At 38.6% G+C, this 72,089-nt stretch overlaps 1 protein-coding gene across 1 annotated transcript; it reads right to left on the reverse strand.

Moving 5' to 3' along the window:
• Nucleotides 1-5,795: 5,795 nt before the first annotated feature.
• LOC149303314 (synapse differentiation-inducing gene protein 1) lies at nt 5,796-42,554 on the reverse strand. The gene is made up of 3 exons (XM_089481657.1): nt 42,075-42,554; nt 25,877-26,014; nt 5,796-5,954 (listed from the first exon to the last, which is right to left on the reverse strand). The coding sequence occupies exons 1-3, from the start codon at nt 42,552-42,554 to the stop codon at nt 5,796-5,798; spliced, it is 777 nt and encodes a 258-aa protein (XP_089337783.1).
• Between the last annotated feature and the right edge of the window lie 29,535 nt (nt 42,555-72,089).

Here is a 72,089-nt window from a genome sequence, read left to right on the forward strand (position 1 = left end):
TTACCTACCTTATACAAAAAAACATGACTTCCTGGAACAAAATGAGGTGACAGTCTGGAGATTGAACAAGAGTAAAATCATGACTTAACAAGGCACATAAAACAAAAGCACCTCTATAGTCAAATATGTATCATAACAAATAATGTATGACAGAGGACTCAGATCCTGCTGTAGTAGACTTGAAAGGTGTGACCCATGCAGCGTACCATTCAGGGCCAGACTGGCCTGCTGAGATACTGGGAGATTTTGCCCCATGCAGCTGAATTGAACATGGTGGTGGGGGGACAATGAGTGTGGTTGGGCATTGGAATGAATTAGGATTTTGGGGGTATGATGATAGCCCTACACCAACACATACATACATACTGTAGTGTATACACATACATGCATATACACACACATACAACATACACATATAAACACACAGCCCCCCCAGCACTATACACTTATACATACATACACATAGCCACTCTAACATCATGCACTGACACATACTATATACTTTTATATACTAATATACATTATACAAACTATACCAGTGATCTCTCAGTTCGTCCCAGCCCATTACATGATGTCATGGGTCACCGAGATATAAGCAACTATGTGTTTCCATATGTATACTTTAAAATGCAGGGTTTGTCCCTATTCTAAATGAAAAAAAAAATATTGGAGCCACAACCCAACATGTGCAGTGTGCCTAAAATGTCACCATGAAATATAGGGCTGCTATTCAATTATTTCCAGCCCTGGTTCCATTCATATGTGAAACCATATACTGGTGTTTGCACTGTTAGTCTGTGCAAGGTTTGTTCTGGTAGAAGCAAAGGCTTCACTCCCAAAGAGCTTCTCAGCCATCCCAAAACTGTATTGTTTTCTGGGCGAATAAAAGACATTGAGAATGTTTTGCAGGGGTCATCTAAAGCAGTAGTGGGTGAGACACTGGACCCAACCATCTGCTCTAAAGTTGACTAATATTCCTCCATGGGGGAGATTATGTAGGAACTTTGCCTTACTGCTTCTTGTTCAGGAAAATATATTTGGACCCTTCCTGATTTTTTCTTTTTTTGCTTTCAGATCATAAAACTGATTTTAATATAAGGCAACGCGAGTAGACACAAAATGCAGCTTTTAAAATGCAGCATTTAATTTATTGAAGGTAAAGCGTTTATCAAAACAAAATCACTCGTGAAAAAGTAATTGCTAAACCTAATAGCTGGTTGTGCCACCTTTGGCAACAACTGCAATCGAACGTTTGTGATAACTGGTAATGAGTCTTTTACATCGTTGTGGAGGTATTTTGGCCTACTCTTTTTGGCAGAATTGTTTTAATTCATCCACACAATAGGATTTTAGAGCATGAACTGCCTTTTTAAGGCCACAGGACCAGGTAAGGTTGGAAAGCTTTTTTCCTTCTATACATGAAAGCATCACTTAAAAACTGCAGTTTTCTCGGGTTATCTTTGTCTAGTATTAAGATTAGTTTGATGATCTGAAACTTTTAAGTGTGACAAATACTGGCGTAACTACAGGGGTAGTTCCTGTCTCTTTGTACCGGTTCAAAATAGTTTAGAAATGGCCCTTCTGACCTGGACCGCACTGCACATGATGGCACAGACCAGCTGTTGGGGGCCCTGGGGCAATTTTCTGTTTTCTAGTTATGACAAATATGCAAAAATAGAAGAAGGGAGGCAAATACTTTTTTAAAGCTGTTATCAGCCAACAACCAAATGTTAAATGCCAGAATGCATTTACTTCATGTGTCACCCTTTGAGATTTTTGTCTCATTAAATTTACTTTCAAATGTTATGACTCCTATTTAGATAATGAATCGCTCACATTTCTTAACAACTCCTCCCTTCTTTTTAAATAGAAGGACCAATTTCCATCATGAGGAAGGGTGTGATTTAATCAAGAGTAATATTTCTACAAATCAAGACAAACTGAAGCAAGGTAGGAACTTAGGTAAGTGACAGGCCCAGTATAATAGAACCATAGGTATTATCAACATATTCTGGAGCAGGGAGATTGAAAAATTTCAATCAACCTACAGTTTTATTCTTGCCCTCAATCATTAATGTCAGCAACCCTAGGATTTCAACCAGTGACCCTAAACATTGACGGTTGTTCACTTACCTATGTTACCACCATAAGGCACTGGGAATGCTTGAATTTCTGCCTTCCTATGGCCATATCTTCCTTGCCCAGTTCCCGTCACATCTGCCAAACTAGCCATAAGAGGCTTTTATATACATTGGCAGCTCCAAGCTTGCCTTGATGTAGCTTTCAACTTGCCCCGAGTTTATATGTGCCTGTTAGCAGTGTAGCAATTATTTTCTGGCTTCTGACCTTTTGTTTCGTCTGTGGCGCCATCAAAATGTATCCCTATTTTGACCTGGTATGGACAGGATTTGGTTCATTAGAAGTACATACGGTGAAAATAAATAATCTGATTGTGAAACACATGAAGTAGTAATGTATAATAACTAGATTTTTAAGCTGCAACAAAATATATCTAAAAATTATACAAGTATGTTGAAAATTCTAAGATGTTTGCAAAATTGGTGAGCTTGTATTTACATAGTAATATACAATCTGTTTTAATTTGCTTGATGATAAATTTATTCATTAATAAGTGCTTTGTTATTTAATACATATGCAGTTTTTGAAGGTTTCCCACATAGCAATTTATTTAATTATAAGTTAAACTGCAAATTTTACGAAAACCAAAGCAAAATCCAAAATTTTGCTATATTTAACTATAATTTGAATTAAACATTCAAGATACACACATTGACAATGTTGAGCACTGTGTAAACCTTAATGGAAAAATGAGATATAAAAATGAGATACATATTAATGTTTAATGCTAATACCCAAAAGCCTTCCACCTCACAACTTCTAGGTTCCTAATCGATGTACATTTTGGCACAAAAACCTCATCTCTTTTCTGGTTTACTAATTTCTCACTCAGTATATTGATATTTTGGATCAACAACATTTTTGGAAAAAAAGAGTGAAATGAAGTAGAATAGCAAATTACCCAAGATCTTGGTTAACAAAATGTAGTAATATTTCAATTTCACATATAGTTCAGTTCCATTTTATATCCCTTATCTGCTGAAAAGTTTATATATACTAAAATCAAGTAAAAAAAAAGTTCAGTAATGTTTTAGCTGGAAGGACCACTAACAATGAACAAATAAAAATAAACAATAAATAACATGATGTACATTACTTTATCTGATTGTTTTACCAAAAAACATTTGAGCATACCCAAAGCACATATCCAAGGGGTGTCAAAGCAGGGAGACTATTATGCATATCTCAGAACTCTCTAGGATTAACATGGGTCTCTGGGTCAGCTTTTTCTTTCTCCAGATGGAGGGGCATCATTTGGTCACACCTACTCCCTCCTTACATGTGGTTAGCCCACCCATGAAACAGCTCCCTCAGAAGAGGGATAGCTTCTGGTAGTCTACCCTGGGAAGTTGCCATGCGAATGTGAAATGGGGGCCCAGTGGTCTCAATTGAAAACAGTGTGAGATAAAGCAGTTTATGCAAATTATATAACTCAGAAAGCAATGGCCCTACCATAAAAACATGTCCTTTAGTGAGACCTAGTGAGTGAATTTCTCTCTATTCAAGACACCACAGCGGATAAGGATTTAAATTGCTTAGTTGCGCAATATATTCAAACCTCTGGAAGCTTGAGTAGAATGATATACGGCAGCTGTTTATATACCAGGTCTAGCATTTGTTATTTCAATTGTTTTACTTCCCCCCCCAAAATCAACTCTACCTAGTATAGAACATGGCTTTTTTTAAGGCATAATTATATATATATATATATATATATATATATATATATATATATATATATATATATATATAATAAATTGTAATTGTTTTGTTTCAATCAGAAAACAAAGTTTAAGCAAAAACTGTGTTGCCTTTATTTTAGCACAAAAATGATAAATGGTACAAGTTGCTTTCAATTGCTTTCTTAGATGAACAAGAAATATAAATCCCAAATCCACAATTCACTTTACAAACTATAGGGTTAGAGAAACTGAATAGATAGTGCTATAGTTCATGTGCCTTTTGATGAACTTTTTTACTATCACTAGGGTCTGCATTTTATATAACCAGGTGTTATTTGCTTAGTGCAAAGCATAACTAATTCCCTATGTACTCAAATTGTAAAAGTGAAAACTAAAAACATGTACCATAACATCTTTTATTATTCATGTTTGCTTTCTCAAAGATGGTAGTCTTATTTTTACTCTATAGTATTCTACAGAGAACGCCTCTACAGCTGCTGTATGTTAGTGTAAATACAACTTTCCTGAGCGGAGAAAGAAGAGACTGACCCAATTACTCAGGGAAGCATGGCTTTGCTGGGAGACTCTGAGTAAAACCTAGAGAGCTCCTAGGTATGATACAAGAAGAATGAAGGTAAACATCTGGGGTACTCTGAGGTATTAAATAGCATTCTTGCAGTAGTGATTCAGGGAGAAAGCAAACAAAACTTTACGCCTACCTGGGAAATGTAAAAAACAGTTCTCAACTTTCTTATGAATAATGCTGATGTTTTATGGTTGTTATGGAGGATCTTCATCTCCCATGAGAGAACTAAGGCATCTTCCTTTGTAGTTTTGAAATGTAAGAGGAATGCTAGACATGTTTTTTTTTTAAATATTCAACACTATAAAAACATTAATACAACTTAACATATCCATCTTTTTTTATGCTAACTTCTGACCAAAGTAAATATTTTCCTTTCCACCAAAAAAAAAATATCACAATTTCTTATTAAGAAAAGCAATTATGTAAAATGTAAAAACTCTGTGGCAAAATTCTAAAATTCTAAATGTGGACCAGTTACCTTGAAAACCAACGGAATAGTTCTGCTATGAGTTTCACTTTTGTAAATTTGATTTGCTCAATAAAGATTTTTCTTTAAAAATTCTAATTTATCATACACCATTTGCATCCATTTGGATGATTAGAAGTAAATCAGCAGGAAACCATTATGCACCAAAAAGTTCCTCAACAGCATTAATAGCTAAGAGCACCGTAATCATTTAATTTTCTTCTGTTTGAATCAATTACGCAATGCTTGTATCATTTTCTTAATGAATAGTTGGCAGCTTTGTATAACGATTCCAAACCTAGTTTATTAGAACAGTACTGCAGTACTGAAATGTCTCCTCGTATTCAAACGTGCCTTTTCTTTTCCTTAGGACAGGTAAATGAATGCCATAAAGTGCTGACAACAGGCAGCTGATACGATCTTATAGGACAGGCTACTTCATGCTAATTTAGTCAAAGAAACCTTGCTTGATTGCTCAATGCCTGCAGCGATGTTGATTTTATTACCTTGTGGGAATGAATAATATAATCCACTACATGAGTATTGATAAATTCTTTCAGGATTTAGAAGGTAAAATGCTGGCAATCATTGCAGTGAGCGGTAATAAACAGTTGTTTACTGCCAAAATTATGCTAACCGACAAAGATACAAAGATTCCTATTACACTTTTTTTTTTATCCCAAAAAGTCCATTCAATCACTTTGCAACCTTTTTTGAACACTCATTAGGTAAAAAAAAAAAGAAAACAAAAAGAGAGGACGTCAAAAATGTACATCCAGAAATCTTATGAACTTCATGATCTGTACAGTGGTTTTGAAGATATGGTCCTTTACATCTGTGTGTCCAAAAATGCAATTTCCAGGTGTGGAGAATTTGCAGAAATTAAGACTCTGTATTTTTAAAGTCATATGCACTTTGAGGATCAAAGATGATTGTTTTTTGAAAGGTAAGCTATAAGGGCAACTGCCACTCCAACGTATATGCCTGTTCCAATGGTAATGGACAATACAGCTAGGAAGAGCGCTCTTCGAGAACTCGAGCTGGCTTGATGAAAATCACCTTTGGCCACCGCTTTATTGGTCTGAAATTAATAAAAAAAGGACATTGAAAACAAACATTAGTTGTGCCAATAAATACAATTTTTAACTGGTCTTAATCTTAAATATGCATAGAAACCATTAAGGGGTAACTAGAAACCAACAAAAATGGTTAATGTGATGATTAAGGAAAATGACTCCATTATCTGCTATAAAAATGACTCCATTATCTATGAAGTATACTCTCTGTCTCAAGCTTTTTGCACCGGTAGGTCTAAATCCCTGCTGGTGAACCATAGATCAGGCTGTGAAATGATAGCCTGGTCATGCCAAGATGAGCCCTAGCTGTCAGATTGAACGTGACAGTGCTCTACTTGGGCACCATTACATTCAATATGGATATAAATGTCTAAACAGTTCAGGCATTTTCTGCCTTTGATACCATCCACTTGATGTATCAGGCGGTCCAGGGGTCTGTAGAGACCTTGATGATCGGAAAATTAGTATGTTGAACAGAACCATACTAGAACATGAAAATTGCTCTGGTTAGTGATAAAATAGTTTTGTGATAAAATAACCCTGGTCATTAAGGGCTTATATTTTGTGATTGGATGGAGAGGTAAAAGTTTGAAACATTTTCACGCAATATATTATATTTATTGAAATCGGCACATGCATGGCAAACTAGAATTACACCACTGAATAAGAGAATTGTTATATCCCTGTAGATGTATTTTTTTTTATCAAAGGCATTTATACAAAAAATCTGTAAAAAAAACAAGATGGGTATTATAACATGAGCATATGTATTACCTTTAACTCAAGAACAAATTGTCGTATGTTATTTAACGGCATTCAAAGTAGTCAGAGAAATAAATTAGCTGGGGTATGGGCATAAAAATACACCCATACATAAAACAACTGAGCTGCAATTAGGATTTTGAAAATGCAGCATCTTTAGAAATATTCCATGAGGTGGCTGCAAGTAATAAACCCCTTACAGTGGACTACAAATCTTTGCAGTAAATATAGTATATTGCTAATATTTTCTCTATAACTTTTTTTCTGGAATGATCACAATTTTATCTTCTGTGTCATATTTACTCTGATTCTACCAGTTTTTTAAAGATTGTTATTCTTTCATTCACTGCACACTGCACGTTTATGTGTGACTGCGCAGCCATGCCCTTAGCAAAATATATATATAAATGTTGCTAGGCAACACACCACTGGTTCTTCTAGTAGGAAAATAAGTAAATGTTCTGAAAAAGAGTTAAACATGACTGTGAGTCACCGTAAAATCCTCCTAAATTGCAAAAGAGTGACCTGCAGTATTTTCTTTGAATAGAAAAAAGAACTAGGGGTAAGTTAGAGGCCATACTGAACTAAACTACAAGTAAACCTTTCACCATCAGAACCGGCGCTGATTCAAGGCTCTGGGCAAAAAATATAATAGTGCCCCCTCCCAATATAATAGTGGCCCCCACTGTGTTTCCAAATAGGTCACGTAAAATTTGGAATAATAAAATGTAATAATCAGAAAATATTTTAATGATTATTAAAAATATTTTAATGCTTGCATACCTTCAAATGCAAATGCACCTAAATATACCAAAGATGCACTTGTGCATTAATAAGGGAGATCACAAAATACTTTTATTCAAGTGTATAATATAGCTCTGTATTCAGTAAAATATAGACCTGTTGTCGCGCACAGTCTAGTAGAATAGACCTGGTATAGGGTAGGGTAGTGTGTCCCCATGGGAGGAGGTCATGGCCCTCCATCAACGGTTGTGGGACTTTGTGAAGCCCGGGGACAAATTATAGGGGTGCACACTGGTAACAATTAGATTGGGAGGCAGTAACCATGGAAGTCGTATAACAAGCAGAGATCAGGAAGCCAGAGTTCAGAATAGTCGTGTCATAAGCTGACGTCAAGGAGCCGGAATTCAGGGTAACCAGGATCAAGCTGGGAGAGAAATAGCAGTGGAATACTCTAGGACAGGTTACGGTATGAGGAACATATGTAAGACTATCAGAAGGCACCGTGTTGTGGTCTTCTAATAGTTTATGTAAGAATAGGGAGGGTGCGCGCATTCAAAAAGCGTGACGTCACTCCATTCAATGCCACAGTAGTGAGATGAGGGTTGAAGGAGGGGCTGCTGCACGGTGTGAGAGAGAGCCAGGAGGTCTCCCTCGTCACATTTGCAAGGCACATCCAGCCCTCAAGCGCACCCAATCTGCTGCTGGATCGGGTGAGTGTGTGGTACTGTTGGCCAGGGGGCGCACTGGGTATTTACCTGGTGTGCCAGAAGGCCCGTCCAGGCCTGGTTTCAACAAAAATGTGTAGTAGGACCAGATCTCTCTTCTGTTCTCATCCATTTCACATATCACTCTACCCTGGAACTAAACACTGCCCTTAATTTCTAGCACAGATGTGCTGATCCAGGCAGTTCAACTTTCACTCTACTAACTACACATGTGGGAAATCAGGGGCATTTTTTCCAAAGACCTTTGGACCAAATGGTAAACTTAAGCATTAGTGCTTGGCTTGATAACTCAATTCAAATTTGTTAATTCAAATTATTTAAACTGAATAGTGTTGACATGTATGGATTTCAGAAAAACTCTTATTTTTATAGCCCTATATATTAAATGTTTTCTGCCAACTGTGTTCAGGAGAAAGGACACTTGGCAGACTGTAGACTCAAGATAATGTTATGTCTTTGCATTCTCTTGCTTCTATTTTGCACACGCAGTTTCCATTTTTCACAGCAGATTATGTCTGGCCGCCTACAGCACAATTGATTTTAATATTAAGAATTGCGTATTAAAGTTTTAGATGCATTTTGTGATCAGAATATACACAGAAACAACAACAAATTATGTTTAGGAAAGGTAACCCAGTCCAGTGTCATATAATACCAAATGAAACAAAATAAAAATAATGAAAGCAAGCTTTACTGGGTTATAAAAAAAATGAAAGGAATAGCAACAGTAACAACAGTAACAGATACTAGAGCGTATTCACCAACAGGAAATTTTGGTAAGTTTGCAGGAGAGTTGTGGTTTCAACTCATGATGGTCACTGTGCAGTACGAGTGCACTTGATCACAATATGTGAACAGTCACATGGCTTTGTTCTCCCGTTTAAGTCAATGCAATCTTTTTCATTAAAAATGAATGTGCTCACACAGACCCATGTACTCTCTACCTGGCAGCCAGAGAAGAAGACATATATTTATATATCATCTTTGGCTATATGTTTGTATACTAAGAAATTATAAAATATGCTTAAGTTCTGCCTAAATTCTTGTTTTCATACAGAAATTCCATCTTGGACAAGATGTCCAAGATCTGTCTGCATTTGTGTCAATAATGATCCCCCTGTGCGATGTTGGTTTGAGTTCAACCAACTGCTGGAGTCCCAACACGTAAGTTGTTTCTTGGATCAGCTGCATCAGAAAAGCTGTTTACATACAATCACAGTAGATGGAAACAGTATAGTAAGCTTTAAAACAGTATCTTCATAAATTAGACGTTTTTAGATATTGTTGTATCTGTAGGAGGTTAAGGTTACTGAGTGCTAGTGTATACACCGAGAACCTGGACACCAGAAGAGTTTCCAAGGAAGGTGGTACATGGGTCTTGAATTGATACAGTCCTGCCAGACCCAGAACAGTTGGATTACATGCTCTCACCATCTGGGCTGCCACAGAGATCTGGTAATCCATTGCTGTATACAGAGGTTGCATAGCAAATTTGGATAGTTCCTATGTATGGTTATAGGACAGAGATAGTTTGTGGATTTCATTGAACGGCAATTGTTATAGCTGAGTGTAGAATTCCTATGAGAACTCCCAACCCATAATTAATTCCATATTCCAGGCCTGGACTGGCCATTATTATTGACTCTAGGCTGTAAAAATGCCATGGCCAATTTTAACCTCCAATCCATCCCTGTCGTGGAGTATACATGTGATTACTTACATGTCAAGTAGAAGATGAAAAGAATGATATGCATAATTAATAAAAACATTGTTACTATCTCTTTAAGTTGAAACCAACTTTGAAATAATGTTTTCTGCAGGTTAAACCTTTCAAAATAGTGCTCATTATAGACATTATGGCATCATATAAATCTATAAGTAATGTACAGTATAGTAAAGACCTAAAGCTTTATTAATATTAAGATACATTAATAAATGTATATCTTTAAATCATAGTTTTGTATATAAACACTGATATAGTAGAAATCTAATGCAGTAGAAATTTCCAATGTTGACTATGCAGAATGTAAAATGGTATACAGAATAATAATTTTCAGTTTCTTTGTATAGGGTACCCTGACATTAGAGGTTACTATCACTCGATGCCAACATGGAGAAGAGCTGGCTGAAAAGATCTGTGAACTAGATATTTATGAAATTTTAATGGTCACCTTTCATTAAAGATTTTCAAGGTGTCTCCTATACATTGCACTAGCCGTTTTGTTAAGAAACATACAGCGTAATATTTTAGATCTTTTTGATGGAATGATAGTAAAAATATCATAAATAGTCAATTTATGAAATTATACATAGGAATAAGGCTGATATACATCCACATAGGAATATATACTTTCTGTAGTAGTCAGTATACATATATATAATGGTATACTTACCTATAATTGACCTAGTCAGCCCACGCCTGCTGCTGACAATTTCATGTTAATGTCGTTAAAACTAATTGATGAGATTATACTCAGAGCTACAGTATTTCAGCTTATCAGATTCACTGTGCATTGTGAAAAGCTAACTGCAGATAACAGCACCTGAATGCAGTACTGAATTTGGCACGTATAATGAATGCTTAACCCTTTAAGCACTGAAGCTGCTTTACAGATTTGTACACTAAAATACCACATTTCGCACGCTTGTTTCAACTGTAATCTAACATCTCATTTCGTTTTACTATCTTTTTGAATCATACTTGTACATTTATATGACAAGAACTAAGGGAAAAGACTAATTTTTAAAGTTTCATGTATATTAATTATACATAGTTAGTTTTTTTCATATGCCTAGGATCTTAACTTATTTTGGAAATTACAAAGCTTATATTAACAGATTCCAGGAGTCCAATTTTCATAGCATCTTTTGTTTAGTCACCAGTGGTCTGTTTATACAGTGTACCACTTTAATATAATTGTACCCATGAGGAACTCCTTGAAGAGGCCAAAGAGGCCAATCAAAAAGACATTTATTTGTTTCATTTTTGAAAAAAAAGTATAAGAATAGTCAAAAAAGAGTAGCATTACTTTAGGCTGACAAAACAATTTCATTTTTTTATTTTTTTAAGGGGATAATAGTTGTACATAATATTTAATATATATGTTAATAAATATGATGGCCTTGTAATCAATATGTTGAGTTCTGAAGGAAATACTTTTTTTTCTTATGTTGTTCTGAAACAAAGTGCAATACAAGAAAATGTATATTAATGTATATGTATAACAAATAAACCCTACTGTCTCAGTATGAAATATTGTACACTTAAAGTAGGTAAAGTAGGCTTCATTATTACCTAAGTAAGTAATGGAACCTTTTATAAACCCGCAGGACACTTTAGTCTATTTAAAATAAATAAATAAATTTAAATATACATTTTTATACATCCTCTTAACATGCTTTATTATACTGTTTATGGTGCTCATTTTTTAATAGAGATATGTGTCTTTTCATCTTTCCCTGTCTAAAAATATTAATTTGTGTCTGTTAGGCTTTTTACATAAATAAAACATGATTGCTTGTCCTTCTCGTTGTAGGTTTTTTTCAAATGAATATTTTAAAGCTGTTCCATGTTCAATCTTCATTTTATTATAATTTCTTTCATATGTTACCATGTGACATGCTTACTGTCCTCTATTTCATATAAAAACATTTCAGGATCTTAATTAGATTTTATCATGCAGTAATAAAAATCGGATATGTATTATGTACCCACATGCTCTATTACTTTGCAGCTATGGAATTCCCATCTTCTTCTGTGTATATTGAGGAAATGGCTCATTATGCACCCCCATACTAACTGTGTTGTCAAGTAGTCATTGGTGCTATTAACTAATTTCACATAAGTCTTATCACGGATACTTGTCCCGACTTCCTGAGATCGTGTTTACATCCACCAAATACATCATTGCCTTTGCACAGGATAAAATGTAGGTTACAAAATTTAACATCTTTGGTGTTGACATAATAGCAACATGAAGCTGTTGGGGACATGACATCATAACAACAGCAATCCATGTCATATGGAAGTTGTTTTGTCACAACATCGTCCATACACGGAATGCACCACTTGTGTGCAGGTGTAGCGCCAATAAAGGTCTGGTTGTTATGACCAATTCAGGACAGTTGGCATGTAAGGCTACTGCTATTCCCTGTTCCATTTATTTCCTGATAATACTTTAAAAGGTTCACTCTCGTCTGGTGTCTAAACTGTCTTATTAGTAATCTTGTCCTGATGTTGAAGTAAATATAATGTATACTGTTGGCTCTGCAGGGCATTTAATATGGTATCAACATTTTTCATATTCGTTGGACGCAACAGACTTGATGTTTCATACCCTGGTAACCCACAGCCTGCAGTAATCAGAAGAACAGAGTTTTATATTCCTTTAACCTGCTAAAGACTGAAAGGATTTATATTTATGTGCACTTAGGAAGTGGCAGCTGATCCGAGAATGACAGGCTTAAGCCGGGGCTTTGCATCTGACAGCTGACTTACCTTTTTAGGTCATACAAGTTACTGTTGATAAATGTTTGACAATGTTCTTGAAGACATTTTCTTAGCACTTGAAAAATCTAAAATTCTGCGGTTATAGACATGAATTGTAAATCAATAACTAAATAGGTAAAAATCCTAACAAAAGTAGATTTCTCATATTACACATCTCATTGAGGAATAATATACATTTTTGTTTTGGTAACCGGAACCTGATTTAAGAGGTTAACTATGTCATATTAGAAAATAATAGTTTTTTTCCTCTACATAAACAATAAACCTTCCATGATTGATAAAATTGTTCCAAACTTAAAAAACATTTCATTAGTATTATAATACAAGGTTCATTTAAAATTACCTATGTTCCAGTGTTTTCAGATTTGGTATATACCGTATTTGCTCGAATATAAGACAAGGTTTTTTTTCAGAAAAATACCCCTCGTCTTATATTCAAGGATGTCTTATAATCCAACGTCAACTAGAGGTCTGACTATAAGACTAAGATCAAGATCCCCTGCAGCGCTGCAGGGGACCTGGATCCTCCTCTCTGGCAGCCGGTGGAAGTCTGCGATGCGTGCAGACAACCTTTGCTGCTGCCCAGCACTTTCGCAGGGGCTTCTATGATAGAGCGCAGCCGTGACATGACCTTCCGGCGCTCTGTCATAGCAGCCCTTGCGGAAGTGCCGGGCAGAAGCAGAGGTTGTCTACACGCATTGCACAGACATCCACTGGCTGCTCCCACTAGATACCAGGGAGTCTGGAGCACGGGGGAAAATCTGGGGATGCATTGGTAAGTCTGGGGGGGGGGGTGTTATATAGAGGGGTAAAAGGCATATCGGGGGGGCAGAGTGGCAAGTCTGGGGGCAGATGTGTATAACTAGGGGCAGGTTAGCAAGTAAAAGGAAATAAAAACAAGAAATGCATTTTTCTCAATCATAGTTTTTTAAATATGAAAACAAAATTTACATGTTTACTAGTAAAACTTTTTCCCTATAGGGTAGTCTTACATTCAGGCGTTTTACAAATTTTTTGGGGGCGTCTTATAATAAGGGTCATCTTATAATCGAGCAAATATGGTGTTACACACACTACTGTTCAATAGTTTGGGGTCACTTAGCTGTTTTCAGAACTCAATGTGCCCAGGAAGGGTTATTTTATTAAATATGTGAATGCCATAGCTGCAATGTCATAAAATGGTTATTCTTTTATAAAGGTAATTATTTGTGAAGAATTTACAACTTAACGTGAAAATTCAGTTAGACCAAAAAATCTCAAACTGACAGTAAAGGCGGGAGTGATTTTAACTAGAGAGTTAAAATCGACCATATCTGCACAATAAAGGTAAGAAGAGGTGCAGCTATTTCTCTTGCATCTGTCTGGTGTGTCCAAGCATTCATATTAATTAATATGGACATGGGAGGCCAACACGTCCTATCCAACCCACATTAGCTCTACATACAATATCCGCAGAAGAAAGAAAGAGCCCAATTTTGATGGAAATACAGTAAATGTAAATGACCTGGTTGCATCTTATTCTCTTGACTTCCAGCATCATATAAGAAATTATGTTTAGAAAATAAAAAGTTGTTTCAAGTGACCATTTTCTTTAGATGTACACCTCTATTTTTAAATAACATTAACCCTTTTTAAAAGATTGTACCCATAATTCTGTTCACTCAAATCCCTCTTCTACTGTACATCTGCACATCTTACATCAGAGAAAGAGTCAGAATAGCAACAGAAGAAAACATGGGTAAGGTGAGCATATTAAATATGAATATATAAAGATCCACATGACGCAGGACCAAGCAAGCGTACAATGCCATCACAGGATGTTTCACAATCTTCTCCTATATGGTAAAGCCCACTAACTTACTGGAGCTTTGTGCCAACACAAGCTAAATCTGATGATCTTTGTTATGCTGGCTGAATGCTAGATAACGCAGCTAGTGGCAGGCAGCTCCTAACACATGGGGCTGAAGAATACTGTATATCCGCACAAGACTCCCTATTCACGGCTGCCCACCTAAGCTCTAGCGGCTTTATCCTCATGAGCTCTCCTTACCACATGCCAGGGGAGGGCTAGCATTGAATGACAGTACTCCAATGCAGTTTTTATGTGATTTTATTGAGTATTGAGGAAAAGGGCAAATATGTTTTCCTTTCTTCCCTTTACATAAAGCAGCATGCCTCACCTTAATCAGTCTTGTCACAGGGCAAATGTAGCCTGCACCTGTTTTGCAAGCAGATAAGTAAAACGTCTTATGACAGTTAACAATACAAGATTTAGTTATATGGAGCATCGTCCAAAAATTAAGTTTTAGCTAGTGTCTCCATTAGTGCGCAAATTTACACAAGCAGCAACATAAAAAGAGATACACAAATCTCAGTGACAAACATCATTTATTTGTGTTTTACATACACGGAATGTTTGCAATTTTCATTTTATATTAATAAATTACAACAGGGTAAGAATGTAATAGTTTCCCAAACACATCATATATTTATGGAAACAAAGCAAGACAGATATTCTTTGCATAAGGTTTCACAATTATTTTGGCTACTAAAACAGGATGCCAAATATAGCATTGAGCATTGTCAATCTGCAGGTCAATCAACATAATGCAATGTAACATAAAACTATAATAAAACATATATTTTCATTACAAGCCATTCCATTTTGTTTCTTATGCTACATTCTATTAAGGCTTAAAGCTAAAACACCCCCATATCATGCGCATATTAGGATAATGACCAAATCCCCACCATGCGTCTACATTGATCATGAGCAGAGCTAACTCTAAGTGATCAATAAGTTATTTTGTTTTTCCTGTTTCAGTAGAAGCAATTTCTCCGCTGACGCATCTTCTTTCTGAAAGAAACAAAAAGAAAATACATACGGCAGTTACATATTAATAGCTTGATTTTTTTGGACTCTATTCAACCTTTTCACAAAACATAATTTACGTGTCTAAAGGAATATTTTTCTTTGTGTATCTATTGTTATCGGTACAGCAGTATTTTCATTTTAGTAGTGATGAGGAAAAAAAAATCATACATACATTGGTTATCATTTGTGAAAAGACATAATCAAAAGGCAGGTCTTTGTTTGTTACTGATTATAAACACAAACTACTCCCAAGTGATGGCATGCCATATCTTGGGTAGTAGAAGAAGGTGGGGGGAGAGTTGGACACTTTAGTTCACAATTATTTTATTAATATACTCAGTTAAACAATATGTTTGATTCCAGTGCATTTTATATCACCACAAGGCTAACTGCTCAATGGTCTCAGAATTAATTAAGAATTAATATAAAATACACGGGGAAGACCAGGTGTCCCATGAGGTGGTGTGGAAGTTGACACAGATTCCTCTTTAAATCACTATAACTTAAGAACTTAAGACACTATGATTCTATTACGTCCCCTTGTTAATGTGTATTATGCATTTTCATTTATTGTACTTGGAGCCTGTCTACATATTCTTAAGGACTCTATAAAACAAGAGCCACCTCTGGACAAGCCTGAGATATACACTAGCAGATGAAATATACTAGCAGATGAAAGTATATTTTTGGTTGTCTCCCTGCAACCTCTAACTTCTAAGTTTGGAATGGCACATGGCCAAAGGAAGTAAGGAACAGCTAAAGGGCCGTATTTGGATCTGAACTGTTGAAAGTTGTAATGTTACAGACTATCTATTTACTGCAGTTTGAAAAGGACAACAAAGTTCTGTGATCTTGCAGGAGACCTATTATCCTGAACTTTATATACAAATCAATGTCTCCTTAAAAAAATCAGATATCTCCAACACAAAGCACATCCTAAATATTCAGTCTTTCTTAGAAAGGCTTGTGTAGTAAGAGTGAGCAGGATTGATGAGAAAGGCATCCCAAATGGTCCGGAAGCCCAGAATGATGAGCTTCACTTTGCAGAAATGCTAAAAAAAACATGCAGAGTACTCTTCATGTTTATTAATATTTTGTTTTAACTATGTTTATTCCTTTTGATCATTGTATAGGCCACATCAATACTTTACACAGTTTTTTCTTATTATTTATCCTGGAAACTGATCTTGGTTAGCTTTATCCATATTCTAGCTAAACTAGATATACTCATGACACTCAATCTTTGTCATTTTTATGTGCCCCTTTATGTACTTGATTTCTTCTACTTACAGTATAATACTGCTCTAATTTACATATTATGAACTTGATTCGGCTTGAGGAAGATTACGGTGACACCATAATTAACCTTGTCAAATTATTTACTACTTAATCCATAAGGCTCTGCTGCAATCATTAATGCAGTAAAAATGCTTATAAATTTCTAAATCCTCTGTGTGGTAAAAATGCCTCTAACAATATATACCTTATCTGGTGCCTACAATCCCATACCAGCAGGATTAGAAACACTTCACGGAGGCAGCTCGGTGAAATAATCCGTGAAATATTGAAGATTGTTGAAACGACCGTGCTATCCAATCCTAGCTCCATCACTATCCTTCATTCTTTCATGTTCTGTGTTCCTTCCACTTCGTTCTTTTTTGTTCCAAAAGCCAACTTCTTGAACTGTGATTCTGTACGTTGTTTGTCAGAAAGGAATCCAGAAACGTATGGAAAGGAGAATGTAGACGTGAAGCATTTTTATTAATTGCTAAGAAAGCCCTGATACTTAAGCATCCAAACGCGTTCCAGAGTATCAGCAGTAAACTGTATCTTTTACACCTTTTACATATTTTTGAGGAAATATAACTGATGGATACTGTTATTTATTTTAAATGGTGTACATAAACATAAAAAAGTTTTGGTGTTCCTTATGTCTTTCAAAAAATGATTTTGTTATCATTGACTTGACACACCTGTTTCACAGGATAGGCCCTTAGTGAAGCCTCCAACAACAGGCAATAACCAGAAGTAGTCCCTAAATCAATTGTTATTTGTATTTTGGCCATTAACAAACAACAGTTTCTTTATTAAACATCAGCTTATCAATTTAGATATTACATGTAAGTGATACGTTTTCAGTTAAATAACTCATTATGTACAGTATACTGTATGTGCACCCATTTTCATAATTTATCTCCCAATATTAAATTTCATAATTAATAATATTTATTGATCCTGCAAAACCAAAATGTAAGATGAAGAAAAAAATATAATCTCATAACAGGTCATCAGGCAAGTAATGTTACATTTAGTTATAATAACAGATGTGTAATGTGAAACTTGGTTAATCTATACAGCACTTGGAATATGAGAGTATTATACATAATATGTTTTTTTACAATTATTAGAGAATTGTCTTACCGATAGTTTAAGATGGTGTATAAGATAAACTAACCTACTGCTTTTAAAATTGTGTTTATAAAATGGAAAAGTACAGTAGAATTTTAGTATACTTGACTTCATTACTACATGCAATGCTTTCGTATATGATGTGGGGAAGGGTTAACGGAGGGGAAATTGCCTCATATATGGACACTAATGTTTCCAGCTTTCCTGCACAACAAACTCCACCTCATGCCTGAAATCATACATAACCAAAAAGAAACACAACAAACTAAACATCTAAACTTAAAAAAAGATATTTCAAGTGTTCTGGCAAAACTGTTAGTGGACATATTTATCCAAATTGAGTAGTTCCAAGAGACTGAAAATTGTAAAACATTGTAACTGAAAAACATTGTAAAATTGTAAAAACACTTAACAAAAAAAGTAGAAGGGCCAGCTACAGACTAAATCTTATGTAAGTAGTTTGGAAAAGTATGGAAACATAAGAAAACATTGCTTTTTGAGTTTGGTTGATATTTTCACAAAGGATAAGTTGGCAAAATATTACCCAAAGACTGTAAATGTTATAATGGAATGTTCATTAAAATGTTTAATAGGCCGATTTAAACACAGATGAGAACAACAAATGTTCTCACGCAGCACAGATTCCTGTAAGTCCCGTTGAAAAACAAATTCAGCTGTAGTTGTGTTTTTTGGGGGCTTAACTTGTGGAAGGAACGACATGGGAACTGCCGCTCTCACTACCTACCGGTTTTATAAATATAGACCTCAGTTTTACCATAAATAAACTTTGAAAATAAATACGATACAAGAAATTGTGGATGATTATATGGTACCATAAATTTTCTATTTCAGAAATGTGTTATACATGCAGCTGTATCAAACCCCAAATCAACATGTTTACTCTTGTAAACTCATTATGTATGCATATATTGTTGTGAATGAAAATCATATGAATGTTGTGTTAAAATCGGTTTTAAAGTCATCTACAGGTTTTGCAGTACCAAGATAATTGGCTTTCACAAGATACTATTCATGCAGCTCGGAATGCATGGTTCCTTCCAACAGATTTATAATGCTCATAAAAATTTTATCAACGCAAGAGGTGAGAGAATTATTGGGCTTCTCGGCATTCAATTGTGGCAGCATGATTTGATGGCCACTTCTGGTCTTCGCTGGCTTGCCACTGGGATGGAGTATTTTACTGCTGTGAGTTATATATTTACACACTGTTGGTGCTCGTCATCAAAGCTTTTACTGAAATGGAAATCAGTAAAATTCATTTTGGTTTATTCATGTTTAGACAAATGTTAGAGCAAAAAGCATAGGTCTCGGAGCTGTCAAGCATAAATAGATTCTTGAAAATCAACAAACCAGGATAGGTAAAGGTATGTGAAAAACCAACAGAATTTCAAGTTCTTATTTGCAAGTAAGATTCCTTGACTTTTTCTTAACTAACAATAGATTACTCTTTATTGCAGAGATTAAATACATTTTTTATTTTTCAAAATATGCACAGTATTTCTATTTATGTCTGATATTTTGTACACAGATAAATAAAAATTACACAATTTCTGCACAACTTACTTGAATGCCATACTTACCAGATGTAATGAGAAAATGATAAATAAATTGTTCTGACATCACAAAATACTTTATCTAAGATCTTAGTCTAATCTTTTGTGATTAAACATGGATGATCTTTATACTATATCACAAAATTTAATCAATAATAATTTAAATGAAAAAAGAAATTTTTTTGGTGCACCATAGCATGCAATTATCCATAATTTAATACTGAAGTGACTACACTTCACAACAAAGTCTCCTAGTATCTGCCGGATTGTAGATCTGCCCTGAAGCTGTTACATAATCAGATTCTCCATTACGATTGAATATATATACAAATATGACCTATTTGTTTATTTATTTGTTTACTGATGTTAAGTACAGAAAACTGTTTTAGATTATAAAATAAATGATAGCTGAATATGAAAGCCATTTTCTTTTTAGAATTGAAGAGTAATAAAACCATTCATCATTTTAAAAATGTTTTCAATGTTAAAGTAGCATTGTAAATTAATTAAGGTCGTCTACTTTCTGCAACGACTAAATATTTTTATACCTAATGTACATGCACCAAATGTATTAAAAATGTACAGAATAATTTTGTAGGAACAGCACCAATGTATTATTAATTCAAAGCCTTCAATGTATTATGAAGATGCTTGCTAAGAAAAACATAACACAGGCTCAAAATGTCTTTTCACAATTGTTTTATATTTGTACAGAAGTGTGCTGAGGCGGGTATGGCAGATGCAACATTCCTTCCTCCTTCAAAGTATAAAATTTAAACTCAAAGAAGGAAATGAATCATGTAATTTAGCCGATGAAAGATGAAAAGACAGAAAAGAGAAAAAAGGGGATAGAGGATAGAGAGAGCGCTGGTTATAAGGCCAATGCCCCTCCCACAACTCCAGGCCAACTTTCAATTGACCTTAGAATTTATTCTTGCCCACAGTTAGTCCAAGTCCCATCAATAGCTATCCCTGCCTTTCACAAATCCTCTCCAGGAAGAGGTAGAGCTCCAGGAATCATACTCTCATAAGTTCTTACGTATGATCATAATGTTCAACAGTCAAAATAATATGTCTTTAAGCAGCATTAAAGGTATGTATACATTGTAAATGCCTCACTCAGTTGCAAAAAAAGATTTCCCTTAGTACATTTCAAATGTTAGGTTAGTATGTTTCTGGATAAGATGCATCGTATCTGGTTTCGTGTAAAATGAACTGCATTCTTTTGATTGTTTGTAACATATATGTAATGGAAGCCAGCCAGCACTTTTCATAAAAACAGAACTATTAAACCTGCGTACATTTAAGAAAAAAATAGGTAGTTTCTTCAACTAGTTTGCATTCTCCTAAGCGCTAAAGGACACTTATCAACGGAATAAAGACAAACTGTGGCTCAGAATAGCTAATTAAATAAACTAGAGCAAGGATTTAAAGCACATTTAAATGTCTCTAATTCAATGCCACACGTGTATGCACACACATACATCAATTCATCTTTGTCAGTGTTATTTTGTTTTTGCTCTCAGTTGTGTTTTTTGGGGCATTCATGATTGTATTTCTATAATCCATTGCATCCAGAGCTAGAAAATGTCAAGATCAAGTGCAAACCAGCTCAGTGACTTACTGATATTTCATTTGTCATAATAAAGTGAACCAAATGGCTCTGCACGCAATGTGGTTAAATTTATTTTAACAACACGGCACAGTCTGTTCAGATACAAAGCTGTTGAAGGCTTTGGTTTAAGTGTTCCATCATCTTATTATTTATAGTAATAAAGGAAATATAATAGTAAACATATTCTTATTACGCTTATTACACTTATATATTCACTGACAGCTATTCACAACTTTACACATTTGGCAATAAATATCAATTCAATGTATAAGAAAGATAACACTTGCAAAAGTTTGTCTCGATGTGTTAAGAACCTATTATGAACAGGCAAGTACTAGTCATCATACCCATCTATGGCATTATCTTGTTCAGAAAACTGTGTTATTTGCATGCAATCCTTCAAAATGTCATTAATAGAGGCCCACAGATTATTTACTGTGTAAAGGCGCTGATCCACTGCAATTAGTGCAATTAATGTTATGTCTAGTACAACTTATCAGAGGTGACATTTTATTCTTTCCTCTGAAGATCTAATCACATAAACACAACACAGAAACTTTTAAGAAGTCATTTCAGTTTCTATGGCAACAATCTCAGTACCTGTGTTCCCTGCAAAAACTATGAATGAGGCAAAACATGATTACTACTGGGAATGGACAGAGCTGTACAGGCATACCCCACATCAACACGCACAGTGGGGTGCAAAGTGATCTTTTTTCACTTATTAATGCACGTACTGCGCTGCAATCATCAGGTAATTTCCACCACAAAAAATGAAATGCTCAAAAGAAGCTCAAATTACACAGAAGATGATGGAAAAACTGACGTCATGCTGTTATGTGTCCGTTCTTGCTACAAAGCAAAGATTCATTCTTATTTTTCATCTGTTCCCAAATATTTATTTTACAAGAATGCACTTGTGGTCCTGAATGAGCAGTTAAAACTAGACTCTTCGTGTTTGTCTTCGGGAGGGAAAAAATCTTCATATTCCACGAATATTCACCTGTTTTTTCTGTTCAGTTCAGGCGAATATTCGTGTACATTCTTCATGTTCATTTTTTTCTGCGTTTTTGTAGAAGGGGTTAATACGGGGTTAACACAGTACGCACTATGCAGCAGCTTTGGCGCCAGGATTTTAAATGTCCGTACGAGCAACTCTATTGGTGGCTGGCAGGGGGCTCCTCTGCCATCAACCAATGAAGTGCACCTGTACTTCATTGGTTGATGACAGACAAGCCCCCTGCTGGCAAACAATAGAGTCGCTCATACAGACTTTTAAAATCCTGGTGCTGCAACTTGGCCGGGAGTGAGTCTATTGGTCGCCTCCTCTGGCATTAACCAGTTGGTCGCTTGCACGGCCCTTTAACTCCTGACGGAGAACTTGGCCTGTCTCCTCGCTCCAAGAGTTAAAGGTCTTTAACTCCTGACGGCGAACCTACGGATTCCTGCTCCCGTTATCTACACAGCAACGCAGGGGTTAATGGGAGCAGAAATCCGTAGGTTCGCCTTCAGGTGTTAAAGGGCCATAAGAATTACTTTATTAGTCGCCGGCAGGGGCCTCCTCTAGCATCAACCAATTGGTTGATGTCAGAGGAGGCCCCTGCAGGCGACCAATAGAGTCGTTCGCACAGCCCTTTTTTGCCGCCGTCATGTTCGCATGTTCGGTATTCGGGCTGAACAACGAAAACACACCCACCTTGCCTGAATACGAATGCACAAGTCTAGTTAAAACAAGCAAAAACAATCTGCACATTCAAAATAGTTTAAATATATTTATGAGGCCAATACAACACAGTCCATAACAGATAAAAATAGAGTAATGCATATCAATCTTAATCAGTACAAAACAAAACTGAAAAGTATAGGCGATAAATACATGGCATCCTTTCTAAACTCCACTGCGTTTTGTGAGAAAGTCCTCAAAAGTAGACGTTCACATGACATCATGACAACAATCATATGTTGCCACATTCAAACACAAGTACGCGAATACTAATGCATGTATGTATTAAGCAAAGTGTCGACACCTGTTTTTCAGTCAATGTACAGCGCATGGATCAACCAAATAAACCAAGTAATAAACAATTATAATAAACATTAGTAATAAACATTTTTACAATAGTTATAAAAATACACAAAGTTGTATTAAGTTCAAATGTTAAAGGATACACAAATGGAAAGCTCAAGCGTAGCTAATGCTAAGTAATACAACTGAAAGACGCAAAGCAACAAAGAAGACAAGGTGCAGTGTAAGGGTAGTACATTTTATTCCATACAAATAGACAATATGAGTCTCAAAGGGATACTTGAGAAACATAGCAGTGCTTACACACTATATTAACAATTACAGTATTACAAACTGTAGTTTAATAACACAACGTGTGGTAGCATGCACTATATACCTATGAAAGCGGACTGGCACCTTCTGGCAGCTAAACCCAGGTGGCCCCATCAGCTCTTTTGACCCCCCTCCTTGGTAACTAACATATGCACTGGCATACATTTTTACACACACATGTACACACTCATGCTAACATACACACTTTCACATACAAAAGTTTGCAAACACACACACTCATGCTAACATACACACTTATACATACAAACTGACTTATGACTCATGCTAACACACACTTACACATATACATTCATACTAACGATGATGCTTACACTCATGCTAACACACTTACACATTCATGCTTACACATACATACACACTCATGCTTACACATACATACACACTCATGCTAACACACAAACATATACACACTTAGCCACCTACCTTGATAGGAGCCTTCTTTCCTGTTGGAAGCACGCACCACTAGGTGAGATAACATTGTGACACAAACCTGCTGTATTCCTGTTTCAGTGTGTGGGCCGGTCCAAGTCTATTTTGTGTCTACAGGTGTATTTCTTTTTTCATTTTTTTGCACACAATTTAGTGAATATGAATATGATGTTTAAATGTCAAATGTTCTTATTATTTTACTATAATTTTAGTAAATTTCCATTTAAACACATGATTGTGATGTTGAATAAATATGTACATTTTCATTATTCTCCCAGTAATACATACCACAATATAAGTAACAGTGAATCTGAAATATGATTATTCAGCAAAAAATTTAAACATTTGAATTATGTGACATTTAGAGATAAGAGAGAGTGGCAGTACTTTCACACCTGAATAATTAGATATAAATAAAGTCAACGGCACAAATAAAGTGCTTTCCTAAGCATGAAGAAAAGAGGGCATTCTTTATGTCATATCGGAAGAACAGATTTATACTACCGTTCAAACATTTGGGGTTACTTGCCCGTTTCCTTGTTTTTGAAATAAAAGCAATTTGTATCCATTAAAATTACATTAAAAGGATCTGAAATACAGTGTAGACAATGTTAATGTTGTAAATGACTATTGTAGCTGGAAACAGCCGATTTTTAATGGAATATCTTTATATGTGTACAGAAGTCCTCTATCAGCACTGGCACATTGTGTTCGCTAATACTAATTTAAGTTTAAAAGTCGATCATTAGAAAATCCTTTTGAAATTATGTTAGCACAGCTAGAAATGTCCTTGTTTTCCTTGAAAACAGATAGGTGACCCCAAACATTTGAAAGGTAGTGTATGTCCTCAAATATATATATATATATATCCAAAAAATCCATTATCTGAAATGTTCCGAAAGCCAAATTTTTTTTCAGATAAAGGAAATTCATATAAGGGATACTCACGAAGGGTGACAGGAAAGAGGTGTCTGACCTCTCCTGTGGCCAGTAGATCCTTTCTCCACCTCCTTTTCGGCTACTCCATGTTATCCGCTCCATTGTTCGGGCTTTTCACCGTGATTCCAAAGCGATTCTGGTCCATTGTTCAGGCTTCCCCAGAGCACTTTTCTGGTCAGGCTCTGGGGAAGCCAGAACAACAGACAGGAAGCGCTCTGAGTCAGCAGAGAGAAGCCTGAACAAGGGAGCGGACACAGGTGAGACGAGAGATCCAAAAGTATCTAAGGATTTTGGTGTCTAGGGCATGGTCATACCCAGTACAGATATCACATCTGATTCCGCAAGCAGAGGGAAGCACAAGGAGGGGCAGGGGCATTGTCACCCAGTGGCTTAAGCATGTCACTCACCTATTGTATACTTAAACACTGAATACTTTACTAAATTGGTATAAATGATACTATAGGAAATGAAAATGCTAAAAACATGATTTTAATAATAAACGCCATATCATTGTTATTTGATATTTACTTGGTAGCAGCATAGATTGCACATCTTTTAATCAATTTTCCAGAAACCTTTGCACTCCTAAATCCAGCAACATCTTTTAAATACTTTTACAAAAGTATTATATAACTTAAATAACACACACATTAATGCATAAATAACAACATTTATAAATACATTTTATATATAGAAATACTAAAATTGGTTCAACTGACTCTGTTAAGCAAATGTTATTTTTAGGCAAGTGGCCACCAGGTTATTCTTAAAAAAAATTCTCATAAATGACCCATATAAATTTAATTTCAGTACATGCATTATTCATGAGCTCGTCAGAACTTTACTCCCATTGCAAAAAATCTAGTTCTGACAATCTAATGAGAAACAGCGAGAGGAAGATTTTATAAATGTCAAAAAATGTTGAGGTTCATTATTTAGAACCTTGACTGAAATGTGTTAACGGTTGTCACCAGATTTAAGCTTACCTCATGTGACAAATAGAAAGCTGCAATCCCCAAAGGCCAGAAACAGCACAGCATGGAAAATACACTTAGGCCAAGGTGGTCCCTTGGTGGCATCATTAGGAAGTTGTCTTCACTCTCTGTGTCACTTGAATAGTCACTCTGTATAAAAGACAAACAACAAGTTGTGAAATATAAAGGGCTGCCTTGACAAAGGAAGGCATATGAGACTATCTCCCATCATTACTGGATTACAAATATCAGCATTTACTGTTTGTAAAGGTCACAGCAGACAAAATGCACTTGTGCGATGAATTCTAAGAATGATAATGATCGCTTAATAAGAGCCCCTGTGTGCACGCGCAAGAAATGCTCCCATTGATTTTAATCCAATTGATTTGATTCCCTTCCAGTGATTGAAATCTGGTGCAAAATTTTGACTGTGAATGGGGCAGTGCACCTTAGGAGAACAAGAAAATTTTTTAAGGATATATTGAATGCATATTAAAGTACTTACTTTTACTAAGTACTTTCATAGCCATTATTTATATGGGACATTACACAAAGATAACAAGTTTTATTGTGGAGCCCTTTATTTGAGCATTTCAAATGCTATACGTTGTTCTGGGAGTATAATACCCTTTTAGTACTGATCTCTGTAACTTGGGACTCTGTACTATATATATATATACCGTATTGGCTTGAATATAGGCCACACTTTTTTCCCCCACTTTAAGTTTTTAAAGTGGGGGTGCAGCCTATATTCGGGGTCTAGCGCCCGACGCCCGGGACATGCAGTCCCGGGCGCCGGGCAGGCAGCGGGGTTTGGATACAGATCCCCCGCAGCGGTGCAGGGGACCTGCATCCTAATCCCCGATACACTCAGACAGCCTCCCCTGCCAGCACTTCCCACGGGGGGGGGGTGCCGGCACTGTAGGTTGTTAAGTGCATCGTGCGGACCGTCTGCCCCCCCCCCCCGACTTACCGGAGTAGACTCCTGGGTGTCTTGCGGGGCCGGCCGGGGACATCTACGCAATACGCGTATACAACTTCCGGTGCCGGCACATCCAGTGCCGGCACCGGAAGTTGTATACGCGTATTGCGTAGATGTCCCCCGCCGGCCCCGCAAGACACCCGGGAGTCTGCTCCGGTAAGTGAGGAGGACAGTGGTAGCATATTTCGGGCAGGGAGGAGGACAGTGGTAGCATATCTCGGGGAGGGAGGACAGTGGCAGCATATCTCGGGGAGGGAGGACAGTGGCAGCATATCTCGGGCAGGGAGGAGGACAGTGGTAACATATCTCGGGCAGGGAGGAGGACAGTGGCAGCATATCTCGGGGAGGGGGACAGTGGCAGCATATCTCGGGGAGGGGGACAGTGGCAGCATATCTCGGGCAGGGAGGAGGACAGTGGTAGCATATCTCGGGGAGGGAGGACAGTGACAGCATATCTCGGGGGGGCAGAGTGGCAGCATGTTTTTTTGGTGCTTTTTTAAAGAAAAAAACTTTTTCTTTAAAAAAGCACCAAACTTTTAGGGTGCGGCTTATATCCGGGGGCGGCCTATATCCGAGCCAATACGGTATATGAGCATCAAAGTCAAACAAAATTCTTATATAAGTTTTCTATAAGGGCTCCAAATCATTATATACCAAGTGAAAAGCAATATTCCAACACAACTGCATTATCATCAGTTTATGATGCACAAACCTTTATGCAATTATCATCTGTGTGCTTGAATATTGCATACATGTTAAGAAATATGACGATGGACAAACGCAGGGGCTACGTAAATGCTAATCTTAACTTAAATTATTCAGTACAATGGAGTGGTAAATGTGTATTAGAATAAGAAGGAAATAATGCCTTCAGTGTCAGCACTTAACAAAGCTGTGCCACAGAGTGCTTGCTTAGCATTATCCTAGAGAGCTTGGGCACCGAGTTCAAGCTGCCATCAGTTCTACAGATGTTCTTCTACTACTGCAGTGGAAGACGTCATACTTAATATTTCAAATTCCTCGTGAGAATAGTATATTTTTAGAACTCTGCATATCCCAGTATGCAATTCTAAGCAGTTAATACACAGACAAAATTAAAAGAATTTGTTAAATCTATTTATATATGATAAAAAAAATTAACGAGTGGAGAAAAAGAAGCAACATAGAAAATCCAGCCTTATCATGCAAAATAATAAAACAGATCAGCCATATTACTTCCAAATATGTTTCTAGAAAATATCTGAAATTAAATCAGGAAACAATTATTCAAAATACTCTGCCCAGTTTCCTTCCCCGATGTTCTTTTTTTTATAGGAGCTCAATGCGTTTGCTGGGTATGTGTTCTACATCCCTAACAATTATTTGACTTTTATTCTTTTTAGACAATTTCATTTTACCTACTCAGTAGGTCAAAAGGTCACCAAAAAAATTATATACACAGATTTGATTAAGGGCCGCGGTACACAAGGGTGAACTCAATGTTCTTCCATAGCTTTTGTGTTCACCTTGTGTTCACCTTGATAAAGATATGCTAAAGGGGAGATCTTTGATCCGGCTCAGCACAGCCCTCACAGACTTAAATAAATGGTGTTGCGCACTTTTAACACATGGCACATTGTGCATTCAGGATGCAGACTGTGGAGTGGGTACTGTACTGGCTCAGGCATGGGGCAGCACCCAATCCAAATATACCATTGACTATGTCACTGATTCTGTCACTGAGCTCTTCAGTATGGCCCATTATACTGCTAATATTTGTCTATGGAGATAACATGCTTATGTGCTTAATTTTATACACCTGTTACCAATAGGTGTAGTTAAAACACTCAATAATTACTTAGGGATGTCGACCCATTACTTGTTGCCATTTAGGGCATCATATACTAAGATATGTAGCATTATTGATTATTATAAAGTGGAATTTTTGTATATATAAACAAGGTTTTCTAAGTACGTAGAATCTTGAACATTATTTTTATATCTAAGCTCTGCACAGCACCAATTCCATGAAAAGTGTATACATTTGTAATGTATATACTGTACATTTGGTGTCCCTGTTGTCCCCACTGTGCATAATTTAATGAGTCCAATAATATGAATCATCTTGGCATAACAATGGTTACATCAACTGTGTCTTAGCTGAAGGTGGATTTCTTTTCATAAAATATGATTAGAAGAAGAGCTGAATTTCTGAATGTGAAAGGGTACAGAGCCCAGGAAACCTAGACTATAGTAGGCTAGACTATCAATTACTGGGATTAGGTTCCAATGAGAAAGCATAGGCAGAGAGGCGACATGATCGTGCCTGAGGAAAGTCCAAGAGTTCACTTATGGGTCCCAAGGGCCTGCTTCAGATTGGTGGCCCTGGATGTTGAGGTGGGTTTGTGTCTATATTATATAAGAAACCCCCTATCTGGTACTCTATTGCTTCTTTTATTAAAAAGTAAGTATAATGGCATCCCTTACCAAGGTAGTAGCAGGGGACAGTTATGGTAGTGCGGAACAAGCTGGGGTTGGTTTAAGTGGCTGCATCAACACTGCAGTTGCAACAGTGGAGCTGGTTAACTCTGCTGAGGCACAGTCTCGGAAAGTGGGAACGGATGGTTTGGGAAGCATAAGGAGCAGGTGAGGTTATTGGAGACTGCAGAATGACTGGTGTACATATGCTTTGGGAGACCCCTGGGGGCACATCTTAAGCAGGAAGATAAGGAGAAGCATCATGCTGCTACAAGTATGAATGCTCCTCTATCCCCGGGGCTTTAAGAAGGAAAAAGGGGTTAAGGCTCAGAAAGCTATAGGGATGGGGAAGCAGCGTCCCTTATTGACACAAGTTTGCAGAATAGGTTCAGAATTCCCTTTAAGGAGTATCCTTAGTTTATACTTACCTCTTGGGATAACCGGAATATTGGGATGAGTTCGGGTTTGAGATTTACTATTCTGTCATAGTATATGTTTAATGAAAAGTGCTGTGGCCTTTTACAATTCAACAAGGTGCGTAGGTCATGGGTTTTAGTGACCACAGAAGACTCTCAGATAAAATAGCATCTAGTATTTACAGTATTCAGATCCAAGTAAAGTGGCAAATGGTCATGACAGGAAGCAGAGTATGGGGTTTAGTGTTACATAACAAGATACGTGTTCTTGTTTCAATACCAATAAACAGCCATACACAAAGCAAAAGTAGACAGTGTAATGGCTACACAATATTGCAAAACATGGGCATTACTGATAAAGCATCAGTTAAATTTTGCCCTTGAATGACTTCGTAAAGTCTAAAGAGAAGTTGCTCAAGCAAATCTTATGACCCTAGCTACATGCAGTAACTTAATTTATATTGCATGTCAACAAACATGGCCTACTGAAGGACTCTACAGCCATAAACCTCATAGTGGATAAGAATATCCTCTAGTCAGTGGGTATCACATATATCTTGAAATTCATTAGAACTGCTTTTTTACTCCTCCTCTCAGGTTCATTGTATGTAAACTTCAAAAACACGAGTAGTAGTTTTTCCCCCCATAATGACTACATGTTGCATGTCTTGTGATTCTACAGCCTACAACTGAGTGATATATCTTACACTTAGACTGCTAATGGCTTTTTGCGCTTGTAATGATCATTATGAGCAAAGCAATAGTGCAGGAGCTAGCGCAAATACAAGAGGACACTATGGTCCAGAGTATAACCCTTGCTATATACTCAAAAATATATTGGCTAAAGAATAAATAGAAATGATTATACTGTTCTCTGCCAATGTATTTAAATCCTTTGTGAACTTGAAGCATCTGCTTTTTATTCGTTCTCAGCAAAGTTTCTAAAACACACTGGTTTGGCAAGAACAAAAGGCAATCTGTTGTTTTTATTACGGTATAGAGGAACAAAACATTTTTTAAATCAGGAGATTATGCGTTGATTAACTATACCCATGAACAGTGCAATATGGATTCAGCAAACATCAACATAAAGATCACAAAGCATATCAAAGTTAAACCTGTGAAAGCTAGGGGTGTGCAGTAAATTGATGGCAAGATGCTTTCAGTATCTTGACCCCAATATATCTTCTGATTTTAAGTGAAGTTGTTAGTGTATTATATACTGGTCAGAGGTTGCTTCATAAGTGTAATTGTGCAGATGAAAGCAGGAGTCTCTATCTTAAAAATGTTGCAGCCAACTGCCTGCTATATGTATGGACCAACAATTTCACCTGAGTGAGAGTTGTGAAGTGGCTCTTACTTCTGGTCTAGTGTGTAAGCATGAACGATTTGAGTCTGATGACACAGATCTTGCTTATCCCCACACAATTGTTAAACCTATGGACCGCAAATTAACCACCAAGCAAGTTACCCTCTTCCCCAACCCAATGTGTGCTGAGCCAGAGAGATAATGGACTGATGACCTGGGAGCATAGTGCCAACCTACACCCTCTCATTCATGATCAGTTGAAGGGGAATAAATAACCCTATGGGAGGCACAGAGTGTCCCTATCTTTCATCTATCCCCATTTTCGTAGGATGGATAGGGTTAAGTCTGCCAAAAAAAAAAACACTTCCCATGAAGCTATACATAAATTTGTAATGTATTTGGTGTTTTCAAGAGAGTCATCGTTTTTGTTCTTCAAAAAAAAACAAAGATTCTGTAGTTTATAGATTGAGGACTAAAATCTCTAGTTTCTTCATGATGTGAGCCTTTTCAGATGACAATAAGTGTCTTCTCTCGTATGGTGTATTCTTCCAAATAAGCACCCATGTCACGTTTTGTTCTGTTGCTTCCCTGAACCTCACATAAGTATTTTGCTTACAGTGTAAACTGCTGTTTTGAAATGATTGATGGTTTGGTGAATTGTTTTTGTCAGAGGTTACTCTCTTCACATTGGTATATGAACTTATTGGACCCTTTGAGGTTTACAAAATGCTAAACTGTAGGTTTTCCCCAACCTTCTGTCATCTTTTTTTTGGTCCCAAGTAGTGCTGTCTTACAATGTTACTGAAATCATAAAACTGATACATTCTAAAGCAAACAAAACAAAAACACCAGTAAAATCTAAATTTTAAGTGGAAGTCAATCAGAAATCATCCACTCCTGTTCTGGGCTGGATTTCCTTGTAAAACAATGTCTCTTCTCTGAAATTAATTAAACACCTTCCATGTTACTGTCAGTTTGTGATTATAATTTCTCCTCAGTGTTGCCTCCATGGAAGACTTCTCATGTTGGGCACAGAGGATTAAGGCATTGTTTTTGCAACAGCACTGCATGCCAAAGGAGCAAGTGAGGGTTAAATGTCTTAGAAGAGCACAGATCTCTGTTTCGTTGTGGCCAGCACCCATAGTTCTAGGACCGGACCTCAATATACATCTACATTTTACAAGCAAAGGAGAACCTCTCTACGCCAACTGATAGTAACTAAAGACAACAGCACTAAATCACCGGTGTCTCAAGATAGATAATAAGTTAGATAAAAGAAGGGGTTTGATAAGAATGCTATCACCACATGATCCACATCTAAATTTTAACAATATTTTTTTTACCTGCCAGCAACTCTCAAGAAGTAACTAGAATCAAATGAAATATTTCAGTTTTTTATGGGGATATGTATAGACACGTGTCGGCCACTGGTAGCTTTTCAGGTGTTGTAAAACCAAATGTCCCATGATGCTCAGAGAGCCATTGACATACCTAAATGATTTTGGAAAGCTGACTAAAGCATCATAGGATAAAAACCCTACTCCATGACACATAAAGGATCGGAGGCTCATGATAATATGACCGTCCCTTGAAATCATATTTAAAAACATGGCCAGCGAATATCAGAGAGGACTTTTCAGATGTACCATGCTAGTTTTGTATTAGTTTTGCATTGTGGTCTTTGGACAAGGCTTTCAGCAGCTATTTCTGTTAATGCATGGAGACAACAACTGAGTGAGATTACCATTGCATCCTTTAATAATTTATGCTTTTTGTGATGATGACCTTTCAGTGTTTTTGCTTTATCCAGACTTGATGTTTTTTGCTTCTTATCTTTGTTTAGTAGGATATAACTTTCCAGTATATGTGTGGAATAGTCTGTGTCATGCAATCACCGTCATTTGATTATTTTATTATCTCTGAAGAGGGATAGTAGTCTTTCTGAAGCTACAATTATGTCACTGTGACACAATCTGCTGAATCCCTCCATGCATCTGTAAGTGGCAGGAAACAATAATTAAGGTGTATATGATGGTGGTAGTGTCCCTTTAAAGAAAGAACCCTGCAGCCAAAGGTCACATGGCTATGGATTTATGCATCCACACGATTAGATTATTTAAAAAATGCTATATCTATGCAATATCATAAGGGTAAATTAAGAGAAAACAGTAGTTAGAAGTGACATGTTTTGATCCTTCTGAAAACAATAGTAATAAAAGATCTGTAAGTGTGATGACAGAACAAATGTCAGGGTACTGCTTCTACATTACAATCCTTATAAGATTAAATAAATGCATGATAAAAAGCAGTCCTCTCTCAAATCTCATGCAGAGGCAGGGCATGACTGCTAAACCCTGCTTGGTCAGGGCACTGTAGGCAATCATTGGCCCAGTGGGGCATACATTGCTGCATACATTTACCTTACCTGTAGCTAAAATCCTTCACTTAATCACTTACCCACCCTGGTATGGACAGTAGTTATTGGCACAGTCCCTTACAAAAAAAATACTGCACTTTTTCTGAAGTAATACTGCAGTTTTTTGGACATGAAAAAACTGCAATACTGCACTTTTACTGCAGTATTACTGCACATTTACTGCAGTTTTACTGCATTTGTACTTCACTGTACTGCAGTTGTACTGCAGTTATTTTTGTATGGAAGTACAAATGCAATAAAGCTACAGTACTTTGAAGTACAACTGTAGGTTTGCAATATAAAAAAAAAATGCAGTAAATGTGCAGTACTACTGCAGTAAAAGTGCAGTAATACTGCAGTAAAAGTGCAGTAATGCTGCAGTAAAAGTGCAGTATTGCAGTTTTTTCATGTCCAAAAAACTGCAGTATTACTTCAGAAAAAACTGCAGTAATTTTTCGTAAGGGATTGGCTGTGGTGATATCTGTTAAGCTTTTGCTGAGAAAGAGTTAATGGTTTTACTTTGGTACAGGCAACCCAAGAGCGATTAAAATTGTACCCAGACCTGTAATCTTTAGGATTAAGGGATTTCACGAATTTAGAGCTACTTGGTTCTTTGCCTCTAGTTGATGAAGGCAAATAAACAGTTAATTTGTGTTTAACAGGAAGGCTCTGTCCTTGCCCAACACAGTTTATCTGTCCTGGTAATAATTATTATATGGTATCTGGCACAATAAGCAATTATAAGACACTCCGGTGACCATAAATAAACACTGGATGTGCAAACACTCATGTAGTTGGAATAACTTTGTTGTGTAACAATTTCTCTTTTGTCTATGGCAGGGGTATCCCGACACAGGCCTTGAGGGCTGAAAACAGATCAGGATTTTGGTAATTTTGCACACAAGTGATTTTAATCAGTTACTGTGTTGTGGTCCTTGAGTTTGATACTCATGTTCTGTGGAGTTAATGAATACATAATATTCTGCTGACACTGTTGATACTTATAAGCTATTTGTTATAAACAACAATATAATGTTGTATTAAATCTTATATTCCATTCAAATTATATAGGAAACGGGGTGGGTGATGCATTGATATTCATTTTATATATTTCTAGAATGTAGAAACTTGTTTTATGTTTTAAGCTATTACTTGCTAGACATCATAAAGATAGCTGACACTGGCACTGGAGTTTGGTTCACAGACTTTCAAAGCAATGAAATTACCGCTGAGTTGGTCCTTTTGCCCTATCTATGTTTTAGGAACATAAAACGCAGAGTAAAGAGACTGATTGAAGTGAATTTTGCAAAAATGTGATTGCTTTAATTTGGCCAAGCAGAATATATCACAGAGTTAAGCTTTCAAGAGTGTTTCCATCCATGGGTCAAGCACCAGTCTAAAGAGAGTTTATCTGAAAGGATAAGCGCTATAAATCGCACGTAGCTTTATTTGCAATTATAACGTCTGTTGTAGGAACAGTCTAGTGTCCCGGGCAGGATCCTCAAAAAGATGCATATTAAATTATTTTTTAATATGCATTAACTATAGTTAAAAAATAAAATAAATGACTCACCCTTAGGGGAAGCTGCAGTGTAACAACATTTCACCGCAATGATTGACTGCTTTAAGTACATCTCCTGCAGGTGGGGGACTACTCAGCACTCCAATGCGTGCTTGGCATTAACATTTCTACACATTTGCTAGCTGTTTGGCTAGCACTATATACATATGTAACATTTCTACTTGTATTTTTTTTAAACTACATTTCATTGATTATCAAACTATCCCACATATTTAGGAGCAAGTCAAACTTCTAACAGATCATATTTTCCCACCTCAGGCATTAAGGAGCCAATTTATTATTTTCTGTTTTTTTCTGATCTGGATAACTTTTATCCTCAACCCTGTAACGGACAAAATAGTATTGGTTTAAAAAGGGTTTTACGCAAAACTTTTAATAGAACAATTATCTACCTACTGAAAGAAACCCAAATAAATACTTACATTGTTGTAAAAAAAAAAAGTATAAATTCAGTATACCCCAGGGACATGAAAAAATGCTTGGTGTAAGATAGAAATAATACTTACTTTTATCATAATAATTATCTGAATGCAATAATTATTTGTATTCATTATACCGTACATACCTGTTACTTACCCGCCCCTGGCTCCCACGTTGCCGACACGGAGGAGAGGGAGACCCCCCTCCAATGCACGGACACCGGAGCCGCCACGCAGGAGAGGGAGACCCCCCTCCAATGCACGGACACCGGAGCCGCCACGGACGAGAGGGAGACCCCCCTCCAACGCACGGGCACCGGAGCCGCCACGGAGGAGAGGGAGACCCCCCTCCAACGCACGGACACCGGAGCCGCCATGGAGGAGAGGGAGACCCCCCTCCAACGCACGGCTTCCGCCGTCATCTGCAGGATTGCCGCGCAGGAGAGGCAGACCTCCTGGAACACGGCGTCCGGTTTTGGTACTCGCGCGGTGAACTCCCAAACTGCAGGCATTTATGAGGGGAGATTGCGCCACACTCATCATGGTGGCGATTCCCGGACATTGGAGGTGACGTCATGAGGTTTGGCGGGAGATTTGAACTTCCTCTGCGGTTCCTATTTAAACCTCCTCAGTTCTGTCTGACTTTGCCTTCTGTTGGTTGTCTATGCCTTGTGCTAGTCCCCAGATAGCGTTTTCTGATTCCGTATTCCTGTGTATGATCCCGGCTTGTCTGACTTCGTTCATTTCCTGATTCCTGACCTCGGCTACGTTTACGTTTATCCTGTTTTCCTGAATCCTGACCTCGGCTCCGTTATATGACCATCCTGCTCTCCGGAAACCTGACCTCGGCTTGTTTGACCTGTTCTGTCCTGGAGTCCTACCTGACCACGGTGTCTCCTAAACTACTTGTACGTGACAATACCAAGGTATATTCAAAAGCTTTTAAAATTTCATTTTGGTGAACCACCACTTTAAAAACGCTAAGGGACTGAAATATTACCGAATCTCAGGAATTACATATATTTTACACACATTAGCCCCACGAGATATTTTGAATGGGTGAATGATGAATTAATGTACAATTGTTTGTGAGCGGAAATGAAACGCGCAGGGCATTTAGGGGGAAGAGGTGGCAGAGACAGGCTGTTTAGGAGCAGAGGTGGCACAGGCAGGCTGTTTAGGGGTAGAGATGGTGGGGGCAAAGGTGGCACTGTGGGACATGTTACTTGTAAAGGTGAAAGAGACAAATGGAGAGGCTACAATCCCATGTAATTTCAAATAATTGATACATGGCTGGGTGCTGCAGCACCAAAAGACCTGGTCCAGGTCCCAAATTGTAACACAAAAACAAATAGTTGTACCAGCCGACACCAACAAATCACATGGGGATATCCGTAAATGTACAAAAGTGGATTTATTAAGCGTCCATGAACAGTAAAATCAAGGAGGGCAACAGAACAAAAAACATGAACAAAAGGCTAAACACTTGCAGTGGCGTCTCCAGCTTTCATGTTTAGGGGGGGCACGTGGACCAAAGCAGGGGGGCCAATTCTAAAACTACATATACACTATATATATATATATATATATATATGTATGTGTGTGTGTGTGTATATATATACAGTATATATATATATATATATAATTATATTATTTATAAAGCACAGATTCCGCAGCACTGTACAAAGATGAAAATGTTACAGACAACGACAAGTAAAATACAGCAATTGACATACAGCAGGCATGTCCAAACTTTTTTCAAAGAGTGCCAGATTTGATGAAGTGAGCATGTGCAAGGGTCGACCATTTTGCCTGACATTCTTTGAACCATTAAAATTAAATGCAAATTAACTATTTTATGCAAAGTTTATTGAAAACAGCATACTTTTCATTTTGTGATTTGGATGACAAATCTAAAAAGGTGTTAAATCACTCTGCCTTTAATATAAAAAAAAACGGATCTAGATTTGGGCAACTTATCTGTGGGGGCTTATCAGTCCGGAACGCGGGCCGCAATTGACCCTGGGGCCGGACTTTGGACATGCTTGACATACAGATGCAAGTGGAATAGAGGGTCCTGTTCCCGCAGGAACTTACAATTTAGGTGGATAAGAGTCAGAAACAGGAGGTGAGGACTGCGTGGTAGTGAATGATGTTAATGTAGGTCGAGATAAGCATTGTAAGTGGGCGAGATGGAAGTTTTGATGTTTATGTCAGTGGTAGGCTTCCCTGAAGAGAAAAGTTAATTCATTCTCTTGCTCATTCTGACTCTTTATTTCAATATTCTTATTACCCTCCTTTCTCACTATCTACCCTGCTCCCCCCTTTTCTCACCATCTCGCTGCTCTGTCGCGGTGCGCGCTGCTTCACTACTGAGCGCCAGAATATGACAGAGGTCTTGCGGAGGAGAGTGAGGGGTCGCCGAGCGGTTGTTGAAAACTTATTCCTGAGCGACCACTTGGCGCCCCTCTCTCTCCTCCGCGTCAATCAGTGCTGCCTCGCGGCTGCAAAAAAGACCCCAGCGTTTCAATTGGGGGGGCACACAGTGGGGCACAGCATGAAGTAGGGGGGGCCATGGACCCCTATGGTCCCCCCTGCTGACAAATACATAGATATTCCCCTCTGGTCCTCTGATATGCCACTCTGGCCCCCTCCCATGATATGCTTTATGCTGCCTAGTAATGCCACTCTGCCCCCTAGAAATACCACTCTGCTCCCTAGATATGCCACCCCCAGACTTACCAATGCACCCCCAGACTCCCTGGTGTCTAGCGGGGCCAGCCTTGTCTGCAGCATTCCCCAAATGTCCCCTACAGCATTTAGGCAGGGGCTGGGAAAAGAGGTAAATGAAAATGGAGGATACGGCAAAATCTCCCGAAGCATTTGCAAAATAGACAACATAAAAACTTAGAATATTAAAGTGCATATGATGGCTAGTGTCCCTTGAGAAGAATAATATACTTCTGTATTCTTGCCATTCATTTACACTGAAGGTTGAAATTCAAGAATCAAAAATGATCTTGACAAACTAAGTGTAATTCAAAAGGGAGGAGACTTTTGGGGAAATGCAATTCTTAACTTCAATGTCATATTGGTAATTTAAACTTTTGTAACTTGTAATTTTGTAATGATCTGTCAGTTTGACGGGCTTATTGTATAGGAACTAAGTTTACTTAAAAATGAAATTAGAACCACAGAACAGATGTTTATAAAAAAACATCTAGGAACATATGTTACATAATCAAATCATTAGGCTGACAGTTTGAGTGACAGTCAGTCACGCTGACAGTTTTATTTCTTTCTTTCTTTCATTTCAAACAATTTAGAAATAGGATTGTGTTGTAATATCAACAGTCATGAGTTGTTCTTCTTATTCTTAAGGTGGACATGTCTACTAAAATTCAAATATATATAGATGTAATGAAGCACCTTATTTTACACAATCTGTTTTATTCTATTTATAAATCCTTCTTTCAGTTGCCTCCCTGGATTATCCACTAAAGTGGAAATATGCATTTCTGTGACCACCTTCTAGTACAGGGTAAGCCTAAATATTGTTACAGTTTGTAAGATCAGTTCCAAGAACCTTTTGCACATGAACTATGGAGGTAAGATTGGCTCCTAATGCAGAGTAAAGTTGGGGATGTGAAATATTCAACCCCCATCTGAGTCTACCAGGTCTAGAGCTGCAATGATGGCACAGCCCTGGCACTTTAAGGCCACCAGCTGCCTGACGAGTTAAGGGCAGCCGACAGTTCGATATCCACAGCGGCACTCTATGTTTTTATGCTCATGTAGTGTATTTGGTGCTGTCGGCCAGCTGCCCACCAGGAATTTGCCCGGTGTGCCAGATGGGCTTGGTCTTGGTGCCTATATCTTTCCAATCACTAAACAGACCTATGATAATGTTAGTATTTCTTCTTCTACTGTATGTAATAAACCACCATAAAACTGACTAATGCCACAACTCTAACAAAGTACACAACTCTAAAAAACTGAATAGTTTAGTTATTTAGTAATTTTGTTGTATTCTGTGTAACCATACAATACTGAGCTTGGACAAGGTATACAATGGGTTGCTAAAAGAGCATCTAGGAAATTGGTCCTATGGGAAATAAGACACATAAAAATGTAATAAAATATGTAACTAAGAAATAAAATGTGAATTCATTCTGCAAACTAGATTCAGTGATCTTGACTTTACAAGTAAAATTGATTTACTTGATATTGTATTCTATAATTCACAGATAATGCATTTGCGGTCATTAAATTTAAATAAACTACAGTTTTAAGGGATGTGTTCTTTGAATGTGTATGGAGATAATCTTCTTTATTTCCAATATTTTCCATATTCTTTGGCAATAATTCCTCAGAGCCTAAAATATAAGCTCAACATAGGTTGGTTATTTAGATGTATCAATAACACATTCTACAGATTCATGCAGTATATAATAGCTGCCAACAATCTTAACTCTCCTGGGATATTTGCAACGTCCTGGCTATTAGCTGCCATGACACTATCAAGACTGTTGGAAACCCTAAAGTATAATGCCTAAACTGGGAGCTGCGCTTAAGATAAAGAGGTGGAGATGGGACATTTCAAGGGTGATGCCCTATGATTTAATGATGCATGATCTAATGTCACTTCTAACCTTTTGTGAGTGGGCCTGTGAGTGATATTACATACACTTGGGTGCCCTGGGGAAGGGACACTTGAAAGTTCTTTAAATGGGTAATTATTTAGACGTGGTAATTTATTACTTAGACGTGGCAAAGACTTTTCATTTCTCAGTACAATGTAATAACTTGCCCAATGGATTTCCCTCATGACAGGAACACTTTTGGGAGGTGTTTATTAGCACCAAAGGATAAAAGACACATTTCAAGAAATTACAATAGAATGAGTATTATTCTCTCTCTAACATCTGCCAGCAAAAAAAAAAAAAGTTCTAATCCACAGATTCCCTGAAGGTTTACTTACAATCATTCATTTTTGGATACAGTTCACAGCAAAGTATTACTCACTTAGCAATGCTGTGAAAGTAACCATTTTTAATCACACTGAATTTAGATGAAAGTGCTATTAAAAATATATATCAATACTTTTGTTTTTATAATGCAATTTTATGTAACCAAAAATAATACTCCAATACAATTAATGTAGCAATCAACATATTAAATCTGAAATAGAAAAATGCAATTTTATGATAAATTCCTTATCTTATAACAATGGAACCCCTTAAACCACCCATGAGAGGACTTATCTGTCTGGAAAAAAACAAACAAATGAAATTATGTATTTTTATATTATTTATATTATTTATTATATACAGATACAAGTCAGAATGTGACCACATAAAAAATATGAGATCATAATAAATGTATTATTAAAAATGCCTGTGTATGCCATGCCCCCTGTATGAATATATATAAGTATATATATTTAGAAATTCTTGTTTTTTCCTCCAGCTAAATGTAATCTAAAAAATACCTTTTGAAATTGCTGAAAAATACATGTATGGACTGTAAAGCCATCTTAGCCTGGTACCTAATGCTGATTCTCCCCTACAAGACTCTTCATAGTGGTTTCCCAACCCATATTTCCTCACATATCTCCAAATACACAACTATATGGCCCCTCCATTAATTTGATCATCTTCACCTCTCTCCTGCTCTAATTTCTCTCTCCTCATCTCCAGTTCTTCTTCAAAAAAAAAATCTCCCAAGAACTACTTTTTCCGGGAGGCCTTTCAAGTAACGGGTTAAATCACCTCCTCTTACCTGTCATTGCCTCACCTTTCCTAGCATTGTGTTGCAGGGTGCCAATAAGTACATAATATAATAAGTATAGTAATATTTATTCAATGTTTACGATGGAATACAGTTGTGTGGCTTCTCCACCTCAAATATTTGCATTTTACCTCTTATGTAAACCACGCCCACCCCCTGATTGTAAACCATTTGAGCAGGGTCCTTCTCACCTTTTGTTTCCTCTATTCTATCTACTTGTTATGCCAGCTAAATCACTAAGACATATGTGTATATATAACATATGCTTACATGATTTTTAGGTCCATAAGATCAAGTGAGCTGTGTGCATTCACAAAGCCCTCTGCACCATAAAAGAATGCAAAGTATTCTGGGTATTCTGGGTTGGTACATATGCACATATTTCAGATTTAATGAAAGAAACATTCTTACAGTAGCAATGACAGACTCAAACATGCTTTAGACAAACATTCCTGATTTATGGGCAATGTCCTGCTGTCCAACAAGGTTGACACTATAGCTCATAGGGGCTTTGAGAAACGTTGTTTCTTGCACCCTACTCCTGGATGCACTTGCATGTTAAGACAGGAGAGAGCCTTAGGGAAGTGTCCCTTATTAGCTCAGTGTTATATGTTACAGAAAGCCCCACTGCTCTCCAGCTCTTGGACCTCAAGTCCACAGTCCTTAAGTTATATTATGTTAAGTGTTTAAGAAAACTCAACACAGAAGGGAAAGTTATCAAAAAGGAATACAATACAAACATTATAATACAGAACATTTTTCCAAAAGTATGAGTTTGCTTTGAAATACTATTCACTAGTCATACTATATCAGTTTGGTAAGATTATTTCAATGCTAACCTCTAATTCCTGGAAATCTTCCTCTTCTTCCACATCATATGAAAGAGTGTGTATTTTGATATCTTCAGATGACAGATCAATGAACTTGCTGTCGGGGTAGTCAAGACTGTCTTTAGTCGGTGACCTGTCTTCAATGAAAGTGGTTTCACAGCACTCAGCACTGACATTTTCACCCCAGGAATGCAAAACATTCTCAGAATATAGAATTATATTGGGACGGTAGTGAGATTCCACAGTCTGTTGAAGCATATTAGGATCCAAGAGTTGCTGAACAGGGTCACTTTTAATGTTGTCTAAGCCAGTCTGGGGCGAAATACTTCCAACAATGTGACTCTGATACTGAGGAGCTGGGTAAACAGACACCATCCCATCTTTATTTTCCGCCATTAAATTTCTAGTATTGATTAAGCCATTTCTTTTCCCAGTCTCTGTGATTTTATTATGCATAAGCACACTGTTCTGTTCAATTAAACCATCCATATTTTGTATTTGTGTGTTTTCCTGGCTTCTTTGGCTTGACTTGTAAATTGGAAACTCAGGTCACATTTGCCTAATGGCTTTTATTTTCCTGAAAGCAGTAAAAACAAATGGTGTTAGAAAAAAACAGAAATGCAAGCCAGCAACAACTAAAATGAATACGCAAATGAGTCAACATAATTTAGTCATTATTAGAGATAACACATATTTCATCTTCAACCCTCCCAAGTGATTGAAGGGTGTGTAGTAGATTGCTGAGCACTGTTATTTTACAGCTACATTAATTAACCAGCTACATTCAAGTTATTACAAAATAAAAGAATGTCACATATGTACAGTATGGTGTGTTATTTGACACTAAGATAATTAAAATATGTTCTTTAAACAATGAGATGTGTAATAAATGGGTGCATAAATTACTCTCTAAACATATAAAAGGAACTGGGCTTATATTTGGTGGGACTGGGCACTTGGACAAAATCAACTGTAAGAAGCCTGTGCATGTTGCAGGAACCCCACTACGAGCACCTTTAATTAAAAAAAGACTTTAGTCTATAGCAGCCAAGCACACTAATAGAGGCAGCTTGGCTCCAAATTAAGCTCTACGGTGCATGACTCCTCTTTAATGTCAAGTGTGCCTTTGCACCACAGCTTCAGTGTACTACCAATATATTCATGCTAATAATAGCATGTCAGGATTAGGTTTCCTCCACCTGCAGATAGATGTGCAAAATATTACCTGTCAAAGGATAGTAGTGTCACCCCTGTGTTAATAGTTGGTAATAATGTGGTGACACTGTGGTAGGGGCAAAGAGCAATTAAAGGTTGTTCTCTTGGAATTAAGTTGGACAGAAAGGAGCGTAAAGAGCCAGCATGGCGGGATAGAGAGTGTTACTGGTGTTCGGGTTCAAACAGAACGTTTTCTATGTTAGAAATAAGAGAAATAGATAGAATTTGCTCTGTTTCACTCCTCATTCACGTCACAGACAGATTTCTACTATTGTTCCCACACATCATTCTAATCTACTGTAAACTATACATATTGATTATTAGAATTGTGAAGTGAATTCCATGTATATACTAACACAACTGTGCACCCTAATTTACTTCCAGAAACTCCACCAAAATAATGATCTCTGCATCCTATTGTGTGCTGTACTAAAAGCCTGGTACTACTGCCACTAAAGAACCTCCACATTGGAAAATGCCGTCATCAAGCATCAAATAAAAAAAGTAAAACATTATTATTATTATTATTATTTTTTTGTAACAACAAGGTAAAACATATTTTTTAATCTTTTCAAAAAGATTATTTTAGATTAATCGGACAATATTAATTGACCCTGAAACGTTTGTAGAAATGAAAACCTTGTGTGGAACATGTTTTGCTATTTTGGGTAGATATCTAATTCAACTTTACAGCTGGACACTGCAGGCACATAATCCTGTTTTATCCCTTAAGACTCTCAGTGACTGATATACCTCAAGAGACACAGGGAAAGTACTAAGCCTTTAACAAACCTCTTCAATGATACGCATATTTTCTCTATATAACAGGTGTGCATACCTCTCAAGTGCCGGTATTTGGGGCCCACATGAATATGTCACTCTATCCTTAACTATCTTGGACACGTGGGAAAAAAATTAAAATATGGATATATAGTAAAATGTATATAGTAAAATTAAAACATCAAAGTACAATTCCCTAGGAATCTAAAAACAATTAAAGCATGAATGCACTACATACGCCAAAAATATTTAATTATCTGTTTAATTACCCTCAATACTTTATCAGGAATAACAAGAAAATCTAAAAATCTACTTCAAATGCAATAAAGAATCCCACCAATCCCAATGCTGCAGACGCTCAATTATTTTAAGAGGTCTTCTTAAAAAAGTTCAAAATTTAGAAACACTTGGGAAAACAATCATACTTTGGTACATAAAAACAGGAACTCAGTATAGAGTAATAATGTCAAAACTCTACTGGGTCAGCAAACAAGTGTAATGCATGCTGGTTTTTATAACTTTTGATGAAAACCCCATGAGGAAGCATAAAGCAATACAACGAAGAATAAACCTAGCGTTGTATTATGATGGAATGAATAAATAAAAAAACCAATAGCTGTATCACTGTATTTTATGAGGCTTATGTGTATATTTCAGAAAAAAAAAAAATCCATAACTTTAACCCAAAACGGAGAAATGTTTTCCAAAAGTTAAATGTTAACCAAAAATGTCCTCTAGGTTAAAAACTAGACTTGGGCGCCGGCCAGCTCTTCGTGTTCGTCTTTGTGGGGGAAAAAATCTTCGTATTCCATGAATAATTGCCCGTTCCTGTGTTCGGTTCGGGCGAATATATTCGTGCACACCTGTACTTCATTGCTTGATGGCAGACGAGCCCCATGCTGGCGACCAATAGAGTTGCTCGTACAGACTTTTAAAATCCTGGTGCCACAACTTGGTCGGGAGAGACCACTGCCCCTCCAAGAGTTAAAGGTCCGTACGAACGACCAATAGAGTCGCTTAAACTCTTGGAACCGTCAAGTTGCGCCGTCAGGAGTTAAAGGGCCGTGCGAGTGAGTCTATTGGTCGCCTGCTGGGGCCTCCTCTGGCATCAACTAATTGGTTGATTGGCCTGTCTCCCCTCTACCAGGGTTAAAGGTCTTTAACTCGGCGAACATACGGATTTGCGCTCCCGTTATCTACGCATTATCACAGGGGTTAATGGAAGCGGAAATCCGTAGGTTCACCGTCAGGAGTTAAAGGGTCATAAGAAAGGCTCTATTTGTCCCTTGCAGGTCCCCTACAGGCGACCAATAGAGTTGGTTGCATGGCCCTTTAACTCCTGATGTGGAACTTGGCCTGGGGAGACCATTGGTCTCCCCGCTCCAAGAGTTAAAGGTCTGTACAAGCGACTCTATTGGTCGCCGGCAGGGAGCTCCTCTGCCATTGGTTGATGGCAGACGAGCCCCCTGCCAGCGGCCGATAGAGTTGCTTGTACACACTTTTAAAATCCTGGTGCCGCAATTTGGCTCCAAGAGTTAAAAATCTGTACGAACGACCAATAGAGTTGCTTGTACGGACCTTTAACTCTTGGAGTGGGCCCAGGCCAAGTTGCGCCGTCAGGAGTTAAAGGGCCGTGTGAGTGAGCCTATTGGTTGCCTGCAGGGGCCTCCTCTGGCATCAACCAATTGTTTGATGCCAGAGGAGGCCCCTGCAGGCGACCAATAGGCTCACTCACACGGCCCTTTAACTCCTGACGGCGAACCTACGGATTTCCGCTTCCGTTAACCACTGCGATGCTGCGTAGATAAGGTAGGCTAGATGAGGAAGGGACCAGGGAGATTAGAAAACGAAGACGAAGAGGAGATTCTTCGTGTTGTGTGTCTTTGTCTTCGTATACGTTTTGCTGCCGCCATGTTCGAATGTTCCGTATTCAGACTGAACAACAAAAACGCACCCTTCGTGTTTGTTTTCATGTTCACCCGAATATGAAGTCTATTAAAAAACCCATAGTAGAATAAATGGGAAAGTTACAGGGTAGATCTCCAAGATTGCAAACTGATATCTGCAAATGCGTTACTGTAAGTACTGGTTTCTGCTATATGTATATACTGTATGGCACAATGATCTTGCACAAAACAACTGAGTTTATAAAATAGTCCTCTGCAATCACATTGTCTGCGGCCCTCTGAGTTCTAGTTTCTACTATATAAGAATGACCATCAGAAGGCTTATTAGTACTGGGGATATCCAAAATTGTTAACTATCCTGTCCAATGGGCTTCTGCCTACCTTTAATAAGGGCCCCCACAGGTACCCCCACCTCCAGAGATGGTAGGTATTTATCACCAAGCAATTATCACCATGTTATTAATTTTTATAGAGAATTTGTCAGGCTGTAGAGGAAAACAATGTAAAGCTTTACCTAGGGCCAAGCAGCACAAGTGGCATCTTTCCTATAAGATCATTTGTAAGAATAATGATACATGCTGTTTTTGGACACAGATGGCTACTGTGTTATTATTATTTATTGTTTTATATAGTGCCATCAGGGACAAGACAGCAGGCAGAGGTCAGCATTAACAGGTAAGTTAACCGACATTTTCTTCTAAACTTTTAAGAAAACAATCCTGCAAATGTTACTTTTAATATCAGACATGTTTGGTAAATCGTTTTCTAAAAACTAAAATGAATAAATGTAATGTCGGTTTAATGTAGTTCTCACACACATACGCATATGTACGCGTCATATAGTACGCAGAGAATGCCTGCTGTGTCATTTATGGGTATCTGCAGTAAACATGTAATATTCAAAGCAGGGTTAGATACAAGACCATGCAAAAAGCTGGACCTTCAGATTAAACATAAAGTTTATCATTATTATTTATTGTTTTATATAGGGCCATCATATTCCGCAGTGCTGTACCGTTTATTTACATAGGTAAAAAGCACAAATCAAACTGGAAGTCACTTACAAATTGGGCCTTAATCATAGGCTCAACCTCCTCTCCAGGAAATGGTTCGTCCAATTGATTACACAATTATATCAAATAAACACTTTGTTTGTATTATGGATATTTGTTTGGTGGTGGGGGGATATATCCCTTTATCTACAACAAGTGGAGTAAAATTTATAGGCATATTATCCATGTGATTTGATACCTGCAGTAAACAGTACTGGGGAAAGGGATGAGGTTTGGCGCAAAAAAAACTTGCTGAAGTAGGCAATCTATTCTATAACTTACACATAATTATTAAAACCTATCTATAGTTAATGTTTTTGGTGTTCAATTAGTGTAATAGTTTTAGAGATATTTAGTTTAGGAATAAGGAACTATTGAATTTGACAAAAGCTGGAGCCCTTGGCAGATTGTGGCAGAACTGGCATATCAATTGATTTCCTGCCCTGCAGCTCAATTTTTTGTACCTCACTCCAACCAGTCAATCACCTCCAAAGAGGGTAGTATGTAAATAGGGAGTAATAATAATCCTATCGATTATCGATAGTGTTTGGAATTTTAAAATGTAGGATTTGGGAAAGTGGCAGATACACTATATTATCTGTTGAGTCTAATACCCAATACAGAAACTGTAGGATTTGGTCCATCACTGATATATTTAGAGGGTTAATTTACTAATCCCTTTTGCATGAATGAAATAAATGAAGTTAATGTGTACATTTCACACAAAGCTCTCCATATGTCCTGAATTAGGTTTTCTTTCCTAGTTTTGGTGTAAATGTTGTTTCTGGGAACTAAACACCTGATTGCATTTATTTATTTACAATGCTTCTGTAAATAGTATTGCTCTTTTCTACTCAAAAACCTACTTCCATAAGAAAATTACTTTAATTTTCACAGAAATAATGAGATTATGTGCATTCTGTGGGAAGAAAGGATTACTGTTTGGATTCAAAGCTGGGCACATTTAGGATTTGAAAAAAAACTAATTTGCAGATTAGCTTTTTTCCAGATAGCAGAGGTTTAATTTCCAACACGGATTACTTTTGATATCTGTAATTCCCATTCAGCATTGCTGCTCCTGCAGTAATATTATAGGCTTTTATTATATTATTCAAGCTACGTTATTCAGCCAAGTTAGAAAATGAAAAGTGCTTGATTCTACTGTATAGTTCTGAACTCACTTTTTTATAAACATCAAAACAAATATAATTATTGAAAATGCAGCTATTCGACTAGCTTTATGTATACACTGTTTAGTGCATGATTATTCTTTTTCAAATCCATTATAAATGTAGAATGTTACATATTAACAAACAATATATATAAGAAAAAAAAAAGAATAGGTGTTGAAAAACCAAAACCCACAGATTCAGTGGTATTGATGCCCTAGCCCTCGCCCAGGGCAGAGCCCCAGCTGACCCCTGGACCTACCTAGTGGAAGGCGATGTGCCCCTGCTTCCTCTTTGCTGCCTGCCAGGATATGATGCCATAACCTGGCAAGGAACAAACCACCATTATATAAATAGGCTAGTTATTTGGGTGGCTAAAACCTCAGCTATGTCTGCATTGGGGTTCAAATGCTTAAAAAATATAACAGAGCATACCACCAGCCAGAATAAAGTTTAATCTTATTCAAGATAATTAAATTGTAGAAAATAAGTAAAATGTGCAATGTTCGAGACTAGATGCAATTTCATAGTAACAAATAGACATAACATTTCAGACTGCCTGACCATCCAAACTTTGGATTTAGATAATAGAAAAAAGAAAAGGCCTGATGTCATGCCCAATCTGCATGTACCCCACCTCCATCCATGGAGGCCATACGCGAGCCCTGTTGAGCTCCTGGTAACTCCATCCGCGATTCCAGTGAAAAACAAGATGGTGGGCGGGACACTGATCTTCCCCGATGCCTGGGAGAGGCAGCAACAAATGAGCATGCCCACACAAGGTAGTGCAGTGCTCCACATTGTAGCTACACTCTGGTCCTGCACTTACACAGAAATAGCATTGCTATGCAGACTCCATAGCAACTCTACAACAAACTAGGCAGATCAGGTAGATCTTATCAAGGTGAGGAATACCTGCCCAATAAATAACCACTGTTCCTTTCATTCCTTGCTTAGTTGTTAGTAAGCTGACCTCCAATGTGTCCTCTTGAGCTTGACTTTTATATTCTGCTGTGATTATTCACCTTGTGTTTGACCCCTAGACCATTACGTTGACCAAGAACCTATGCCGCCTGTCTTAACCTCTGCTTCTGTTCTGACTACGCTTTTTGCCTCAACCTTTTGTACTGCACTTTTGGATTGATTGCCCTTGTGCACCCATTCAATGTCACTTTAACAATTGTCTCCATCTCCAACTATACCTGTGTGCTTCTATGTCTCTTGCTCCTGGACTCCATTACCTACAGTAAGAGATCTCGTGAGAGAGCATGAGAGTGAAAGACTATGTGAAGAAAGAGTATGAGTGACGGATCTGCGTTCTGAATAAAAGCCGACCTCGATTATAAGATAAGGTTGTCTTGATTTTTTCTTATAATCGAGCAAATACAGTAATTTCACTGGCTTTTTATGTCTTGTTATAGTGCTGCACTTTACTATATCACATGATGAACATACATACACATACTTGGAGAAGTGTTACCCTACCTTCTAAGTAGGTGCAGGTTGTGTATATTATTTTATACTCCATCAATCAAATACCCTATTGTTTTTTATTTAAGAAAACCATTTGAAGGTGATTTAGTTAATTTTATAGTCAACTATTTACTTAAACTTGTTATTGTTTTTACCCTACAGGATATACATAAAAATAAATATAAAATAAAAAACAAATCAATATAAATAATAAAGCATTTATTTTATAATTATTACAAGTTGTTAAAACTTACAATCTAAAAACTATTACATATTAGTTGCATTCTAACACCCTGAATTATCTAAAATAGATTCTAAACTAGATGTTAGTTACTGAAATACTGACAAAAGGAAAAGATAATATGTATAAAAATATTCACTTTTCTCATTACTTCATCACAACCTTAATATAGATGAAAAAATGGTTTAATATAATTACATTTTCAAATTGTTATTAAGCCAATGTGTCAAGAAGCAACCTTTACTCTTAGACAATTAAAAGGTGTTGCAGCTTTATTTTAATATTATCAATACAGTAAAATGTTCTTTGAATCTGTGACCCATAAAGGATTGTCATGTTTTTATAATGCAGAAGGGCTTGTGTTCAGATAGCATGTCCTATATAAATCCAAAATAAGAGAGGACTGAGACATTTTTCTTTGTGGATCACTGATTTTCATCTAAGAAATAATGAAACATACTTTTTGAAACTGGTTATTATTTAAGGTGGACCTGTAACTATAGTAAATGCTATCTTTATTTTTCAGAATATTTATGGGAAAATCGTTTTTCAGCCTTTTGGCTAAGGTCAAGTGAGTACCTATGGTGGTGGAAAGCTTCATACTCTGAATACTCTTCTTAATATACTTTAGAAGAAAAAGTGAGGGCTATAAGCTATATAACTAATGGGAGTCTGTAGTTTGAACAGTACTTAGTGAATACTGAACTATTTAAGGTAAGCAATACTATAACATATATATCATGAGAAAGTTAACAGGTGAACTGTTACCTATATATGATATAACCACGATGTACAATATGCAGATTAACTACTGCGAAGAAGAACTAATATGCATAAAGTGAGACACAGTGATGCCATTAGTGAAAAACAAGACCAGTAAATTTAGATAATTGCCTGTCATATCTGCGTATCACATACTTATAGTTGCTGTATATTCTGTTTTTCCCCAGAATTCCTAATGACAAATCCATCGTATTTTACTATATTTAATGGGTCCTATATACACTATACATTTAAGTGATGTATAAATTAAAAAAGAGTTACAGTAATCGGTAACTGTCGGTGCTATATTTGTGACAGCTTGAAGACTTAAAGACAAGCAGTGGCGTCGCCAGGGGGGGGCCAGAGGGGGCCATGGCCCCCCTACATTATGCTGTGCCCCCCCAGTGTGCCCCCCCAATTGAAACGCTATACCATTGACCCGGCCCACCGCCGGGAAACCGGGACATTTACCGGTGTGCCGGCACACTAAGCTCCAATTGCAGCCGATGCGGCTGACAGTTTCAAGGCAGCTGTAAAACCGCCTCCGCTGGCCAGTTAATGGATTGCCAGCATGGCGATCACTGACTCAGGCTCTTCGTCCCGCCCCTTTGAAGGGGGCGGGCTCTTACGGAACAGTTGCTTGTCACTGCCTGACAGGGAGAAGAGCACGAGGGAGAAGAGCAGCGGTGTTACAGTGGAAGAATGAAGGCCAGCAAAAAAAGTATTTTATTTGAAATAAATAGTGGAGGTGACAGAAGGAGGGACATTAACAAGGGGGGCTGCCTTGGCAAAATTAAATAATACACAAAGATGGTGGCTGGGGACACAATTACACATCAGGGTGGTTAGAAGGATGTCACATATATCAATACACAAACGGGGGGGTTAATACACATGGGTATGGGGGCCATTATATAAACCAGTACAAGGGGTTGGTGCATCAATACACAAGGGAGGGGGGCTGGCTGGGGGCATCAAATAAATCAATACACAAGGGAGGGGGGCTGGCTGGGGGCATCAAATAAATCAATACATAAGGGAGGGGGGCTGGCTGGGGGCATCAAATAAATCAATACATAAGGAAGGGAGGGGGGCTGGCTGGGGGCATCAAATAAATCAATACACAAGGGAGGGGGCTGGCTGGGGGGATCAAATAAATCAATACACAAGGGTGTATTGCAAAAAGGCACAAAGGGGGGTGGCTGGGGGGGCACAAATACACAAGGGTCAATACACACAAACAACAAAGCAATGTGGAAGGCATTTTTTATACTATTAGTAGGTTATCCCATCCTGATGTGGGGGTCCATGTGGCAGCAGAGCCTGCCCTGGGGTATGTGTTTGGGTGTCAGTGTGGCAGACCCTGTCCTGATATGTGTTTGGTCATCTGTTTCCTGGCACTTTGTAATTTTTATTTATCCAGATTTTGTGGTCACTTCAGAGGACAAAACTTTCTAGGCCTAGAAATCAGTGAGAGGAAAAGTAAAGGTATTGTGTTATTTAATCTTATTTCAATCTGGATATATTATTAAAAAGGAAACGTAGATGTTGGTTCAGAGTTTGTGAAACTCAATTCTTGATTTCATTATACAGGACGCTATTCCCCTTTGGTTTCACAGGCCTTCACAGACCAAGTGGTATTCAGCTTAGTTATATGCAGCTGTATGCATTTTGTTATCTGTGATGAGGTGTTCATTGGGTGATGCAGTGCTAAGATGGTTGTGTTGCATTAATGGCTAAAAGTTTTGTTGAAGTTTCATATTTCGTTTTCAAGAATATTGTTAAGAATAATGCTATCACTGTTTTGTGGCGCTGAATAAAACTGGACTTTTTCATCTAAAAATTTTTGCAGTAGCAAATGTTTGATTCCATTATGTATAATCTCCTTAATTTATTTGGGCCTTTTAACTTTTTTGATTTCTGGGATTTTAATAATGTGATAAAAAAGAATGATTTATAGTTGTTTGCATGTCAAATAGTGTGTCAAATTCTGTTGATCTATATCTGCTATGCTATGTTTCCATACATTATTTATGTATACCTGTAAATACAGGGTTTTTTTGTCTTATTCAGTTGCATGTGCTCTTTCCATGTGTTGTTTATTTGATCTATACCTGAACTACAGGGTCTAAGTAAAAGAGCAGTATGGTTTAGTGAATGAGGGGACAAAGGGACTCTGGGGATGATTACAGGGGAGAGGACTTCTCAATGTGATGGTGCAGTCAGAAGGAGGGAACACTGCACTGACTCTCACAGTCTTCCCCTGATCTGCAGTCAGTGTGGCATATATATTGGCTGCAGGGGCTAATATTAATATATATCGGAAGCCAGGACTAATAATATATACCGGCAGCAGGGTCTAATATTAATATATATCAGCAGCAGGAGCTAATATTAACATATATTGGCAGCAGGAACTAATATTAATATTTATTGGCAGCAGGGTTGATCACTGTTGATCTGAGTTTCTTTTCTAATCAGTTTGATTATTTGCTTCTTTTAGAGGCTGTATGAGTACTTTAATAACCTAAAAATTAAAGTACTCAAAGGAAATTTCAGAGACTCTCAGGAAAGAAAAACATTTGAGATGAAAATGATTACACATTTTAACACCATAAAAGAGGGACTTAATGTGGATTCTGGTTTCCTTACACACTACCAGAACTTCATATGAACTTCATCTAGTCATCCAATGTCTAATTGCTGTTATCTTTGATGTTTTACTGTGGTTATTGGTTCCCTAAGTTTATTTGTTCTGTCCCTGGGTTATCTCTCTACCTCTCTGCATTTCTCACCTCCAGACCTATTATTTACGACACCCCACTCAACTCCCCCTCTTATACCATCACTTGTTTTAAGTTTTAACCTATATCATGTTGATTAGTATTGCTTCAGACCTGATGAAGGGAGGATAACTCTCAAAAGCTTGTCTTTTTAATATTATGTTAGTCCAATAAAAAAGGTATCACCGCATACTCTGCAATACTCTATTTTTTGATATCGTGTCTACTGGACTAATACGGCTTCACCCTTTTACATTATATATATATATATATATATATATATATATATATATATATATATATCTATAGTGTATATGTACCGTTTTATAATTGGCCCCCCTACTTTGGTCCCTGGCCCCCCATGTGCCCCCCCTAAATATGAAAGCTGGAGACGCCACTGAAGACAAGATACCCTTAGTTGAAATATTCATCATACAGCATTACTTGATCTTTCACAAAGTAAACAGTTTGACATTAACCCCTTTTACTTGTAGTACACTTTGGGACAAAGGCTGTTTTTTTTTGCATTGTGTTGCTGTTTAGCTGTAGTTTTCTTCTTTCTCCTTTAGTGCAACCACACATATTAAATATTTTTTTTTCAGGACAAACAGGGCTTTATTTAGATACAATTATTTTTATCATGTCATATAATTTACTGTAAAAAATATAAAATATCATGATTTTTTTAAAAAAAGGGTCTTTTTCTGACTTTTATTTGAATTTTTTTAGTCATCTGGCTAAGAAAAAAACTTGCTAAATAGATTCTAATACTTGTTTTTACCAGTAAGGCAATAAGTACAATTAACATATTGCTATTTAAATTTTTTTTCAAATCTGGTCATCCTGGGCTCATGTCCTATTTTTTAAGTCAGCCAAATACATTTATCTTGTCAAACCATATATTTTAGACAACCCATGGTATTTCAAATTTGTCAAAGTCTGTAGTATTTGTTTGTGTTTTTTTCCATGCATATTGTGCTTTAGGTGTGAATTTACAACTCCTTGTATATGTCACTTCAAAACAACACCCCAGTATGTGTTCAGCAACATCTCCCAAGTACAGTGACACCGCCCATGCATAGGTTTGTCTGGATGTTTATGGAATAAAAGGCCCCATTTGGTACATGCACAGTTAAGTATTTCAACTTGGAATTTTGACATCTGGTCATTCTGCATCCAAATTCCTATTTGGGTCATCTTTGAAGTAAGATAAATAAGTTTACCCCATTAAACCATATATTTTTTGGAAACTAGACACCCCAGGGTATCTTAAGGCAAGACAGGAGGATTCCTATTTTGCATATCTTCCTTTACTCTCACAGCAGTAATGAAATATTAAACGTAAAGTGTAGAAACAACCAATAAAAAACAAGAAACCAATGGTATATAAACCCTCTACAGGTCAGATCCTTTCTATTCATATATCTCCTCTGATATAATTACATCCATCACGGAGGTGGCGAAGGATATCTTCGAATTCTGTCTGGCACTGTCAGGGTCCACAGAAAACCCCCCAGCGCAGTCACTCACCTGAGTACCCGCTGACTGCGGGTACCAGCTCCCACGCTGCCGCTCTCACCGCTCCTGCCACGATGCCGGTCTCAAAGAGCGCGCGCACGCCCCCCCACCTCTCCTTATTCACTCCTGAATGGAGAGGGCGGGGAACACACACCACCGTCAGCACGTACAGGGGGAAGGGCGACCTCTGGTGGTAGATTTAGAAATGAGCACTGAGAATCATTCAGTGCTCAGTTATTGTGCTGTTAAGAGCTACATTGTTGTTCTCTCCTGATTCCTGTTATTAACCCTTTGGCTATTGATACCGACTACGTTGCTGTCTCCTATCCTGACCCTCTGGCTATTGTTACTGGCTACGCTGCTAAACCTTTGGTTTGATTTGGACTTTGCTGGGTTTTCCTGCATATCGGGTTCCTCACCTTGATCCTGACATAATAACTGAGCCTGTCATGGAACCCGCAGGATTAGCTGACACTATCACTGTCCTTACACAGCAGTTGACCAGTTTTCAACAGACGCTCCAGGATCTGCGGGCTGACCAACAGCATCTACGACAACAGGTTCATCACCTGCAGTTACAACAAAGTGCACCTACCGAGCAAGTTCCACCTACTCCTTCTACGTCAGCACCCCCAGTAGCTGAGGGCGCTACAGCCCTCGAACCCCAAATCCCATTACCGGAATGGTTTTCAGGAGATCATAAGGCCTATCGTGTTTTCATCACGTCCTGTGAGATCCTGTTTCACCTTAAACCCCGGACCTACCCTACCGACTACATCAAAGTACATACTGATATAGCCTTACTCTCTGGTGAACCTCAACTCTGGGCACACCATCTTTTACACAGTAATAGCCCACTGTTGGACTCTTGGCATTCCTTCCGTGAAGCTCTGGATTCCCTCTATGAGGCCCCCTTCAGAATGTCCTCTGCTGCTACTACTATACGTGCCTTGAAACAAGGCCGGCGGCCAGTAGAGGAATACATCACAGAGTTTCGGCATCTGGCCTTAGAGTCTAACTGGAACGAACCAGCACTCCACGACCAATTTCGCTGGGGTTTATTGGAGGCCATAAAGGATGAATTAGCCTGCACTTCTGTTCCGTCCTCTTTGGAAGAGTTTGTGCGCCTGGCCACACAAATTGATAGAAGGCTCCGGTAGAGGCGATCCGAGCGACAAGCCACGTCTTCTAGCTGGACACCTGTACGTACCCTTCCCAGGGCACCCTCTCCTCCTTCTACAGAGGAACCCATGCAGATCGGCATAATTCGAGGACCACTCTCGGGTGCGGAAAAAGAACGTCGCAGAGCCCTGAACCTCTGTATGTACTGTGGCAGACCCGGCCATACCTACAAAGACTGTAGAACCCGTAACCGCTATACTCAGGGTAAGAAACCAACCACCCTGTTTCATGTTAATTCTGGAAGAAATCGTTGTCTATCACCTCACCTATCCATTTCCGTATTGTTGCAGTGGATTAAAGGGGAGATCCGTCTCCCAGCCATGATAGATTCCGGCCCCAGCGGAAACTTCATTGACGCCAAGACACTTCAGATTTTGAACATCCCTACACGTTGCAAGAAAAACCCGGTCTCTATCCAACTGGTGGACGGAAGCCCTCTTAAGACCGGCCCTATTGTCAGGGAGACCATCCCTTTGACCCTCCAAATAGGGATCGGCCAAATCGAGACCATCCAATTCGACGTTGTTCCCTCTCCGGTATCTCCTATTATCCTGGGCCTCCCATGGCTTAGGAAGCATAATCCTTGAATCAACTGGGAGACTGGCGTGCTTCAATTTACTTCCACTCAGTGCACCATCCGTTGCATAAAGACTGAATCCATCTGCCACACACAAGTTATGCTTTTACAAGAAATTCCCCTTCCCTATTATCAATTCAAAGATGTCTTCGAGAAGAAAAGTGCCGATAAACTTCCCCCCTCCAGACCGTATGATTGTCCTATCGACTTTTTGCCAGGTGCAGCTATCCCCTTCGGCCGCATCTATCCCCTCTCAGAGCCAGAACTCGTCTCATTAAAAGAATATATAAAGGATAACCTGGCAAAAGGTTTTATACGTCCTTCCACTTCACCTGCGGGAGCCGGCATCTTCTTTGTACACAAGAAAGATGGGGGTTTGCGTCCCTGTGTCGACTACCGGGAACTCAATAATATCACGGTGAAGAATCGCTACCCGTTACCCTTAATCTCGGACTTACTAGAGCATGTGCGTTCTGCCAAAATCTTCACCAAGCTGGACCTCCGTGGGGCATACAATCTGGTTAGAATACGGAAGGATGACGAGTGGAAAACGGTTTTTCGGTGTTGCTACGGACATTTTGAATATCTAGTGATGCCGTTTGGCCTATGCAATGCTCCAGCCACCTTCCAACACTTTGTAAATGATATATTCCACGACATCCTAGATCATTTTGTAATAGTGTACTTAGATGACATATTGGTGTACTCTTCGTCACTAGAGGAGCATCGGAAGCATGTGTGTCAAGTATTGTCTCGTTTAAGGAAACATGGACTATATATTAAATTAGAAAAGTGTGTGTTAGAAGTGCAAAGAATTTAATTCCTCAGGTATATACTATCCCCAACCAGTATTGAGAGGGATCCAAAGAAAGTCTCGGCAATTCTCCACTGGTCAGCTCCTACAGACCATAAGTGTGTCCAACGGTTTGTTGGTTTTGCTAATTTTTATCGTAAATTTATTCGTAACTTTTCCCACATAATACAACCTATTACCGCGCTCTCATCAAAGAAACAAAGATTTAACTGGACCGAAGCGGCTCAGAAAGCCTTCGATCACCTAAAACAGAAATTTTCTTCCGCCCCCATACTCCAATTACCGGATTCTCAAAGACCCTATACACTGGAGGTTGATGCATCCGACACCGCCGTCAGTGCCATCCTTTCCCAGCGACAGGACGTTGACAGCCAATTGCACCCAGTAGCTTTCTTCTCAAGGACTCTCACACCAGCCGAGAGAAACTATTGCATCGGCCAACGGGAATTGTTAGCCATAAAGCTTGGACTGGAGGAGTGGCGACATCTCCTCGAAGGGGCCCTTCACCCCATTACGGTCTTCACGGATCATTAAAACCTAGAATATCTTCGATCTGCCAGACGTTTGCAACCACGGCTAGCCAGGTGGTCTTTGTTTTTTACCCGATTTCCGTTACATATTACCTACCGTCCGGGTTCTCGCAACACCAAGGCAGACTCCCTGTCCAGAATGCATGAACTTCCTGTAGCAGCTCCGCCAGATCAGGATACCGTTCTATCCTCTAACCACCTTTTGGCTGTAACTCATTCGGTTTGGGATTCAGTACGCCAACATTCTAGCAGAACTAGCCCACCTGAGATTCCCGGATTACGTCATGAACAGGGTTTTTATCTTTACAACAACTTTATTTATGTTCCACCTGAGGATCGTTTACAGATTTTACAGTTATTTCACGACACTCCCGCTGCTGGTCACGGGGGCATCAAACAAACTCTCGATCTGATCCAGCGCTCTTCTGGTGGCCCGAGATGAAAAAAGATGTAATATCCTTCATGAACTCCTGTGGTACCTGTGCCCGCTCCAAAGAGATCCATAAAAAACAGCTGGTCTCTTATAACCTCTTCCTATTCTTTCGGGACCCTGGACTGATATTACAGCAGATTTTATTACTGACTTACCGTCTTCCAATAATCAGACTACGATCATGGTTGTGGTCGACCGCTTTACGAAGATGGCGCACTTCCTCCCGTTTAACCATCTCCCTTGCGCCACCGAGACAGCCGTACTGTTCATACGTGAAATCTTCCGCCTTCACGGCTTACCCACGAGAATAGTTATGGATCGCGGCTCCCAATTCACCTCCCACTTTTGGAAGGCTTTCTGCGAACAGTTACACATTCAGCGGACCCTATCTACGGCATTCCACCCACAGTGTAATGGCCAGACGGAACACACGATTCAAACTCTGGAACAGTACCTGCGCTGCTTCACTTCTTATCTCCAAGATGATTGGGACCATTACCTACCTTTAGCCGAGTTTGCTTATAATAACCATACTCATCGCTCCATTAAGATGTCCCCCTTTTATGCCAATCATGGATGCCATCCTGCTATGCTTCCGGGCTCTCCCATTTCATGTGCTGTTCCTTCAGTATCCGAACACGTTTGGAAACTCACCAGAACATTCGAAACCCTTCGCGAGACACTACAAAAGACTCAACAACACAAACGTTTTGCAGATCAACACCGTTCTGAAGCCCCAATATATCATATGGGCGACATCGTCTGGCTATCAACCAAACACCTCCATCTCAACTGTCCCTCTAAGAAGTTGGGCCCAAGGTACATAGGACCTTTTCGTATCCGTCGTCTCATTTCCCCTTTGGTGGTGGAACTCGAATTGCCAGACACCATGTCTGTTCACCCTGTTTTTCACGTATGTCTCCTAAAACCATGGAAGGAGAATCCCTTTCCTAACAGATGACCTGATCCTCCCGCTCCTGTCCTGATTGATGACATTGAAGAATATGAGGTGGAGGAGATTCTGGACTCACGACGACATTACGGTCGCCTCCAGTACCTGATCCGCTGGAAAGGGTATGACCCCAATGAAGATTCATGGGAATCAGCTCACGAAGTCAATGCTCCCGACCTCATCTCTGCTTTCCATCGTCGTCATCCGAACCGCCCAGGACCTTCTAGAGTCGGAAGGCCTCCCCTCAGGGGGGTACTGTCAGGGTCCACAGAAAACCCCCCAGCGCAGTCACTCACCTGAGTACCCGCTGACTGCGGGTACCGCGCTCACCGCTCCTGCCACGATGCCGGTCTCAAAGAGCGCGCACACGCCCCCACCTCTCCTTATTCACTCCTGAATGGAGAGTGCGGGGAACACACACCACCATCAGCACGTACAGGGGGAAGGGCGACCTCTGGTGGTAGATTTAAAAATGAGCACTGAGAATCATTCAGTGCTCAGTTATTGTGCTGTTAAGAGCTACATTGTTGTTCTCTCCTGATTCCTGTTATTAACCCTTTGGCTATTGATACCGACTACGCTGCTATCTCCAATCCTGACCCTTTGGCTATTGATACCGACTACGCTGCTATCTCCAACCCTGACCCTTTGGCTATTGTTACCGACTACGTTGCTGTCTCCTATCCTGACCCTCTGGCTATTGTTACCGGCTACGCTGCTAAACCTTTGGTTTGATTTGGACTTTGCTGGGTTTTCCTGCCTATCGGGTTCCTATCGGTACCTTGATCCTGACAGGCACGCAACATCACTTTACAAGCAGAGTATCTCCCGGGGGGTGGAGAACATCCTGGTAGACTGGTTTTCGAGGCATTGGCGGGATGTGAGCGACTGGAGACTTCACAATCAGGTCTTTCAGGACATTTTTTGCCTGAGGGGTCCCCTTCTCTTGGATCTGTTTCCGTCTGGGGCGAACCGTCAGAGCGAGGACTTCAACTGGCTCCCAGACCCATAAGCTCTGGTGACGGACACCATCACCCAGGTTTGGCCGAGATTGGGTGCTTACACCTTTCCTCCTTTCGCCCTCGTCAAGAGAGTTATCCATCACCTGCGTCGAGCCAGGGGGTCTCTGGTTCTGGTGACCCCGCTCTGGCGCTCCTGCCGCTTCCATTTCTTCTGAGTCCGGAGGGTCAGGCGCATCCGCTCATCTTGGAGGGCCACTTGTTGTTGGTGGCGTGGATGATCTCGGGGGATCCGGATCGGGCTCGGGCCTATAGAAGACTGATCAGTTCCTGCTCCAAGAGTCCTGGGCTCCAGTCACCAGAAAGTCTTAGCGGGAAGCTATTGTCATGATACAAATGCAGAAGATAGCAGGTTCAGGTTTCCTACATAAAATTTACATTTAATTATGTTAAGGTGAAATTTAAGTGTAAAATCCCAAAACTAAAAAGTTTTGCATACATATTTTGCATATAACTAGACTAAGATTCTAGATAAGTATTAATATTCACAGTGTGATGTAGCTCATATGAATAATTCAGCAATAGAACACTGAGAATTTAAAAGCCTTGAAAGCCTTTGCATCTTTGCATTATGTAAGTACTCTTTTGTTTAAGATCATTGTAACTAATCAGTATTCAAGGTGGGGTGATCTAAAATGCATGAAGTTAGACAAAAAAATCAAATGTTACTTACAAATACAAAAGCTCTTTGGTGCTAAGTAAATTCAATGATACAATGCAATTTAGGGATATGACTGAAGTGGATGTGGTACAACCAGTGGTGGGATTCAGACGGTTCTTGCCGGTTCGCGCAAACTGTTTCTTTAAAAATATAGAGTTCGCCGAACTGTTTCTTAATTACCCTATTATAGCGAAATTCGTATCGTCTGACGTCCCGGACATGCAGTTCCGGGCACTGGGCAGGTGTTTCTTTTTCATTTAGCCCTGCTGTGGCGAAACAGCAGGGTGAGGATCCAGATTCCCCCATAGCACTGCAGGGGACCTGGATCCTCCTCTCTGGCAATCCGGCTGCTGCCGGCACTTCCACCAGGGCTTCTGTGAAGGAGCGCCGGCGTTACCTGACCTTCATGTAACCATAGAAGCCCCAGCAGAAGTACTGGCCAGCAGCAGCAAAGGTTGTCAGAGCGCATTGCGCAGACGTTCCCTGGCTGCCAGAAATAAGGATCCCCTGCAACGCTGCAGGAGACCTGTATCCTCCTCTCTGGCAGCCGGGGAACGCCAGGGCTTCTATGATGGAGCGCCGGCATAGAAGCCACAGCGGATGTGACGAGCGAGCAGCAGCAGAGGTTGTCTACGTACATCACGTGTGACTCTGGTAATAATTTGCTTATGTTTTTTTCTTCATTTATTATTAATAAAATAAACACTTATTATTAATGTTAAATGTATATATTCTATATATTAGAAATATATAATATTTGTTATTAATATAATGTTTATTAGCATTAATTAATGGTAATTAAAAGTATGCACTGGTGCTTTTTAGATTATTGATTGAGATTTTTTTATGTGACAAATGCAATTGATAAAACATAAAAAGAGGAATCATAGAGTTGTAAAAAATATATATTTTTTGAAAAAAGGTCAAAACGGCATATACAAATTTGAATCAAATTGTTTCTTGATGTACAGGTTTTCACCTTGTTTCCAAGAAGTAGATTTTTTAAAAAAATGTTTAGTTGCTCTTTAAATGTGTTATTAATAGCATTTGTCACATAAAGAAATCTCAATCAATAATCTAAAAAGCACCAGTGCATACTTTTTCAAGACTTATATTGAACACTTTAATAAACTGCTATTGCTATATATATATATATATATATATATATACCGTATTGCTCGAATATAGGCCGCACTTTTTCCCCCCACTTTAAGTCTTTAAAGTGGGGGTGCGGCCTATATTCGGGGTCTAGCACCGGGCAGGCAGCGGGGTTAGGATACAGATCCCCCGCAGCGGTGCAGGGGACCTGCATCCTACTTTCCGATACGCTGAGACAGCCTCCCCTGCCAGCACTTTCCACGGGGGGGGGGGGTGCCGGCACGGGAGGTTGTCTAAGCCCATCGTGCGGACGGCCACCGGCTGCGGAGGTTGTTTACCTGCATCGCCGCAGCCGGTGACCGTCCGCACGATGCGTTTTACCTCTGCCCCCAAGACTTACCAGAGCAGACTCCCGGGTGTCTTGCGGGGCCGGCGGGGGACATCTACGCAATACGCGTATACAACTTCCGGTGCCGGCACATCCGCTGAGTGAGTCTGTCAGTCACAATGTCAAAGCACAGCAGGGAAGAAACTCAGACCTCAGACCACCCCAACTGATTTGTGGTGCTCAGCCAATCCTCTAGGCAGAGCAATGTGACTAAAAAAAAGTCATCATACACGGGACTCCTGAAGCCACAATTTAGTGCCACTAATCCTTTTTAATAAGATACGCAGGTTGAAATAGAGTAAATAACACAAAACCTTTACTTTTGCTCTCACTGATTTCTGTGCCTAGAATGTTTTGTCCTCTGAAGTGACTACAAATTCAGGAGGGCCAGAAAACAGATGACTAAATACACATCAGGCTCTGCCACCCAGACACACACAACAAGACAGGCTCTGCCACACCGACATCCAAACACACACACCAGGACAGGCTCTGCCACACCGACATTTCATTGGGACCTGCTCCACTCTCCCTACCATGTAATCACTCCCTCCACTACTGCACCAAAAAAAAATTGCCACACTGACTGCAGATTAGGGGAAGACTGTAAGAGTCAGTGCATACAGAGTGCACTATTATTATTTTTTTTTTTTTTTCATGTAATTTATTCTATATAACCCATCGGGGTGAGGGTGAGTTACGTTTATATTTACTTCTGTCGCTCCGCTCACTGTTGGTGGGTTGCACTACCAATACCTGTCTTCTCAAAACACTGCTGCCGACATTTTAAACCATTTCTCACATTTACATCCCTAGATGCGCTAGATGCATTGAAACTGCAATTGTCATCTATACATACACTATATGGACAATTGCATGCTGAATACATAGACATTAGTATGAAGTTGATCCCCTTTTTTCAGCCATAACAGTTTCCGCTCTACTGAGAAGGCATTCCATAAGATTTTGGAGTGTTTCTGGGGGAATGTGTGCTAATTCATCCAGTAGAGGTATGTCCCCTTCAGCATACCAAGACATTTTCAGCATGACTATGCAAGCAAGCGCCATAAAGACATGGTTTGATCAGTTTGATGTGAAAGAACCCTGATTTCAAAAATTAAAAGTGTGCCCCAAAACTTTTGTCCATATAGGTGTGCACAAAGCAAGGTCCATAAAGACATGGTTGGATGAGCTTGGTGTGGAAGAACCTGACTGGCCCACGCTTAACCCTGACCTTAATCTCATTAAACACCTTTGGCATGAACTAGAACGGAGATTGAGAGCCAGGCCTTCTTGTCCAATATCAGTGCCTGACCTCACAAATGTTCTACGGGATGAATGGGCAAAAATTCTCACAGAAAGAAAGCCTTCCCAGAAGAGTGGAAGCTGTTACAGCTGAAGTGGGGTCCAACTACCTATTAATGTCTATATATTTAGAATGCGATGTCATAAAAGTCCCTGTTCGTATAATAGTCAAGAGTCCCATTACCTATGTCCAGTTAGTGTATGTCTAGTAATACAATATTTAAACTGGGTACAGTTGTGTGGCTGGTCCACCTCAATTATGGCATATTTACATCTTGTATAATATTCCCCAACCCCCTTGTAGATTATAAAGCTATTTGGACAAGGCACTCATCATCTTCTGCAATTTCATATTTTTTATGTGATATGCTGATTGTTATCCTGTTTGCCCACTGCGCAATAATTATAATAATTATTATAATATTAAATATATACGGAAAAATAGTATATTTAAAATAAACGATTTAAAATGGGATTTAATGATTTAATAAAAGGTAATCAAAGTGACAATATTTGGGACCATCAAAGTTGTATAATCACCATAATCTCATACTGATTTTAAGTTGGTAAGTGTTTTTTATACAAATAACTTATTTTGTCAAAGTTCCCAAATCTATTTTTTTCTCTAGGTCTACAGAGCCATATAGTTTGGGAATATTACATGTCAGCAGGCTATATGTCAAAGTGTTTTGCCTGTAAGTCACTGATTTGTGCAGGCTGGGAAAAAAGCATTTCATGACAACATTAAACTTTCGCATCCATAAATAAACACAGTACTGAGTGAGAAATAGTAACTAAACCATATTTGTTTTCAATGGAGAAAATGGATGTGAGGTCTGTATTTGGGGGATGTTTCTGAGGATACATTATTTTTTGTACCCATACTGCTAATGAAATCACAAGTTAAATTACAAAGAATCCTCAAAAAATGAACTATTTTATTATTTGCCACATGTTTTAGCAGTGGTTGGTGGGGAAATAGCTGCATAAATATTGGTAGAATGACCAATGTTTAACAGCTTAGGCTATTTTTAGAATCTGTGAGCGTTATTAAAGCTAGAGACACAGCATAGCAAATGTAAAAATTGTGCAGTTTGAAAAAAAACAATGCCTATCTTTTCACAGTTAACATTCTAGGCACATAGGGTGTTTCTTACATTAGGACAAATATTTAAACAATACGCTGAATTGTTTAGATCGATTGCAACTAGAGGTGTAAGACAGGATGCTGTACCTCCTGCCCTGCAAGCTTTATTGTGGGTCCCTATCCAGGGACTAAGAAAAAAAAACCTGATTTTGGTATTATTTTTCCTACTAGAAAGATATCATCACTTACAACTTTTATGGTATATGTGTAGTTTAAAAACAATGCTCCAAGGTTCCATATAATACAGAAAACAATGTTTAGAAATCAATCTGGATAAGTATTTCACAGATCCTGGTTTCTGTTCAACAAAAGACCACATGACTACCTAAGCTGTTAAGTGAGGTGTAAAGGCCAAACCTTTTCTATTGAAGTCCTTTAAATTCAATCACAAAACCACCCATGTAACAGTCTGTTGCGTCAGGTTGAAAATTTTGCACTTTAGTTGCTGCTTCACTGACTGAGATATTGGTTCACGGCCAGACAGCATTCTTCCCAAGAAAACCATTAAAAGCACTTGTGTGCAGGTGATAGCTATGTGGTCCCTTTAAATTCTCAGCTCTATGGGGAAAAGCTGGGGACGAGGGTCTGTTCAGACAGTGAACTTAAATACGCATTTAAGTACATGCACACTTTACAGAGAGTGTCATGTACTGTATCTTAGACTACACCTATTACGATTTTGTTTAAAAAGCTTCCCTCTGTATGGTTCATGTGAGTGTATCATAGTTTTCTACAGCCGTAAAAGTCACAATAATGTGTAGGGTAGACTACACAGAGCTCTCTCTATGATGAGCAAGTGGCTTTTCGTGGGGCAGCGCTAGCCATTCACAACATTGGGGGCAATCCAAAAAAAGGGGTGGGGCTAGCTGAGTGCATTGGATGGGTTGGTAGTGGTATTGGGCAGGGAGTGGGCATGGCTATAGACCTAGGGAAGCAGCACTTTACTCAGCAACTCCAAGTCAAGCCCATAGGTATGTGTTTCCCTTTGATCCTTTGAATTGTTGAAAGGTATGTAAAAAATTTTAAAAAACATTTTAATACTATGAAATGCACGAGAGGGCACAAGCACATCATCTCTTGTGGGAGAATATAATAGAATAAAAAACAATTGTTGGCCCAGTCAAAAATTACTCCTTCACAACGGTAGGACATGCTATGCATGGGAAGCTGCCCCTTGAGCCTGAACCACAGTTGCAGGGGTCACAACCGGGACTGGGCCCTCCACTCTAGGCCATTTCCGCACGGGCCTGCAGCTCACCAATGTGTTGCTCGCCCAGGGTAAGCAGGAAAGCAGTGAGGTCACATTACGTGACATTTTATGACCCTGCTGCATTCCTGCTTCCCCTGGATGGTGAAAGGGGACTGTGCGAGCACCACAGAAAAATTAGTATATAAGAACAAATGAATGAGTATGTGTGAATTCATGAGTATGTGGAAATGAATATGTATTTATGTATGGATAAGTGTGTGATAGCATGGATCTGGGTGTGGAAGTGGGTGGGCACAGATGGCAAAGGTGGGTTGTTTGGGGGCAAAATGGACCAGGCAGGCTGTTTGGGGCAAAAACGACACAGGCTGACTGTTTTGGGGCAAAGATGGCGCAGACTAGCCACTTGGGGACAAAGATGGCAGAGAGATGCTGTTTGGGGCAAGTCTTATGAGTGCAATCTGGGTGCCAGGGCTGGCCTTTGGAATGTATTAGCCATAATCTATTTCTGCATTTATGGTGTCCATGCATTATTTATTTGATCTATACCTTCAATGCAGAGTTGACATGTGATTTTCAGTTGATCTATACCTGCAATGCTGTGTGTGTGTGTTATTCAGTTGCTTTATACCCACAATGCTATGTATCCATGTGTTATTTATTTGAGCTATACCCAAACTACATGAAGGAAGAAAAGGAAAATGTGGCACAGTGATAGAGGGGACAAATGGACTATGGTGGTCATGACGGGGAGGGAGTGATGACAGGTGATGACTGCATGTTAGTTTAGGGTCACTCGACAGACCAGCACCATTCATTTGCTAAGCAATCGGCATAGTATTGTGCTCCTCTCCTGCCCTGTCGCGTGAGGGGATCTCACGTAGAATTATACTAGGGTCAGAAGGAAGGAAGACTGCACTGACTGTGACAATCTCCTCCTTAGCTGCACATTAAGTGTGGCAAGTACTTTTTTTTGGTGTTTTTGGTGTTCGGGTGTGAGTTGTGATTGCACACTAGGGAGTGCGGAATTAAATGCTTTCCCCAATAAATGAAATGAGTATACCTTGTCGATGCTAGGACGGCATAGCATGTCCTACTTTGAAGTGTATGTTGTGCTGCCATGCGCTGCTGTTTCTTCTTGCTGGGCATCAGAGACTGCCTTGGAACTGAGGCATCTCTTCCGATCACATGACCAAGTCAACTTTAACAATGTATCACTGTACCTCACACACTGATTATAAGATACAGAGAGTGACACACAGTGCTACAAAGTGTTCCAGCTTCTTTAAATCCATTTTAACCCTCCCTGTCCCTATCTGATCAGAGTACATGATCAGTCTGATCAACACAGTGTAGTGATCATTTTGTATCCCAATTCATTCTTTATTGTTAATTTTGTGGGGATTTTTAAAAATAATTGCATATTAACCCTTTCTGTCCCTTGCTCATCACAGTTTATCACTGTTAGTCTGTTCATTGCGGTGATAATTTTTTTTATAAATTTTTGGGGGGACTATTATTGAAGGGCTTTTTTTTTATGATAATCAGCCTGTGTGTTCAGCTGACAATTCTAATGTTAAGTCTAATTTATGCCTAAAAATTTGGTTCTGAGGTTGCTATTCTGCACAAGGCACACCACAGGCTGATAGCAGATTGATGTCCAATGATAGGGATCTGCCAGTTTTTCTTTTTGAAAAATGACACATATGTAATCTGCTGAGGAGGCTTATGCCATTCTGGTGTCAGCCTCAGATAGCGAAACACTCACTGCATCAGATGTGGAGCCCATATCTGACATATCGAGTAACACTATTGTTCATCCACAGCCAAAAAAAAAAAAGCGTACTAATCTTGTGCTTGTCTGTGAAAATCATACTTGGGCACCTCCAAATGCAGAGGTTCCAGAAATATCCCCAATCTCAACCTCCCCTGTCGTCACCTGCAATGTCGACATTTGTAAACCATATCAATATTCTCAGCTTGTTTGAGGACATTGCTGGGCCAACAAATTTGTAAGCCACTATGGGACTATAAGAAAAAAAAACCGTAAGAGTATTCCCCAGCAGCGGATGCAGTCAGGACAAAGTCGTGGAACAACAAAGGATTTGACTCACGAGGAGCTACTTGCTGTCAGATATACTAACAAAAAAGATGTATATATGACTTACTGAAAGGCATTTTCCTTGTTGGTTCACCCCTACTGCCTGTAAAAATTCTCTGCAGAAACACTATCGAGTCTGCATGAAAAAGGGCATTAGAAAGGGACTAAAGTTATCACTGTGATGGTAGCCGTCTGAGACTTGTGGGCATACAAGGGCTAATGTGTATTTTGTATTTTCAAACTGATGTTCCTTCTTTGTATAATTCCTTTATGTTTATTGGTGCTGCTTCCTGTCTGCACTGCCATTATCTTGAGGTGATGGTATTGATCCTTTGTTGTGGTGTGAACTATTGTATTGTATTAATTAAATGCCTGAGTTAATTTCCTTATGTTAACTTTCCTTTTGTATACAAAGTACTTGGTTGTTTGTAGTGTTTTACCCACCCCTTGTTTTCCTTGTTTAACCTTGTATGCCTTGCAATAAACAGAGAAGTCTTCCCCAAGAGTTTGGTGTGAGTCCCTTTCTTGGGAGGGTTGCGGCAGAGTCTTCAGATCTGTCAGCATTGAGCTTAACACTTGGCAGCCTCTGAAAAGGCTGTACTTGGAGGCAGAGGGATCAATATATGCCTTCCTATCCAGTGGTTAAAGGACTCAATGCCTACCCCAGCTCAGGTCAAACCTGCTACCGTCTACTGACCCTTCAGCCTCGCTCCAGAAGTTTCCCCTACTGAGACCAGCATCCTCGGGGAGATATAGTCACCGACTTGACCCCGGTCTCAGCAACGCTTCTTTCTGGACGATACATCCTGGGGGAGAGGCTGCTCCAGGTATCCATATCGTCACAACCACTGCCCATCTTCCCTTACACTGCTAGGCCTTAGTTTTGGTGACTACCACATTCTGATATAATATTAGTACAGAACATTGTTGTCTGCCACAAACTTCTCCACTTGTTTGAAAATGGAACTCAAATTGTCAGTCAATTATCAGCTCTAAGAAAAAAGTTTTTAAAAAGTTTTTCATTTAGTTTGTTTACTTTTCAAAAAATATACTATTATGGGTCTTTTAAGATTCAATACAGTGCTATAAACTGTGGCAAAATGGCTGCATGAAACATCAGGGAGTACCTCAAATGAAATACCCTGTGTTATCTGCTTTCTAAAAATGTGCTCTACTGGTAGGTTATAGATTATTTGGCTGCCTTGAAAACAGAAACAAACACCTTCAAATATTTGCCCTGTAATTGCCAAAAATATTGAAAACCTTATTACCTGAAGTACAGTATTTTCTGAAGCTAAATATATTTTGGGGGTTATGTTTTTTCAGCTTCACTAATTGGCTGCAAATCATTAGAGGCAAATTCTTAAAATAAATGTTTTCAATATTTTCTTACATTAAATTATATTAAACAATATTCAAATAATAACAATGGTTTTAGCAATGAAATAAAGAAAGCGTCTGTTGTGAGTACTGGAGGGATTCAGTCAAGTTGTTGTAGAAATGATGCAGTAATTACCCCATAATGGCAGTTCACGGCAAGGACATGTATATTTCTGCAATTAGGAGAACCATATCAAACAATACTTAATGTCGTAAAGCACTTTTGCTTGGGGGATACTTTGTCACTCTATCAGCAAGAAAACTAAACCGTGTAGTCTTGCCTGTAACCATGAGAAAGGATCTTGTGCTTTAGCAACTATGGTAATGCAAAAATATATTCAGCAACATTTCAAATGGATCATTTATTTATTTGGGTAGCAGTTAACGGGGCATCTCCTAGGGTCTCTTGTATGTCTCTGGCACCCCTCCTACAAGCACTTGTAGGAAAGTAAAAGGGCTAGAAATTCCAGAATATATATATTTATACAGTATATATATATATATATATATATATATATATATATATAGTAGTTGTAACAAATGTGATATCTTGTGCAATAATCTTTTTGTTTCTTTCTTCACACTTTTTATTACCTTTTATTCATTTGTCTGATTCTTTAAACTACTATGCTGATATTTCCCAGAACGGACATTAGCAGCACAGAACATCTGTAGAGCAGGAGTCCCAAACTTTCTCTTAAGGAATACGATGAATGAATAATGGAACATTACTAAGGAACTAGATAATGTTATATTGAATGGTATTCCCTTATCATAATTTTATTGTTTTAATGTTATTTTTCTAAGAGTCAGTTGCATACCTTCCCTCTCCTGTCTCCACAGGATGTATGGAAACATCCCAGGGTAAGGTACCCCAGTGATTGCCCTTGAGTGGAGGGTATAGCCATGCTTGGGAGAGAGGCTAGTCATACTTAAGGGTGGGGTTAGCTCCAGAAAGCCTTGAGAAGGTGGGGAGTGGGAGGGGAGTAGGAGGGGAGTAGGTGTGGCCAGTCATTGCTCTGCTACCTGGAGAAAGAAGTAACTGTTCTGGAGATGTAGTGAAGCAAGGCTTCACCCAGAAACCCTGGGTCAAACCTGAATGGTTTACATTTATACTTTTTATTCATGGAGCATGTCAATCACTGGGGCAGTAGAGCATTCTGGAGAGCCCTGTTCTATTAGCTAACGGGTATAGTTAAATGCTTCTTGTATACTCATTCTAGTTCTACTAATTTGTAGCATAGGGAAGAACCCCAACAACTTGGTGCTCTGGGCAACTACCTAGATCACCTGTAGGATATTATTGAGAGTCACAATTAATAAACAAAAGAATTTTGTTTAAAATCAATAATCTTTTTGTACATACATGTGGGTATATTATTATTATTATTATATCTTACACTTTGAGCCTCACAACTAATAAACTGAATATTTTTGTCTAAACTGGATTATTTTAAAATCAATCATCAGAGACGTGGGTATAAATAAACATATTATTATTATCTTCCACGTTGATAGAAGCAGAACAAGCAATGGAGCTTTAGTTCAGTATATTGTTGTGGGAAGAGAATTTGCTAAACAAAAATCATACCTTAATTATTTTAAAAAGTCAAAAATCAGTTGAAGGTCATCTACTTGTATTAAATAAAATGAAGGGACTGGCAGATGGCTGCTAAAACTCAAAATAAACATTCCTGGACCTTAAGCGCAATGCAGATGGTAATTTGGCAACAAATTGATTGAAAACTGCAAAGACATAAAGGACGCCATATATTATAGCAATTTGCAATGTACTTCTGATGCCTAGCTAAAGACAATAATCGTTTTTACTACTAGCGCGTCAGACACACATCTTATAGTCTGGTTTGATGAATGCCCACCTTTATTAATTTACTTTAAATATTACTGCAAATGCAAATAGCTTCTAAACAGCTGAAGAATCACCCTTATTTTAACCACACCATTTAAGTTATTCCCTCCTGAGAGACACATATTAAGCATGATTTGCATGATTTGTGATTATTCTGTTCTAAATAAATAAACAAAAAATGTAACAATGGGAAGAGGAGGACCATTTTTTAAGATAAAAAGGCTAAAACTATTTGCATGAAACCTTAAATGCAATTAGTTAATCATTTTTCTAATGATTTAATATTTATTTTTTCATCAATAGTTTGAAAAGCTTATCAAATAATTTGTCTTAAATATTTTGGACTGTTTTACCAACTATTAGTAGGTAAGGATATTTATTATCATATATGATGAAGCAGTTTAAAGTTGTAAATTTTAAATGGCCATAAATACAGCATCATGTTACTGACAGCATGATA

This window comes from Sceloporus occidentalis, unplaced genomic scaffold (assembly GCF_023333645.1).
Source record: "Sceloporus occidentalis isolate IW3139 unplaced genomic scaffold, rSceOcc1.0.p SCAF_15, whole genome shotgun sequence".
NCBI classification, from domain to species: domain Eukaryota; kingdom Metazoa; phylum Chordata; class Lepidosauria; order Squamata; family Phrynosomatidae; genus Sceloporus; species Sceloporus occidentalis.

Bases quoted from the DNA above. Each gene is read 5' to 3' on its own strand.
- LOC149303314 (XM_089481657.1), bottom strand. From the start codon at position 42,554: ATGGATGGTTTAATTGAACAGAACAGTGTGCTTATGCATAATAAAATC. The intron at 26,015-42,074 runs GTTAGCATTGAA...TCTTTTATACAG, and splicing joins AAGATTTCCAGGAATTAGAG to AGTGACTATTCAAGTGACAC. The intron at 5,955-25,876 runs GTAAGCTTAAAT...TATTAATTTCAG, and splicing joins CTTTCTATTTGTCACATGAG to ACCAATAAAGCGGTGGCCAA.